The 61,972-nt window shown below is 42.2% G+C and overlaps 5 protein-coding genes, 1 long non-coding RNA gene and 1 pseudogene across 8 annotated transcripts; 4 read left to right on the top strand and 3 right to left on the bottom strand.

Annotated features, from left to right (window-relative positions):
• Window positions 1-15,089: 15,089 nt before the first annotated feature.
• LOC121803031 lies at window positions 15,090-16,254 on the bottom strand. Its single transcript, XR_006050893.1, has 2 exons — window positions 15,835-16,254; window positions 15,090-15,605 (listed from the first exon to the last, which is right to left on the bottom strand). It is a non-coding gene; the product is annotated as an uncharacterized LOC121803031 (long non-coding RNA).
• A 3,040-nt stretch (window positions 16,255-19,294) lies between these two features.
• Window positions 19,295-21,141, bottom strand: LOC121804429 (wall-associated receptor kinase-like 9). Its single transcript, XM_042203969.1, has one exon. The coding sequence runs from the start codon at window positions 21,137-21,139 to the stop codon at window positions 19,724-19,726; it is 1,416 nt and encodes a 471-aa protein (XP_042059903.1). The 5' UTR covers window positions 21,140-21,141; the 3' UTR covers window positions 19,295-19,723.
• On the bottom strand, window positions 21,141-21,836 carry LOC121804430 (wall-associated receptor kinase-like 10). Its single transcript, XM_042203970.1, has one exon. The coding sequence runs from the start codon at window positions 21,834-21,836 to the stop codon at window positions 21,150-21,152; it is 687 nt and encodes a 228-aa protein (XP_042059904.1). The 3' UTR covers window positions 21,141-21,149.
• Window positions 21,837-25,678: 3,842 nt separating this feature from the next.
• LOC121803019 lies at window positions 25,679-29,101 on the top strand (annotated as a pseudogene).
• A 1,630-nt stretch (window positions 29,102-30,731) lies between these two features.
• Window positions 30,732-32,489, top strand: LOC121802373. The gene is made up of 2 exons (XM_042202039.1): window positions 30,732-31,770; window positions 32,319-32,489. Exons 1-2 carry the CDS (start codon window positions 31,187-31,189, stop codon window positions 32,371-32,373), a joined length of 639 nt encoding a protein of 212 aa, XP_042057973.1. The 5' UTR covers window positions 30,732-31,186; the 3' UTR covers window positions 32,374-32,489.
• Window positions 32,490-33,247: 758 nt separating this feature from the next.
• Window positions 33,248-35,493, top strand: LOC121803074 (wall-associated receptor kinase-like 1). Its single transcript, XM_042202784.1, has one exon. It carries the CDS (start codon window positions 33,291-33,293, stop codon window positions 35,454-35,456), a length of 2,166 nt encoding a protein of 721 aa, XP_042058718.1. The 5' UTR covers window positions 33,248-33,290; the 3' UTR covers window positions 35,457-35,493.
• Window positions 35,494-56,024: 20,531 nt separating this feature from the next.
• Window positions 56,025-58,606, top strand: LOC121805046 (F-box/kelch-repeat protein At3g61590-like). Of its 3 annotated transcripts, none has more exons than XM_042204792.1 (2): window positions 56,025-56,324; window positions 57,155-58,606. In XM_042204792.1, the coding sequence occupies exon 2, from the start codon at window positions 57,163-57,165 to the stop codon at window positions 58,378-58,380; it is 1,218 nt and encodes a 405-aa protein (XP_042060726.1). In that variant the 5' UTR covers window positions 56,025-56,324; window positions 57,155-57,162; the 3' UTR covers window positions 58,381-58,606. The 3 variants fall into 3 exon arrangements, with proteins under 3 accessions (XP_042060726.1, XP_042060728.1, XP_042060727.1); XM_042204794.1 differs by lacking the exon at window positions 56,025-56,324 and adding an exon at window positions 56,457-56,474; XM_042204793.1 differs by lacking the exon at window positions 56,025-56,324 and adding an exon at window positions 56,514-56,664.
• The last annotated feature ends 3,366 nt before the right edge of the window (window positions 58,607-61,972 follow it).

Here is a 61,972-nt window from a genome sequence, read left to right as displayed (position 1 = left end):
AATAAATGTTCCATTTCTAATGGGACGGAGAGAGTATTATTTGGTTTCTCAACTTTCTATAGTAAAATTAAGACGTTCACTAGTTGATACTCCATTATGCAGTAGCAGTAGGTCCTCCTGCATAATACAATGATATATATATATATATATATATCGCACACAATTAAGCCCCATCCCTAGTTCCCTACTCATCATAGATACATTAATTAATTAATGTCATCTCCAACGAATTTGTATTAGAAATTTCGAATACAACAATATTTATTGGAACCCCTACATATGTATATACACTTTTGCTAATTTTATTAACTTCATCTTTTATTCACTGGACACACTACCCTCAATTATTGATCTAGACTTTGATAGAAAAAAAAAGCTGGAAATCGCCTATATATATATAGTTGCTTAATTGATTCGTTGGTCCATCACTTCATAAAATCAAAATCTCAAATGTGTTTATAGCTTTTTACCTAAGGTGGCCTAAGTAGTAGTCTTGGGAGCCTACTAAGTAGTAGTATTACACAAGCTTATCGTTCAAATTAAATTAATAGCCAAACCTATACAAATAAAGTTGTTATTGCCTTAACTAATCTAGATTAATAGTTCAAGAATAAGTCCTATATAAATGGAGAAACATTCATCCATTTATGCATCCAGTGAGTTAGAATGAATCTCAAATTTTGGGTTTTTGTAGTTCTGTTATCTATGTCGTCCATCACAACCATAAACGCTACTTTCTTCGATCCTTATTTCTGCAAAAAATATTACTACTATTACTCTTCATCACCACCACCACCAACTTATGGTGATTTTTTCTATCTTCTTCACAAACATTGCCACTCTCCGGCTCCACCACCAATGTACGAGCCAGAGCCCGAGGGTCCATCACCGGCGCCAGAAGCAGAAGAGGCTCCTCTAGCTCCGTCTCCTGTCTAGATATGTTTTATTAGGTTGTTTTATCGTGTCATCTTATTCTACCAATAAATCATTTTGTCACTTGTTTTAATCTCTTAAGTAAAAAAGCTTGATATAATAAGTACTAGTATTAATGTATTATGCACCTAGGTCGAAGTCTACCTAATTTATGCTTATGGTTAATGTATTCGTTTTTGATGCTTATGTTGTGTTCCCTCTAGTCTATAATTTCCTTAATCATTTTAATACTTAACTTGTTGTTCGCTCAATGTCAAGTATATTGTGATTTAATAGTGCACCTATAGACCTGCATCACCGTGTTTTTCGATTGGAAGACTCAATGCTAACTATCGAGACTTTGGATTATCCTAACACATACTTTGTGAAATGGTTCATCCATATTAATCTGGTGCCAGAATCAACTAGATTGTGTTGGTAAAGATTGATCTTTAAGTTTATGGAGTATATGGTACTCATAAATAGACTCTTTACCAGTATTCCGTTTGTATATGTATGGCAAAGTGGCACATTAAATCCTTTGTCTATAGAAGTGGCTTCTTGTTGAGAGACGGGATATGCGCGAACAGATGCTCCACAACTCTGTGCGAGCGACCAGTGGCGGATCCAGGATTTGTCACCTGGGGGTACGAGTCGTATGATAAATAATTACATAACACTAAAAAAACAACAGAAATAGCGCTAAAATAATATTTGAAATATTATTCAATTTTGAACTCATTGTATTTTAAAATAAAATAAACCAAAAATTATACATAACATCTAATTTATTTTTCTATGAGTCTTCATTTCCTCAAAGCAATGGACTATATCATCATCAGAGACTTATAGAAACATTTCTTTCTCAATAAAAGTCACCAAACAATCATTCAAAGGTTGATCACCAATTCTATTTCGCAACTTATTATTCACAAACATTAAATTAAAGAGAGGAATTTATCATTGTCAATTAAACCAACATTAAATTAAAGTTTTAACAACATAGCAGCATTGTAGTAAAGCTCTTTAATACTCATAGAAATTGGATAAAGGTATTAAATATTTATATTAGGCGGTGGAATTGGGAAACAAATTTTATCATTGCAAATCTTTAATATAATAGTCTTTCATAAAATCATGAAACAAACCTGGAGGCTCTGAGGCTGGATCGAATGTTCTGCAGTTGACGGAACGTTGAGCGCGACACTGCTCCTGCAGCTGCTGATCACCGGATGGGAAGGTTGAGGATTGTTGGACTAGAGGCTTGGTCTGGCAATTGATGGATGGAGGTTTTTTATAGATTTTAATTAGGTTTAATTTTTTAATTTAAGTTTTGTCTCAAAGCTTATATTCTCATATTTTCTTAGATGAATCTTCCTTCAATATTCATAGCTATCTTTTGGAATTTTTTGTAAAATACTCCATCCGTCCGTCCCATAGTAGATGTCACACTTTTCTTTTTAGTTTGTCCCACAAATGATATCACATTTTCTCTTTTGAAAAAGTTTCCTCTCACATCAATTATAAAATTATATTTTCTCTCACCACTTAACACACAAAATAACATCACCTAAAATCATGTGTTATCTCCCAAGTGTGACATCTACTATGGACGGAGGGAGTATATTACTAATAAAATTATATACATATAATAATACTAGCAAAAAAAAATTTGGGGTACCATCGTCCCCCTTATTTTGAATTCCCTCCACCACTGCGAGCGCCACCAGCTGGGTCGGGTCGCAGATGGATCCGTCCTATAGGAATTCTTGTGCTCTATAATGCATGTCCATTTGATACGATAATGTCCCAAAAACAATATTCTATTTGATTCGATAATGTCCCCAAAATAATGTTTTGATTGCACCATTTACTACAGCGAGAAAAAAGTTGTTGTGGTCGCATTGAAACATTGACATACTTGCAAAAATAGATGTTAATAGTAAGAAAGTCTTACCACTAAATTTGTAATAATTGATAACGTTTCACAATTCTATTCATTAATTTGATAGGATATATACTTAATAAATGCAACATTCCAAACAATATATACCCGTCAGCTATGACTTCTATTTTTGAGCATTTAGACCATCCACAATAGACGCCCAGCGACCGCCCAGCCGAGCGCCGGTGCTGGGCGGTTCGCTGGGCGGTCTATTGCAGCCGCCCAGCGGCTGAGTGGAGAGAGAAACCGCGCAGCGCTGGGCGGTTATGTGGCGCTGGGTGGTCGGCTGGGCGGTCCGTTCGGCGCTATTGCAGCGCCCGGATCGCCCAGCGCACCGCCTAGCGCGAAAATTAATTTTTTTTTCCAAAACACTATATATACGCGCTTTGCTCGTCATTTTAATTCGCATTACTTGTTTTAACGAGTACTCTATCTTAATTTCTGTTCAAGATCAACAACGGTAAAATGGATCTCAACAACGAGCCTAGTTCCGGGAGTAGCGGGTCACAAACTCCGACGATCCCTGTGGGAAGTGGATGGGGTCAGGTGCCCGGGTACTACAACATGTACCCGTGGCAGCAGATGATGCCCGGGGCCCCAATGGGGGGAGTCCGCCGGGGGGGTTTCCGCCGATACCGGGGTGGGTACCCGGGATGCAGATGATGCCCGGGGGAGCACCGGCGACACAGTGGACTCCGGGGGTCGTACCGGCGACACAGTGGACTCTGGGGGTCGTACCAGCTACACAGGGGACTCCGGGGGTCGTACCGGCTACACAGGGGACTCCTGGGGGGTCCCCGGCGACGGCGGGGGATGTCTATCGCCCTAGTTTTGATTTTTCGACTGGGTCTTCGCACACATCGACCCAAACACCCTTGGGGTTTGATAGTTTCTCCTTAGATGAGTTGGGGTTTGATACTCTCGGAGCTCCGGAGACTCTAGTTCAAGGGGGGGCAGTGCCGGGGCGTGGCGCCCCAAAGAAGAAGGGCAAGAAGAAGGTCGGCGAGTCGTCGCAGCCGGGTGAGGAGGAGGTACGGAGGAGGTGGACGGACGACGAGAACGTCGCGCTCAGCAAGGCGTGGCGTGGGTGAGTGTTTGCGACGATCCTCTCGTTTCGAACGAGCAAAGGATCGTCAACATGTGGGGCAAGATAGCAGCAGCCTACCAGAGATTTTACCCGGAGGGGAGGCCTCGCAACGGGGAGGATTGCCGGAAGGGCTGGAACCGAATCAGGGCGGCGGTCTCCCGATTTTCGGGTTTGTACACCAACGCACTCCGCATGATGAGCAGTGGCCAAACGGAGGATGACTACAGGAGAATAGCAGAGAAAGCCTTCCCACTGAAGGGTTTATACAAGGACTTCACCTACTGGAACTGCTATCTTGTACTGAGCGAGTCCGAGAAGTTCCGAGTAGGTGTCGACTCTGGCTGGCCGAAGAAGCAACGACTGAACTACACCGGCGATTACAGCGGCAGCAGCGGAGGTTCCCACGACCTCCCCGAGACGACGCAGGAGTTCCACATGCCGCGTTCGGTCGGTGGCCGACCTCGCCCGATTGGGCGCAAGCGCGCTCAGCAGGCGGCGAGAGGGAACGCCGGGGCTTCCCAGGAGGTCCAGTCGGCATCCCCCCTTGGCCAATCCACCCAGGAGCTCAAATTCTCCGCTCGCGCCCAAACGCGCGCTCGGTTGATAAAGACGATGGCCGAATGGCGGGTGGCGACGGATCCCGTGGAGAAGAGCGTGCTTCAAACCTTGCTCATGAGCCTGCAGGACGAGTTGGAGGCTATACGGAGGGAGACCGGTGGCGGCGGCAGCGGCGTAGGCGGCGGAGGCGACGCCGATGGTGGCGGCGGCGATGGTGGCGACGGAGGCGACAGCGACGGAGGCGACGACGACGGAGACGAGGAGTGAATTGTCACTCTTTTTTATTAACGTATTTTTTTTTTAAAATTAATGTACTTTTTTAAAATTATTGTACTTTTTTAAATTTTAATAGTATTATTAAACTTTTCCCGTATATGTCTCGTAAATTAAATTTCGCATATTGTGTGATTGTTAATTATTTCATTGTATATATTTGTTAATAGTGATGTAGATATTATGTGGCTAGGCTATGGCTGGGCTATTGCTAGGCTATTTGCTTGTTTTGATGATGTGGCAGGAGGATTTTTAGTGCTGCTGATGTGGCAGTGGCTAGGCTATGGTTGGGCTATTGCTGGGCTATTCCTATTGTGGATGGCCTTATATCCGTAGATCAAGATTTCGTGACGTGGCATTACATTAGGTAAAGAAAACCCTTTTGAATCTAAAGAATCAGGTCATCCGCAACGCTGTCTCTTATCCGTCTAATCTCTTCACTATTCATGGGTTCCACTATACTTTTCATCTCATCTCTTAACTAAGAGACAACATCTGCAACCCTTCATCTCTTAACCGTCTCTTAACCATCTCATCCCTTAACTATTTATTCAATTTCATTTTTTAATTTTATTTCTAACAAAATCAATTAGTAAAAACACACTTCATTAAATAAAATAAAATTACAACTTAAAATTCTAAAAAAATATAAAACCACATTAATAAAATCTAAATAAAATAAAAATTACGATGGATGTAAGTCCGGGATCGACGTTGAGGCGCCGCGGCTTCCTCCTCCTCCCTATGTCAGATCTTCTTCTAGCAACTCTTCCATTATTCGACGCATTTGCTCAAACGGATCCATGAATGGATTAAATTTGGGAGAAGAATAATGTTTTGGGATGAAGAATGTAGAGTGTTTGAGAGTGTTTTAGTGAGAATAGAGAGTTTTTTTTATGGTGGATTAATTTGTGGTAATGATTTGATATTTATAGAAGTAATTGGGGGCTTTAAAAAATTCAAAAAAAATAAAAAAAAAATGTAAAAAACTGCTATAAACGGCTAGTATAATTTTGGGATTTTTTTTTTATTTTTCAAATTTTTTCTGAATTTTTTAGAAAAATAATAAAAAATACATTTTCACCGGAAATAAACGACGCCCATTCGCAGGCCGGCGAGTGGGCGTCACGGACGAACCGCAGCTCGCCACGTCGCCAACGCGCGTGGCGAGACAGCTCACCGAGTGTCTCTCTGCGACGGGATGGGGACGAGACGGAGCCCGCAACGCTGTCTCGCTGTCGTCTCGTCTCTCCGAGACGAGATAGGGACCGCAACGAGATGCGTTGCGGATGCCCTCAAGATTGCTTAATTTGGCATTTGAATTAAGAGCATCTCCAATGGCGGCTAGCGGATCGGCTAGCCGATTCCCGACGCTAACCGGTCCGCTCGCCGAACCATTGGAGTCGGCTAGCGCCAAATCGGTGAGCGAACGCCGATTCTCGGTCGCTGGTTGGCTAGCCACCATTGCAGGCTCCCGATCGGCAAGCGATCGACCATCTCAAATTTTTTATTTTATTTTATTTTTTTGAAACACTATATATACGCGATTTGCACGTCATTTTCATTCGCACCACTTGTTTTAACGAGTTTTCTCTCCATCTTAATTTCTGTACAAGAGCAACAGCGTGAAATGGAGAACAACAACGAGTATACTCCAGTGACGAGCGGGTCTCAAACTCCCACGGTACCCGTGGGAGGTGGATGGGTCCGATGGCCGGGTACTAGAACATATACTCTTGGCAGCAGATGATGCCAGGGATGGCAGCCGGGGGTGGTATGCCGGGATGGCAGGGGATGCAGGGCGGGCAGGGGGTACCGGGGACGCAACCCGGGATGCAGATGATGCCGGGGTGGCAGTCGGGGATGCAGATGATGCTGGGGTGACAGCCATGGATGTAGCCCGGGATGCAGGGGAAGCCAGGGGGGACAATGTCTATCGCCCTATTTTGATTTTTTGACTGCTTCTTCGCACACATCGACCCCATCATAAACGCAGTTCACTGGATGTGACACTTTCTCCTTAGAGGAGTTTGGGATAGATCTCGAGGATGCGGACACTCCCGTTCAAATGGGGGGAGTAGGGCGGGGTCAGGGCGCACCAAAGAAGGAGAAGGGCAAGGGGAAGGGTAAAATGGTGGTCGGCGAGTCGTCGCAGCCGGCTGATGACGACAGCCCGGCACGGAGGAAGTGGACGGATGCGGAGAACGTCGCGCTGTCCAATGCTTGGGTGAGTGTTTGCGATGATCCCATCCATTCGAACAATCAGAGGATCGTCAACTTGTGGGCTAAAATATCAGCAGCCTACAAGGCATTTTGCCCGGAGGGGAGGCCACACAGCGGGGAGGAGTGCAGGAAGGGGTGGGACCGAATCAGGGCTGCAGTCTCCCGATTTTCGGGCTTGTACACCAACGCCCTCCGCATGCAGACCAGTGGCCAAACTGACGAGGACTGCAAGAGGATAGCGGAGAAAGCCTTCCCCGTGCCCGGGCTTTATAAGGAGTTCACCTACTGGAACTGCTATGGTCAAAGGCGGGCGCAACGGGTAGCGAGGGGGTCGCCCAGGGTCCCAGGAGGTCCAGTCGGTATCCCCCCTGTTGGCACGTCGCCAACCGAGCTCGCCTTCTTCGCGCGTCAACAAACGCGGGCTCAAATGCACAAGATCTTAGCTGAATGGAGGACGACAACTGACCCGTGGAGAAGAGGTTTCTTCACTCAATGCTCGAGAGTATGCGGGACGATTTGGATGCCGCCTCAGCACAATTGGGGGGGCTCAGGGATCAGATACTGTAGATTTGTGGGTCCCGGATAGCGGCAACGACGGCGACGACGACCACGATGACTGAGGCGGGGGCTCGTGCGTGGAAGAGGGTTTTCTTTTTTTAATTAATGTAATTTTTTTTAATTAATGTACTTTTTTTAGTTTAAATATCATTATTTAATTTTCTCGTATCTGTTTCGTAAATTTAATTCCGTATTTTGCGATATTGTTAACTATTTGTTTTTTATAATTTGTTTATTATGGCTAAACTATTGCTTGTCCTGATGATGTGGAAGGAAGAGTTGGGAGGAGGAGTTTTAGTCCTGATGATGTGACAGGATAAGTTTGTGGCTAGCCATTGGAGATGCTCTAATGTTTTAGGGTCGCAAATATTATTTCGAAAAGCAAAGGGGCAAATCCGCAATTACATCATCATTCGTCGTAGAGAAACCCTTGATTGAGACTCACTTTCCCCAAATCCCCCACAGATTCAAGTTTTACAATTTCAGTAAAAAAAATTGTGATCGGAGAAGATGAGCGTGTATATGAGGCGCCTATTCCCCAAATCAAACTCAAGCTTCTTCCTCCAAAGCGGCACTGCCCTAAAATCCAAAGCTGTGCGCCTACGAGAGGACACCTACGTCATCGACGCCGGCGTCAGCCGCCCCGGACCGCCTTGGCCAATGAATTGATAGATCCACCCAAATCCGCCGCTTTCTCCACCAAGGTAGGTTTCCTCCACGCATTCAAGGGCGAATCAACGGTGAAAAACTCGCTCCTGCAGCGATGTTTCGTGGATCTGGTGACCGGAGATTCCCGGACGAAGCAGAACGCCGCGGCGAGGTTGGACGACATGGTAGGGCAGACGGACTCCGCGTGCGGGCCAGCAGCCGCTCCTCCTGCCGAGGAGGTTCAGGAAGCAGCGGGCGTGGCAGGAGCTGCAGAATAAGTTGAAGTCTAATCGGAAGGTGAAGGGTTTCGTTGCCGGAAAAGTGAGGGGAGGCTACTCTGTCGGCGTCGCTGGTTACCTTGCGTTTCTTCCGGCTCGAAATGTTAAGGTCATCCACAACGCTGTCTCTATACCGTCTCTTAAACCGTCTCTTAACCACTATTTGAGCACTATTTGAGGGCCCCACTGTCCTTTTTGCCTCCATCTCTTAACTAAGAGACGGAACCTGCAACGCTCCGTCTCTTAACCGTCTCTATACCGTCTCTTAATTACTATTCATTCAATTTAATTTATAATTTTTTTTTAAAACCCAATTCAATTTAAACAAACACACTTTATTAAAATTAAAACAAAATAAAAAAACACACAAAATAAAAAAACACACAAAATAAAAAAAAATTAATCGGAAGGGCTAATCATCCTCCGGAGGCGGTCGAGGTTGAGGGGGAGTCGGAAGGCGAAGTTGTGCTGCCATATGCACAATTTCGTTCCACCAGGCCGCGTATTGGGAGTGCGAGAAGCGGGAAGTGTCCGCCATTGTGGCGGTCATGTACGCCACCATAAGTGTGTCCGAGCCTCCTCGCGAGCCCGATCCTGAGGCCGGCTGGCTTGATTCGCCTCGGCCCTTCCTTACTCTAGCCGCTTTCGCCGCCTTCGTCCCTTGCGGCCGACGGCGCCTACTCGCGGATCCTCCTGCATCGCCGACCGTACCCGCAAACTCCTGGGATTCAGCATCATGTTGGCTGATGCCTTCAGCAGTGTCACCACCAGACGCACCAGCACTAGACGAGTATTGGCCACTCGCCGTATGCTTCGTGCGCTTCGAGTTTGAGCCCGAGCTGGAGCGGAAACCGCCGGCTCATCATTCCTCGTCCTTGACGGCGCGCCAAACATCAACAAATCTGAATTGATGTCCCTCGTCCTGGTAGTAGGCGCGCAAAGCGGACGTCAAAATGTCGGTGGCCATGGCGCCGCTTTGGTAGCGCGCCTCTTCTGCCGAGTAGATGCCGCAGAATTTTTTGACCTGTCGGTCGACTCGGTCAAAGTGACAGCGGATCATTTTAACTGTGCGCTTGCGGGAGCGGTTCGGCTTTATTTGGTGGTAGACCTCGACAACCTTTTCCCAGAAACACTTCCGGGTTTGTTGATTCCCGACGATGGGATCGTACGAGACCGTGATCCAGGCGTTGTACACCGCCATCGTTTCGAGGTTGTTGTACGGATGTCGGCCAAGATCCTCTTCCTCTTCTTCCTCCTCGTCCTCGCCCGTCTGGGGTTGTACACTGCCTCGGCCACCTCCACCGCCTCGCCCACCTCCACCGCCTCGGCCTACTCCCGGCGTGGGATCAACTGGAAAATCCTCCCGGATCTGGGATAATCCCTGCGAAAACCGCGGGACGTTGGGACGAACATATGCATCAAGGTCAAAATTGGGTGGTTGGTACCCCCCCGGCGTCGCCGAACCCTGGGTCCCCGGCGTTGACGAACCTCCACCGCCCAATGTGTTGATCATGTTCTCCCAATCGCCGAATGAGTTGAGATCCCACCCGCCGGAGCCGGAGCCGCCATAGTTGCCCTCGCCGTCGCCGGACATCTTGAGTTGGGTTATGAAAATTTCAGCGAAAATTTGAGAGAAAATTTAGATGATAGGAAGAATAGATGTGTAGTTGTGTGTAAATGAGGATGTGTTTAGGAGTATTTATAGAGTAAAAAATTTAATAAAAAACAAAAAAAATTAAAAAACGGTAATAATACCGTTACAAAAATTTTTTTTATTTAAATTTGAATTTTTTTTTAAAAAAATATTTATTGCGTCAGCACGTGACGACGCCCACTCGCGGGCCGGCGAGTGGGCGTCACGCACGACGCAGGGCTGCGCCACGTCGCCTAGGCGCGTGGCGAGACAGCTCGTCTCGTGGCTCGCCGAGTCGAGACGCGCGACGAGACGGGACGAGATGGAGGCTGCAACGCGTCTCGCCGGGGTCTCGTCTCGCTGAGACGAGACGCGAGACGCCGGCGAGACCCGTTGTGGATGGTCTAATAATCGAAGGATTGGCGGCGATCGGTATGCGATTGAGAGCTTATCTCCTAGGAATTTTGTGGGTTACTAAAGTAGGCTGAATTCGGCATTTCCTTTGATTTTCTTATGCTCTTGTGGCGTAATTATTCATGAATATGAACAAGAGCATCATTAACCCCATCGCCATTTCAGCCCCAAGTCTCATCTACGTCATCGTTCCCCTAAATTTGAGTCTTAGAGTATCCACATCCGTGCCATTGCCAACGAGCACAGATGTGGGCTCGGTCCCACTTTTACTCCATGCTCTTAGGCAAGAGCACAACACCCACATTCGTGCTCTTCCGCAAGGATAAGCTTAAGGGTTCCACCATTATATTATTCAATTTAAATAAAAACATTTCCATAAAATTAAAATACATTAAAAATACCCGGAATAATATTACAAATTACAAAAAAATTAAAAATTACATAATTAAAATACTAAAAATTAAAAATTACAAAATTAAAATCCTAAAAATTAAAAATTACATAATTAAACCCCTAAAAAATAAAAATTACCCATGTGGATGACTGTTCATCCGGCTCTACCCCCAATGTTCTTTAGAGACCCCGTATCATCGCGCACATGAGATCGAAGTTGCTCGTGGGGTCATATTTGACCTATCCGTCAAATTGAGTTGGGCCAAAATTCCCCACAACGAGTTGGTGGGGGGTTGAGGTGGCACATAGGGAGCGGGGGCGGATGGAGTCACAGCGCGACGGCGGTTGGCCGCCGCCTTCTACCTTCCTTGCGGCCGGCGTTGAAAACCGCTCGGGCCGGCGTCGGGGCTACCCTGGTTAGCTCCAAAAGGTTGGCAAGCCACATCTTCGGAGCCGGCGTCGGATAGGGATACCGACCTCGACCTCGACCTAGAGGAGGATGTTACGCCTCCCCTATACTTCGGATGCGACCGTGTCTCCTGCCAAATGTTGAGGTACTTGAACGGCTTGTAGTTCATGGATTGGTAGGTCGCCAAGGCGGAACTGGTGATGTCAAGCTCGCTCCTGCCGCTCCCCGCCGACCGCTCTTCCTGGAGGTAATACCCCTGGGACTTTTGGATTTCTTTGTTGGCTCTGTATATGGCATTGCGCACCATACTCTCGTTGCGCTCGATTGTTCTAGCCGGCCGGTTTTGATTGTACCGGCGACAGATGCGCCACCAATAATGGTCACCGGATTGGTTCGTGCTCTGGATCTTCAGAGATTGACAAGAAAGCTTTGAACAATTGTTCCATTTCCCCCAGAGTGTACGTGGGGCCGCTCCCTCTCGCTCTAGGCCCGGATGGCTCGGGTGTCTACCCGTATTACCCTTCGGGGGCATCTTGGTCGTCGACCGGGTAAGGCCGGTAGCCACTCAGAACTTGCGAACCTTGGGTTTGAGGAGGGGCCGAATATTCCACTTTCGGACTAGGAAATGGTTGTGAACCGAACCAATCGGGGTTCCAACCGTGGTAGCCGGAGGGGTGATCGTTGTGGTCGTACATTGTTTTGTTGTAAGAGTAAGAGTGAAAGAAAGATTGAGAATTGCGAATGGAAATGAGAGAATTTAGATGAGAATTGTGTAGTGTGATATGAATTTTTGGGTGTGGAAGTGAGAGTATTTATAGATGAAAATGTGTATTTTTAAGGAAAAAAAATTGAAAAATAAATTAAAAGTGGGTACAAAACGGATATAATTTTTTTCGAAGTGGGAAAATTTTTTTCATATTTATCGGATTTTTAATTAAAATCCGTTTTTTTAAAAAAATTTAATTGCCAACGGCTATGCCGTTGGCCAATGGGAGGCTGCCACGTACGCTGCTCGCTAGCACGGACGTGCTCGATGCATCGAGCAGCGCCGCGCCAGCGGCGGACAGCGGTGTCGTGCCTCTGGCACGGACGGACGAACGTCGTCCTGCTCACCTCTGCGGATGCTCTTAGGTCACAATTGCTCTAAACTTCCAGGCCTCATCTCAGGCCACAACTGTTAAATTGTACTATTCACAATTTACAACTTATTTTACGCAAAAAATAAAAAAACGCCGAAAAATTTAAAACACGGAAAGGTGTTCTTCATTCGGTAATTGAAAATTACAACATGGAAATTTAAAAATACAAAATTAATATTAAAACATAACGTCAATGCTGGAAAACGTTGGTGCGTATCCAAATCTCTTCAATTAGATCGGCTTGGAGGCGAGTGTGTAGTTCTTCTTGGCGCATCGCAGCTGAACGGGTCATGACATTGCGTACGTAAGGAGGAACGTCCTGCACGGGCGGAGAGGTCATAGTGTAGTTACTCCCGGAGCTGGAGATCGGATCGTCGCTCCAAAAAGTGACATTTTCTTCCTCGTCGTCAACTATCATGTCATGCATTATGATACATGCATACATGATGTCGGTGATTAGTGGCCACTGCCAACCACGGGCCGCTCCCTTCACAATAGCCCACCGTGCTTGGAGGACTCCGAATGCACGCTCCACATCTTTTCGAGCCGCCTCTTGCTTTGGGCAAACAATGCCCTCTGATCCGTTGTTGGACATGTGATAGTCTTCACGAACACAGGCCATCGAGGGTAGATCTCGTCTGCCAGATAGTACCACATACTATACCGACGGTGGTTGGCCGTGAACTCTACGTTCGGCGCTCGCCCGGCACACAAGTCGTTGAAAAATGGAGACTCGTTCAACACATTGAGGTCGTTGTTCGACCCAGCCACACCAAAGTAGGCATGCCAGATCCACAATCGTTGGTCGGCAATGGCCTCCAACACAATCGTGGGATGTGTGCCCTTGTGCCCGCTAGTGTATTGTCCTCTCCAAGCCATAGGACAATTCTTCCACTGTCAGTGCATACAGTCGATGCTGCCCAGCATCCCCGGGAAGCCGTGGGTCCGCTCGTGCATGTTCACCAACTTCCTAACGTCGTCGGTCGTTGGCTTTCTTAAGTATGTACCTTGAATGCTTCGATGACTGCCCGATAGAATTTAGCTAGGCAATCCCGTCCAGTATGCTCGCTTACATGGAGATACTCTTCGAATATATCTGAAGTAGTTCCGTAAGCGAGTTGACGTACGGCAGATGTGCATTTCTGAAAAGTCGATATACTTTGCCGGCCCACAATATCGGTGGTTTGCTTGAAATGCGAGTCACGAGCTACAATTGCATTGACAATGCGCAGGAACAAAGGCCTCCGCATCCAGAACCGGCGATGGAACATCTGATCACTCCATCGCGGATCTCTAAAGAAATAATATGTGAAAAGCCGCAAACCAGCTTGTTCACGGTCTCGGTGGATATACATCTGAGTACGTGGTACCCGGACATGTTGTTCGTTCCACGCTTGAATAGCAGCTTGGTAGCGTTCCACTTTGTTGTTGATTTCTTCTTGGATTGCCAGTATCGCCGTTTCTAACATTCGGACCATTTGAGCTTCGATTGCTCTTTGACGAGGAGGCATTTTTTCGAATTTTAGGGAGAGAAATGAAGTTGAATGGATATGAAAATGGATTGAGTGGTATTTATAGATAAATTTTTTAATTTAAAAAATATATATATTTTTTTAAGTTGCTGGCCGGTCCAGCCCGAACACCAATTAACGCTGGGCCGGACCGCATGGCGGCCCATTCCGATGCACTTAACGAGTCGGGTCGGACCCCGGGCGCGTCCCTGGGCCGCGACTGCGTCCCCGGGACCAGCCCAGGCCGCAAAATGCTCCTCTCCAACGCCGCGTGACACTGGCCGGGACCCAACTGCGGTCCGGCCCGCCGCGTTAATGATGCTTTGATAGTCTATTGAATTGGTTAGAGGAATCGAAATTTGTTTTACTTGATCCTTTACATTCTGTTCTCAGATGAAAACGGGGTAATTGCGTGTTTAATACAAAATATTTTATTTTTGTTTCAATTTAGTACTAAAAGTATTAAGTTTACATATTTTATACAAAAAGTTTACATAGTGTTCCAAAATAATACATTCCGTCAAGTCTCTACTAACACTGTTACTTCTAATTACATCAATGTTTTAGATTTGTACAAAAGTTTTAAATTAAAACATTCCATTAATTAATTCAAACATAGTTAATTTTCACAAAAATGAAAAATACATGAAAAAAAGAATCACCATTCTTCACCATCAAATTAGCGAATTGCATTTTATTATCAAAGTTTTCTCATATAACAATGGAGAATACAACAAAAAAATATTAACTCTTTTTTGTAAAAATTAAATATTGACTTATTGACTGTTCGAAGTCAAATTAGCCATTTTGTAAAGATGAAATATGGACTTGTTTTATATTCTATAAAGAATATAATAAAAAATAGAGCATATCTAGAGATATAGTTTTTTAAAATCACAAAATTGCTAGAAGAATTGTTATTGACTATTATTTTTTTAGAGTGATCGATTGTATTAAATCTCTAATTTTTATATTATTATGTTGATAAGTTGGACAGATTACTACTAACTAACAGTGTTTAAAATATTTAACGGAATGTATTAACTTAAAACACTAATGTAACTTTTGTTTCATGTAAATTTAATACTTTTTGTACTAAATTGAAACAAATGTGAAATATTTTGTATGGAATATGTAATTACGGCGATGTAAACGAAACTGACAATTCAATGAATAAAATTGGTAAATTCAATCCTGATGAGTAAGAGCATTAGCAGTGGTGCGGATGTCCCGGCGAGCGTCCCCGCGGACATCCCAAAAACACCCCTTGCCACGTCATACGGACATCCCACTGCAGATTCCACGTCATACGGATATCCCATTGTACAGTGACGGACATCCCCAAGGACATCCGACGGACTTCCCATAATAAAAAAATTAATGCAATAATCGGGACGTCCGCGCGGACGTTCGTGGGAGTCAACGCAATGGCGGACGTCGCGACGAATATCCGCGGAACTCCGGTGTCCGCAGCGGATACGGAATCTGTGCCTCCCTTGCACAATGGCGGACGTCCTGCGCGGACTTCCGGCACGCCGGTTAGAATTCCGCCGAGACGGGCGCCATTGCTGTTGTTAGAACAACGGTAAGATCCTAACCAAGTGCACAATTAACACTTTTCAACCTGGAATCAGATTCCAAAATTCAATTTTAACATAAAGTGTACATTTTGCTCAGCAAAACAGGAAGCAGATGAACAAATAAAAACAAATAGGAAAATTCAAGTGAAAAGTATAGTAAATTAAAGCAGCAATCAGCCAAAACAGCAGAGTCTGATTCCAATTTATTCAATTAACAACAAAATCAACGTATCTATCTGCTTATAAAAGAAGGAAAAAGAAATAAATATTTACAGCTTCTGTTTGGCTAATCCGAATCGATATGAAGTTAGGTGGAGAGCATAGAATTGATCAACCGAGAGAAGGCGTAGCGCAGGCGTGGATATAGCCTGAGAGTTTGAGCGCTGGATTCCTTCCACATAGCCTCAATTGTTTCGATGAACAGATTCAAGCTCCTTACCGGCGGGATGTAGAGCGTGAGCGGCGCCGCCGAGAATGCCACCGTGAAGAACAAGTGCAACACCATCGATCGTCTTCGTCTTGTCTTCTCTTTTTCTCGAATTGGGCGAAGAAAGGGGACAGAGAAATGGAATAGTATGTTGTTATCTAGCTTTGAAGCAGCGACGTGGGCTTATAAGAAGATGGTGGACCCTCCACAAATAAATACTGCTCACAAAAAATAATTTTTTATAATATAGAAAATATGGGTTAATTTACTAAGCTAGTATAATTAGTATGGGAGAGAAAAATTGGCTAAAGTGTTGGTATTAATTAAAATGATATCAACTCATTAGAAAGAAAAAACTTATTATAAATAAATATAGCTTAATTTTGGTGAATGATCCAAAAAAACCTTAATTATTATTAATTTATTAGTGAAATTGAAGGAGATAATGTGATTGTAATTGCTTTAATTTTGAAGAAGGTGAAAGTAATAGTGATTTTGAGAATTTACTGAAAAGTTGAGAGGACATAAATTGGATCAACTAATCACATCTTTAATTGTGGTAAAATGATTAAAAAGGTTAGGTGTGAGAGAAAGTTGGCATATGTCCAGAACTTTCTATGGAATTCTGTGGGCGTGGTTTGAATAGTATTTAAATGCATTTATACAAAAGTCAAGTCTCCTCACGAAAAAAACACACAATAAAGAAAGTAAAACTCAAACTATAAACCGTTTAGTCATTATCATCAACAAGAAGTATCTAGGCACGTTAATCGTTTGAGACCATTGATCATTCAAAGAATTGTTATTTACATTGCTTAGAATACTATTTTTAAAAGAATTACTACTAGTATCAAACAATTCCACCTACTTTTTCCAAAGTGTGCCGCCGCTATCAGGTAAAAGTCGGATGAGTTGGGCCGGACTAAAGATTGTGCAATAAATTGGGCTTTGTACTGGGCAAATTTGGAAATCTTAATTAATTATTTAAATTATTCGATAACAATTAAATCCAACCAACCAATTAATATATCCAAACAATTAATACAATCTTTATAAAATCCAAATATTGTTATATTTATTAATATAAATTAACATAATTAGAGTTTATTTTTAGGTATAATATTAAATATCAATAATACTATTAACAGAAATTTCATTTTTCAGTTTTTCGGCTTTTTTTCGATCCGAACCAAATCGAACCGGAAAACCGAAAAAAACGAATCAAATTTTAAATTTCGATTTGATTCAGGTTGAATATTCGATTTTCGATTATTTTTCTCACCTAGGTGATTACCCAACTTACTTAAGAGCTGCAGCGGTTGAAGGACGGAGTCCATCCGTCCGTGCCAGCGGAAAGGCACCCGCTGTCCGCCGCTGCGCTCTCGCAGCTGGCACGGTGTTGCTCGATGCATCGAGCATGTCCGTGCCAGCGAGCAGCTGACGTGTCCTCCTCTGATTGGCCAACGGCAATACCATTGGCAAATTTTTTTTAAAATCGGATTTTAATTAAAAAATCCGATTAAAAATATAAAAAAAATTCCCTCTTCCCAAAAAAATATATCCGTTTTCTCCCCACTTTTAATTTATTTTTCATTTTTTCACCGAAAATTCACATTTTATCTATAAATACCCCCACTTCCACACAAAAAATTTCACACCACACTACACAATTCTCATCTAAATTCTCTCCATTTCCATTCTTACAATTCTTAATCTTTCTTTCACTCTTACAACAAAAAAATGTCCGACTCCGGCGATCACCCCTCCGACTCCCGCGGTTGGAACCACGAATGGTTCGGCTCGCAACCATTTCCTAGTCCGGAAATGGAATTTTCGGCCCCTCCTCAAACCCAAAGTTCGAAAGCTTCGGGTGGTTATCGGCCTTACCCGGTGGACGACCAAGATGCCCCCCGAGGGGCAATACGGGTGGGCACCCGAACCACCCGTATCTAGAGCGAGAGGGAGCGGCGGCTCTCAAACTCCTCCTGTTCCTACTCGTGGTGTCCGCACCCCGTACACTCCAGGGGAGATGGATCAATTATTCAAAGCATTTTTGTCTATCTCCGAAGATCCGGAGATTGACACGAACCAATCCGGGGACCATTTTTGGTGGCGCATCTGTCGCCAGTACAATCAAAACCGGCCAGCTGGAACAATCGAGCGCAACGAGAGTATGGTGCGCAATGTCATATACAGAGCCAACGAAGAAATCTAAAAGTTCCAGGGGTATTACCTCCAGGAAGAGCGATCGGCGGGGAGAGGCAGAAGCGAGGTCGACATCATCAGTGCCGCGTTGGCAACCTACCAATCCCAACACTACAAACCGTTCAAGTACCTAAATGTTTGGCAGGAGGTGCGTGTGCATCCGAAGTATAGGGGAGGCGTATCATCCTCCTTTAGCTCCTCCGAAAAACGGTCGAGGTCAGTATCCCTATCCGACGCCGGCTCCGATGAGGTGTCCACCCAGCTCGCCAGAGCTAACTTGGGTAGCCCCGACGCCGGCCCAAGTAGTTCCCAACGCCGGCCGCAAGGAAGGAAGAAGTCAACGGCCAACCGTCGGCGCGCCGCGACTCCATCGGCCCCTGATCACGCTCCCTTTGTGCCACCTCAACCCCCCACCAACTCGTTGTGGGGGGTTTTGGCCCAACTCAATTTGGCCGATAGGTCAACTATGACCCCCGAGCAACTTCGATCGCATGTGGCAATGATATGGGTCTCCAAAGAACATTGGGGGTAGAGTCGGATGAATAGTCTTCCACGGGGGTATTTTTAGCCTTTAATTATGTAATTTTTATTTTTTAGGATTTTAATTATGTAATTTTTATTTTTTTAGGAGTTTAATTATGTAATTTTTATTTTTTTTATAATTTGTAATAGTATTCCGGGTAATTTTAATGCATTTTAATATTGTGGAAATGTTTTTATTTAAATTGAATAATAGAATGGTAGGACTCTTGAGCTTGTCATTGCGGAAGAGCACGGATATGAGTGTTGTGCTCTTGCCTAAGGACAAGGAGTAAAAGTGGGTCCGGAGAGGGGATGCTGTAAGCTTGGTAAGAATTACAGACCCGTTGATGACAAGCGGGCCTACCACAGACACGAGAGCCCCAGGGCGGGTTCAGGCCACTGTGGTTAAGACGGAGAATGCGACAATGCTAACCATAGATTTCGATTTCGTGTTCACGGGTGGAGAGTATGGAGGAAGCTGTCATTCTCAATACTCGCTCTTATTTTGTGCTTCATTATCTCCAACCCCGTCCTATGTTTGTCAATATTAGTTACTTGAAAAATCATAAAAAGAGATCATTTTATATTTTGCCTTTACAATATATGGATTGTTGCTTTCTTTTATCTATAGTCAATACAATCAATGTACGTGGATGATACAAAAATACAATGTACATACACTCGGAGTACATTTTTGTGCAACGAAAAAAAAAAGACAAAGACTGCAATGGTATTATCCAAAACTTATATGAGTAATCATAAATCTTATTAGAATGGAATACTTCCTTCACAATAGGCCTTTATTCGAGCGGAGTCTGTGGATAAACCACCACATTTAAATTCGATCATTGGAGTTGCCGATGATCAGGTAGCTCCGCCCGCTTCACTCTGTTTCTTCATCCACCATCCTTTTTAAGCAATAACCACTGCACCGAATTTGTGTTTGGAGGCTGTTGACAACCTTTTTTGTTGTGACTTCTATTTCCTGGATCCGACATTGCATTAGGATTAGGATGACTTTGGATTAATGCCAATCAAACTACTGCTGCTGTCTGATAAAACACATTCCTCTCCAAAATCAATGGATTGGAAATCAGATTCCTCATGATAAGATGCCAAAACTGAGGCCTCTTCCCTTACTCTAATTCCTTCCAATTCCGTTGCTACTTCCTTCATCGTTGGCCTTTTCTTACCAATTGGATTCAGACATCTCCGAGCAAGATCCGCCATAATTACAACCTCGTCCGCCCTTCCTTCCAAAACCTCCGGATCAAGAATATCGACCAAACGATCCCCCTCCATCGAATCCAAGAAATCCGCAGCTAGATTCCTCCCTGATTCCACTCCAGCAGCCGAAACAGCTTTCTCCCCAGTTAGAATCTCAACAACCACCACCCCAAAGCTATAAACATCGCTCTTTTCTGTGAATTGACTCGACCAGAAGTACTGCGGGTCCAAGTACCCAAAAGTCCCAAACACCCTCGTGGTGAGATGAGTTTGGTCCACTCCCACTGACCTCGATATCCCAAAATCCGAAACCTTGGCTTGGTACTTACCATCCAACAGTATGTTTGTCGACTTGACGTCTCTGTGATAGATAGGTGATGCCGCGGAATGATGCAAGTACGAAAGCGCTCCAGCTACCTCAGCCGCGATCCTGACGCGCATCCTCCACGACAACGGAAAATCCCTGTTCCGGACATGGATATGCTGGGACAGGGTCCCGTTCGGGACAAACTCGTAGACGAGGACCGGAGCCTCTGTCTCGAGACAACACCCTACCAAGGCCACCACATTCCTGTGATTGATCTGCGACATTATCACCACCTCATTCACGAATTCTTCAACATCTCCAACCCTCTTCGCCTTCTTCACCGCCACAATCCTCCCGTCGCGAAGCATCCCTTTGTAGACCGTGCCCTGCCCACCACGACCTAGTATTCGATCTTCGTCGTACCCGTCGGTCGCGCGCGCCAGCTCTGTGGGGTCGAAGAATTTGATTCTCTCCGTGGCGCCGGATAAAGAGAGGCGCTGCTCCAGCAACAACCCTCCGTTGTTCTTGAAGTATCTCCTTCTCCGGTTAGTTCTGATCTTGATCCTGATCAGTTTGAACAATAACCAGAATCCACATAACAACATTAAGACTCCTCCGGCGCTGCTGATGCCAATGATTACAGACTTGATGCGGCTGTCTCTGCTTCGATTCTTGCAGTAGAAACTCCCTTGTGTGTTGAAACAATCACTTCCAATTCCACAGATATTGTTCAAGCTGGAGCTACTGCATTCGTCGATGTCAACACATGACAAATATGGATTCCCCCGAAACCCCTGTCGACAGCGACACCTGCTCATGTTGAATCTATACTCATTATCATCGAATGTATGTGCATCCACGCTCCGATTCTCACACACAACCCCACTCATCAAATTCCATTCATCGACGTAGAGTTGCTGGCACCGTCCTCATCGCTAGTTCCATCTCGGCCATCGGAGCTGAGAAATTCACGTAATCCCCGTACTCACTCGACAGCCATCTGTAGTCTGCAAGAAAAGCATACCCACAAACTACAGAATCCCCACCTCCACCACTCACGGCGTAGGCGGCCTGGACTCGCTGAGACATCTCAGGCACGATGATGGAGCAGCAGTTGATGCCGTAGCAGACATTGGTGGAGTCGCCGCAAGATGGGCGGCATCCGCCTGAGGAGGGAGCGGGGCCCGCGAGGGAGACCTCGGTGCTGCAGCCGACTACAATGATTCGGTTGATGGAAGCGCCGTATGAGAAGGGGGAGTGGAGGAGGGATTGGCCGAGCTGGAATTGGCCTTTGGTTGAGGAGCAGTTGAGAGGGGTGGTTTTCTGCATTACTCGGACTGTGTTGTCGTTCAGTGAGAACTCGGTGACTTCCAAGCCGGTGGATTTGAGGATTGGTTTTGATTGGTTGATGCATTCGATGGCGTAGGAGGAGTTGAAGCTGCAATTGGGGCCGATGCCGAAGGGGTAAGGGATGCTTATGTCTCCGCATTTTTCTTGGCACCCATTTTTGGAAAGTTGTGTTTCTTGAGATGATGATAAGGTAAAGGTGGTGATGATGAGGAGGAGTGTTATTGGAAGTAGATTCATTGTTCTTTCACAGCTGCAAGGAGTTGAAAGAGATTACTATTATAACACTGACTTTGATCTTTCATCATAAGCGCCTACAATTCTACGAAAAGAATGAATTAATTGAAGTTTGGACTTTTCGAGTCTTCCACCCAAAAATAAAAAAAGCATATATTCCCTGTAAGAAATTCTTACATGCATTTCTTACATGTGTGTGTGTGTGTATGTTTGATAGATATGTGTTCAAGTGGGAATGAGTTCAATTAAGGATTTGATGTGCGTGTCCTAATTAGAGAAAATTCCAAACAAAGATGCGTGTTCAAAAACGAAACATCAAAATGAAGCAAATAAGTGGAAATCCAATTAATATCTAGCAACAACTAAAATGGACTTCAACAAAGACTCAGTTAGGCCTAAACCATTTAATTTATTCTAGTGTAATAACGTGACGAGCATATTATGATCTTAAGAAGAAAAGAAGTGGAGTAGTAGAACATACCCTTGAACTTTGATGATTGGAGTTGAAGATTGCAGACCAAAATCTGCAGTATAGAACAAATTAAAAAGAGTAAATATTTATTATATAGATGGATAAGTATTGAAATTTGGTGAATAAGTATTACTCCTATATATGTGGGAATGCAATAAGAAGGGATTTGTTGACAAGACTTGTAATAGTTGAATTTTGAATTTTGTGTTATACAATGAAATAAGAAGACTAATTCTATTTTCCTGCGTACTATTATTCCTCATCCTGTAAAAGTAATTCATTAATTTCCCACTTTAACAAAATTATCATTTTTATGTGTTGGTTTAGTAATAAAGTAATTATTAGTATTATTTAATTGGCCCAAATTTCTCAAATTTGAATACATCATTAAGTGGTCGTTGAAATATTTTGCCTAAAATGAATTGTTAACTAAAATCTTTTTTAAAATCTTTTTAAAATCGAATTTAATAAAAAAATAAAATAAAATAAAAAATTTAAAAACGGTAATATGACCGTTCAACTGTCATTTTTAAAAAATCTTTTTTTTTCTTTTTTTATTCTATAAATACTCATCTTTCACACACACAAACACACATCTATTCTCCTCAAATCATCTCTCTTTCCTCTCCAATTTTCATCTCAAATCATCTCTTTTATTCTTCTCCCAAATTTAACCCATTCATGGATCCATTTGAGCAAATGCGTCGAATAATGGAAGAATCGCTTGAAGAAGATCGACGTAGGGAGGCGGAGGAAGCCGTGCCGCCCCAACGACGATCCCGGACTTACATCCATCGTAACCGGGAGGAAGCCGCTGCAAGGTTAGTACGCGACTACTTCTGTGATAACCCGGTATGGGGAGAGACCTACTTCCGTCGTCGTTTTCGCATGCGGAAACCGCTATTTCTGCACATCGCAAATACATTGGCAGCCCGGAAAGAGTTCTTCCAAGAAGGGTTCGACTCCATTGGCCGTCCCAGCCACACGACGCTGCAGAAATGTACTGCAGCAATCCGTCAGCTTGCTACTGGACAAACGACGGATTTGTTCGACGAATACCTCCACATTGGAGAAAGCACTTGGAGAATGTGCTTGATGAACTGCTACAAATGCGCCCGGGCAGCCTTCACCGACGAATTTCTCCGGAAGCCAAGCATGGCAGATTGTCAGTATCTACTCCACCTTCACGAAGAAGTGCACGGATTCCCCTGGATGTTTGGCAGCGTCGATTGCATGCATTGGCAATGGAAGAATTGCCCCGTGGCGTGGAGGGGGTCATACACGAGCGGCCACAAAGGCACCCACCCCACCGTTATACTCGAGTCCATTGCTGACTACCGGCTATGGATTTGACATGTGTACTTCAGGGTCCCCGGATCGAACAACGACGTCAACGTGCTCAACCGATCCGACCTATTCGCCGAAGTTTTAGATAGTAAAGCGTCGGCCATCAACTTCATCGCTAACAACCGGCTGTATAAAATTAGGTACTATCTTGCCGACGGCATCTACCCGAAGTGGCCAACCTTCGTGAAGACGTTCAACAGGCCGGTGAACGAAAAACAGGCTCTTTTTGCACAGAAGCAAGAGGCTGCTCGCAAGGATGTGGAGAGGGCGTTCGGGGTTCTCCAAGCGCGCTTCAACATTATCAAAGCCTCGGCTCGTACATGGTTTATGGAGAATATGGTCGACATCATGTATACGTGCATAATCTTGCACAACATGATTGTCGCCGACGAAGGACCTGAGGCGGGAAATTGGTTCGACCCTGAAACCCCAGGAAGCTGAAACCCCAGGAAGCTCTACAGCAAGTAGTCCACCTCGCAGTGGAGTGCATCCGTCTTTGCAAGAGCGGTTGTCTGTTCGGACAAGGTCACGTGATTCTAACGCCCACACCCAACTCCAGGAGGATCTAATGGAGCACATTTAGGTAAAGTTTGGCAACCGGTATACGCACATGATCTTTCTTCTGCTTCTTTGAGCTTTGAGATTTTGAATTTAGAGAGAGTGAGCGGAAGAAATTAAATTATGTATTTTTCATTTTTTTAGGATTTTTAATTATGTTTTTTTTTTATTTTTTTAGAATTCTAAGTTGTAATTTTATTTTATTTAATGGAGTGTGTTTTTATTAATTGAATTTGTTGGAAATGAAAATAAAAAATGAAATTGAATGAATAGTTAATGGATGAGATGGTTAAGAGACGGTTAAGAGATGGAGGGTTGCAGATGATATCTCTTAGTTAAGAGATTGGATGAAAAGTACAGTGGGGCTCATGAATAGTTTAAGAGATAAAGACGGTTAAGAGACGGATAAGAAACAGCGTTGCGGATGGCCTAACATGCATAGCAAATAGTACACAGTTAAAACCATATAAGAGCTCTTAGCTTATTCTCAGTTAAAACCATATAAGAGCTCTTAGCTTATTCTAATATAAAAAAATTGGAAACAAATTCCACAAAATTCTCACATCCTTCCTCTCAAATTTCTATGCATGTGACTTAGACATTTGAGCTAAATTTAGAAAGCCAAAGTTTTCTTCCTAGCAAATGTCCCTTTGTGTCAAGTCAACAAATATGATTATGTATTTAATTCCAGATTCAACCATAATTATATTTTAGTTATCAAGTTCATCATGTCATTTTTTTAGCTACAATAACCAATACAATAATATTTTTAGTCACAAATTCATTCACAATAATTTTTTTTTCATTTCCTCATTTTTATATTATTCTGCAATTTTAAAAATTCTATTTAAATTATAATATTAGTAAAATAGAATAAAATGAATGAAAATTATAATATTAGTAAATTATAATTATTTTGTGTTTGATGTATTTGAAACTTAACACCTACTACACACATCTTACGTTTATAGTAATTTTGATTTTAAGCTAATTGTCTTAATTTAATTTGTCGATTAAGAATAGTATCATGTCAATTAAAACCAATGACACACATAGATTGATCTAACTAATTAACTGCTAATAAAAAACACTAATGCAACCCACAAACTAGGACTTCATAGATGATACGTTGAAAACTTATTTAACCACATGGAGTATATTTCAAAAGCTTACTATTAAATTGTTTTTGTATAATAAGCAAATGCTTAAATTTATGGAAGTGGCGAACCCAAATTCAACAAAAACAAAGATAAAAAATCATCATATATATACAGATAAGACACAACAAACAAAGCAACAAAAATAATAAAGAAGAAAATGAGTGAGACCCTGGGTTAGAAAGAGCAAGAGGAAGGAAGAGACTGAAAAACAAACAAGCTAGCTAGCAATAGGGGCTAAATCAACATACAAGCAAGGAGGTGAGGTTCGTATATAATCGTGTGTTGCGGAAGAACTCACTTAGCTTCTTATGACAAAATTTGATGTTTGGGTATTAGAATTAGAGGAGAAAATAGAAATTTTAAAATGCTCTGTTCTGATATACTACTACTAGTTGTACTTGTGCATCAAAAACTCTTTCTCCGGAGTCATCGTTATTAACACTCACTCAAACACTCATATTATGATTATGTATAATTAATTATCTATTCCATGGAGACACTCAGTTTGTCTTTGATGGAACATTTATTTCATGTCACTTTCTCAGAAGGAAGATCCAACCGTCTGCAAGAATGAAGTTGAAGCCATTATCAGAGCTGATTAACACAATTTTTTCATCTACTTATTATTTTATGTTAAAAAATACCATTGACATCAATTTTCGACTTGTCATATTTATTTGAGTTGAACATGACAGGGCGTAGATTTCAATCTATCTGCCAATTTCAACACGGTTAATTGTGCTTCTTTTGCCTCAAAATAGTTGAGGTATTTCTTTTCAGCATATGAATTAAGAAATTAATGTATTCAAAAAAGTGGGGAGAGTAAACTACGAGAGAGAGAAAAAAGAGAGTCAAATATGAGATAGGATAAAAATTTTGCAGTGAGACAAGTTCGGGAATCACAATGAAAACGGCCTCACTATTCCTGATCACCGCGCTCTTCATCCACCCAGCGACGGCGGCGGCAGCGCAAGGCGCATCTCTGTAGAAGCCGAGCTACCGGGAAAAATGTGGAAACGTCGTCGTTCCATATCCTTTCGGCATCAGAATGAACTGCAGCGCTAATGCACCTTTCACGATCATCAGCAACGAAAGCTTCAATCCCCCGAGACCATTTTTCATGGGGCAAATAGGGTTCGAAGAGTTAGTAGATATCTCGTTGGCCACCAAAACAGTTAAGGTGATGCAGTCCGTTTCTCCTCTCAACTGCTCTAAAGATAGGAAGTTGCTGCAGCTGGCACAGCCCATGGCTGCATTTTACGTCGCCACCTTCTCCAGTGTCTACAACAGATTGGTCGTTGTTGGCTGCCAGAATGTCGTTTCTCTGCTCCCTTCCAACGGCGAATGCAACCCCATCTGCGCAGTCTCATCCACCTGCGAAGGAATGAATTGCTGCCAGAACGTGATCCCGCCTAGGAAGAGTGAAATCGAGTTCTTCTACAGTAATCCCAACGTCGATAGCAATGCTTCTCTCACTATGTGTTTATGAATGATCAAAGATGGCTGATCAACGAATACGCTAACTACACTGACTTGAGTGGGAGTTCGAGATATCCAATGCAACGACGCTGCCTGGGGTTCAATGCAACAAAATTGAGTTTCCATTTTTCTTGTTAGATAACGGACAAAACATGAGCACGACCATATGTTCTTGCAAGCCTGGTTATCAAGGCAGTCCTTATTTGAGCTGCGAGGACATAGACAAGTGCCGGAGTTCGTCATTGAACAAATGCCAAAATGGGACTATGTGTGTCAACACGCCAGGTTCGTACTTATGTCAAGTTCGGAGTGATGGAAAAGGAGCCAAGATGAAAACAGTAATCATCGGTATCAGCTGCGGCTTAGGTGGGTTGGTATTGCTCGGAGGGCGTTGGTGTTTTCCCAAGTCGCAAGGAAGAGAATCGAAGCAAGCAGTAAGAAGAAGTTCTTCAAGCAAAATGGCGGATTCTTGCTGCTGTCTTCTACTAATAACGCCGCAGAGAATATCAGATTCTTCGACTCCAAAGAATTGGCATTGGCCACTGACCACTACAACGAGAATCGCATACTTGGACGTGGTGGGCAAGGCACTATCTACTAAGGAATGCTACCCGGTGGACGAATCGTCGCGGTGAAAAAATCCGAGAAGATGGATGAATCAGAGGTTGGAGCATTCGTGAATGAAGTTGTGATACTGTCCCAGCTCAATCATAGGAATGTGGTGAAGTTGCTAGGATGTTGTCTGGAGACCGAGGTTCCTCTTCTTGTCTATGAGTTTATTCCAAACGGTGCGCTCTTCCAACACATCCATGATCTAGGAAACGAGTTCCCTTTGTCAAGGAAGATTCGTCTCAGAATCGCAACAGAAGTAGCAGCTGCTCTTGCTTACCTCCATTACTCTGCATCAGTTCCTATCTATCACAGAGACATCAAGTCAACCAACATACTCCTAGACGAGAAGTATCACGCCAAAGTGTCAGATTTTGGTGTGTCGAGGTCGTTCAACGTGGATCAAACTCACGTGACCACGCGAGTGATGGGGACTTTCGGGTACATGGATCCCGAGTACTTCCAGTCGAATCAGTTCACAGAAAAGAGCGACGTGTACAGCTTTGGCGTGGTTGTGGTGGAGCTTCTGATGGGGGGAGAAAGCAGTCACTGCAGCGGCTAAGGAGGGAGGAGTCTGGTCGCCAGTTCTTGCACTCGATGCAAGGAGATAAATTGTATGACATTCTTGATCCTGAGGTGATGAGAGAGGGTGGGGTGGAAGATGTTGTGGCGGTGGCAAGGCTTGCTCGGAGATGTCTGAGTCTGGACGGAAAGCAAAGGCCGATAATGAAGGAAGTGGCGATGGAGTTGGAAGCCGTCCAAATGGGGAAGCTAGCCTCGAATCTGCAAACATGTGGTGAAGAAGAAACACAGCCTGCAGTTTATGATTCTTTGTATATCTCAGACACCACCGGTTTTAGCACAACTGCAAATTCATCGGAGTTTCCTTTTCTGTCTAGGAGTTCATGAACTGAAGTGTTCTGTTTGTAACAATTAAGATAAGGAGGCAATGAAGTCAACTTAGTTTGTAAGGCGTTTCTTCTCCGCGGACTAGGATAGCAAGTAGGTTCCTCTTAAGCATTCAGTCATTCACAATACAAAAATCGAAAAGATAGCAAATGCATCAGATCACAAGTCACTAGTACAACTACATCTAATATTCATGTGGCATGTTTCGATAGTAATAAGCATTCCATTCAATTTCTTCAACACAAAACATCAATTCCCAAATCATTATACAACTCCTATCTAGTCATTATTCAACCTACAGCTTCCACATATTAAACCAAAACATTCGACTTTACAACCCACAGTTCAACACCTACAACCATTTTCTAACACATTCAACATAATTACAGATTAGTTTAAGCTAATAAACAATTGCCTGACCCTAAATTAACCCTTAATTTTGGTCCACAGAGATTATGCACAAGGCCTTGGTCTCCTTCACCAATACATATTCAAACCTACTACATTACCTCCTAATGAAACATAAATGAATTTATTTCAACTTAATCAAACCAAATTAGCAAAAAGTTTCCATCCCTAGGTTTTAATTCTTTTCCCGATTTAAAAATAGTACTATTCAAGTTCCTATGGTATATCAATAATTATAAAAGCAAAAACCCAATTTCAAAATGAAGAACCAGCTATGTGTTTGTGTCAAGTGTATGCAGACAAAGAGAAAAGACCGGACCTGTATACAGACGCGGCGGTCGGAGTCAGTGGTGCAGCGACGGCGTGGCGGTGGTTGCGGCGATGTCGAAGAAAAGGAATGTGACTTTGACTCCCAATTTTAGTTATTTTGATCCAATTAAGTACTTTAATAATGTTTCCAAATAATTTCTCAGACACTCTCCAACATTATTTAATTACAATTATTTTTGAATTAAATTATTTTATTCGTAAATTATACTCCACTAATTCATTGCATTAAAAAATTAAATACTCCTCCGTATTTCCAATTTATTTTCCAATATCCTCAATCCAACTAAATTTAAATATCTTTCCAAAACAAATTATTTGAACTTATTATCCTTTCTCAATTTTAAGTATCTTTTATAATTATATTTCCTTTTTTAAAAGTCTAATTATTTATACTTAATATATTGTATAATATTAAAATAATTTAGATTTATTAAAGTTGTTTCTCTCACTTATTATATTTCTTTTGTGAATCTTACTGATTAGTTAAAATATGACTTGTTTAAAATTATAAAATCTCTAATTTCTTATAATGTGCTACTCCATTTGTCCCATGTTGTCACGACCGCATTTTCTAAGGATAGAAAACACAGTTGATCGCGACTAGGGGAGGATTAAAGAAGCGGGGAAAGAAATAAGGGGAAAAATAAAATCAAGCATTGGTTGCGAGACATGACTAATTAAATGCTGATACATAGAAGAAAGATACTCGATCATGAAGACTCGAGTAATTGTTTGAAAAAAATTTCAAAATATCAGAGTTTTGAACAAAATAGACTTGAGTCTTTTAAAATGCACAACGGAAGCAAATGAACGCGGTTCCATGTATGAAGACATGAACCTCCGAGAGTCAAAATCTGACTGAATTAAATGTCTTGTCTCAATAGCACTTCCTCCACCACTTCGCTGCTCAACCTGCACATTTAGAAATATATGCAGGGTTGAGTACAAAAAGTACTCAGTGAACACATTGCCGAAAATTACACATATACATTTGAAAATATTGTCAAGCCATCATCACAGTAACACTCGGGGTGTTGTTGAAAAGACCCGAGCTTACTAAAAATATCACATTGGGTTGCAACCCCTTTTTCTGGTACTTAGCCATATCTGATCACATTGTGCCGTCGAGATGGTGTTCTCGCACGGTCACCTTCTCTGCCCATCATGTCAGAGGTATTCTTGTGCCCCGGGAAGGTGGCCACCTTCCACGGTCACCTGCTCTGCCCAACATGTCAGAGGGAGCTTGTGTACACTAGTCCGAGTGGGGACACCACCCTCACTGGGACCCGAATTCGACTTATATCATCATTCATAATTCACTTGGCCGTAGCCAACAGATAGGCATCATACACAAAAACATTTATGGCAAGACAACATCTTTAAAAATCAAGAACATGTGTTCAAGTTTTCATAAAATAAAATTTGTATTTTTAGTATAAGAAAGCTCACCTTGATCGCTTAGTTTCCTTAACTTGAATTTCTTACTCCGACCTTACTTGCGGAGATAGCCTTTTGAAAACAAACAACGTACTAATAAGACTCGAGAAATTCACATACTTATAGAAATGCATGCCCCTACTTTATTTCTTTTATCATTTGATCACCGTTAGAAAATTTTAGAAACTTGAATAATAATTAAATCGGGAAAAATTAATTAATAGTCTTTCTTTATTAAACTTAATTATTTCTGTAATTGAGAACGCCGTCTCCCTCTTTCTTTCCATTTCCTTAGCGGCCGCCCGAGGTGTCACGGGGCGATGTCGGTCGGCCCCTTGCGTCTCCACTCAAATTTTTCCATCATCGGGAACTCAATAATTTATTCGGGAATTAAAATAATTAAGCTCCAAGCTCGAATCCTCAAATAAATTCCACTCCTACAATATTTAATTTCCAAGTCCACTAGTTTAATTATGTAGCTCAATCCAACAAAATCTCCCGGCCCAAAACATAATTAAATAAATGACCCCATGGTCCATTTCAATAAATGAGGCAGCCCATTTATTCCCTCCATTCAATTCTGGGCCCAAATTCCTTTTAATTAATTATTAGCCCAACTACTTAAATGGAAAAAGAAAAGAGGCATGAAGCCCACATTCATACTCTCTTTCGTCGTGCATCCCCCATTCATATTCTCTTTCTCCCCTTTTTCTCATCTCCAATTTCCAATCCCTAATTTGGAGAACACTGTGGCAGCGGTTCTTTTCCCCCTCTCGCCGACCCTTCTCCTTCCTCATCCCGGAGCCAAACCGACGAGAGTCGGTCGCCACGCTCACGCTCTCCTCCGATCATTGTCACCGGCGTCGAATCCTTTCTCCCGACGAGGTTGCCGACAGAGAAGGCGTCGCTCCCTGCCTCCCTGCGAAGTTACCAATAGGAAGGAGGCGTCGCCTCCCTTCCACGGCGTCGATACCGACCGCCGCTGCCTCCAACTCCTCACCGCCGATCCTCCGTCGCTGCTGGTGGCCGTCGTCCAGCAACCGTCTCGGCTGTCTGAAATCAGCCGCTGCTGCTGCCGCTGCATAGAGCCGGCTGTTTGTTCGCCGCTGCTCCGTCGGTGGTCGTGCAGCCCCGAAACATCACGGCAGCCCCCGATTCGTCCCGAAACCAATCCGAACCACCCCGAAACAGCCCCGAACAAAAAGGTTCCGATTGTTCAATTCGCATGGTAAACATATAAGTTCTGATTGTTCAATTCGCATTTCGATTTTGCCATGAGAAAGTTCAATTGTGTTAAATGCTTGAGTTATGCTATTAGTTCGGTTGATGCTATGATTATGCATATGCTTACATATATTGAAAGAAAAGAAAGGACTTGGTGTTTACCTTTTGATGGGGAAGTAAAGTGTTGTTGGATTGTAGAAATCTCCCTCCTCGGACTCCTCTATATTTTGTGGGGTTGGTGTGTGCAGAGAGAATAGATGGTGTGATGGTGATGTGGGGGTGAAGAAAACAATTGTGTATATGTATAAAAGATGGCGGTGAAAGTGGCGTGGGTAGCAAGTTGGTTGTGGCAAGTTGCCTGCCACATTCCTATCTCAAATCTCTTTTGTCAGAGGAGGGGAAAAGATTTGTCTACTCTAATTAAATGCATCAATTAATGTTGTGTTGAAAAAAAAAACGATCTACCCCCTCTCTCTTTTTTTATTTTATTTTATTTGTTTATTAAAGTAACTATTTGAGTATTTATTCACTTGTTCATTTAATTTGGTGTAGGTATGATCAGTTCAAGTTTGTGGTTGTCCGCGTTGAAGTTCCCGATTTTCATTAGAACACAGGATGTATAGATTAAATTTTGTTGGACTTTTGTTGGATATATCGGACATATAAATTTTTATTTTGGGATCTTATTTATTTATTTATTTATTATATATTTATTTATATTCATATAGGTGTATTATATATTTGCATGTTCTATTCACTTGCCTATCGTCAAAACAAATAACGACGACAATCTATCGTAGCTAGGATTTAATCGCATAAAAGTCACTTATATAGGTAATCAAGCTAATAATTTCTAATAATATTGGCTTAGCGGGTCGTTACACATGTTCCTCGCACTTTTCATTTTTTGTCGTAAATTTTAGATTGATTTTTTAGTGTTGTTAAATTACTGTATTTTAAGTATAATGATAAATCATTTAATAAAGGAACACTGAACTAACTATAATATAGTATAAATTAAATGCTCTAGTACTTACTTAAAAATAAATATACCAAAATGCATGAATATGTATGTGTGAGTTGACCAAGCGGTAGATATATTAATGTTTAAGGCCAAATGTTTCAAATTTGAGTCCTTGTGGCGTGATCTTTAAATTTAAATTCTTTTATCCATAAAAAAAATACAAGATGACAAACTCGATCCTGCTGTGATATCTTAATCATCATCCACTTTTTTAACAGAAACAACTACAATAGAATGTCTACCCATATATAGTCATTTCATTGGGTAACTATATTTCTGTGGGTCTTGTTGACATCAATTTAGATTTTTCAATCCATTGACTGGAGTTGAACTTTACAGGGGCGTGGAATACAATCACTCTGACAATTTCAACACGTTTGATTGTTTACTAATTCAATCGTGGAATACAATCATTCTGACAATTTCAGCACGTTTGATTGTTTACTAATTCAATTTTCAAGCATTAAAACTCATGCAGTTAGACAAGTTTGGGAATCAAAATGAAAATGTCCTCACTGTTCCTGATCACCGCGCTCTTCCTCCACCTAGCGACGACGGTGGCAGGGCAAACGGCCTCTCTGTCGAAGCCGGGCTGCCAGGAAAAGTGTGGAAACGTCGTCGTTCCATATCCTTTCGGCATCAACACGAACTGCAGCGCCGATATATCTTTCACGATCATCTGCAACGAAACCTTCAATCCCCCAAGACCGTTTATCATGGTCCAAGTAGGGTTCGAAGAAGTGGTAGATATCTCGTTGGCCACCAAAACAGTTACGGTGATGCAGTCCATCTCCCCTCTCAACTGCTCTAGCGATCGAAAGCTACAGCAGCTGGCACAGCCTATGGTTACATCTTACGCCACCTTCTCCAACGTCTACAACAGATTGGTCGTTGTCGGCTGCCAGAACGTCGTCTCCCTCCTCCCTTCCTACGGGGAATGCAACCCCATCTGCGGAGAATCATCCATCTGCAATGGAATAAACTGCTGCCAGAACATCATCCCGCCGCGCCAGAGAGAAATCGAGTTCTTCTACAGAAATCCTCAAGCGGACACCAATGCTGCTCTCAGCTGCGGTTATGTGTTCATGACTGATCAAAGATGGCTGCTCAACGAATATGCTAACCACACCAACTTGCATAACTTGTCGTCCTCCATTAGCTTCCAATCGGATCTCCGTGCGCCTCTGGTGCTTGAATGGGAATTCGAGATATCCAATCCCAAGACGCGGCCAGGGGTTCAATGCGACGACATTGATTTGCCATATGTCTTGTTAGGTGGAGAGAACATGAGCTCTACCGTATGTTCTTGCAGGCATGGTTATCAAGGCAATCCTTATTTGAGCTGTGAGGACATAGACGAGTGCAAGAGTTCGTCGTTGAACGACTGCCCAACAGCGACTACGTGTGTCAACAGGCCCGGTTCATTCACATGTCAACTTCCGGCCAATGACAGCGAACCCAGGATGAAACCAGTAATCATTGCTGTCAGCTGCGGCTTAGGTGGGTTGGTTTTGCTCGGAGGGGCGTTGGTGTCTTCCAATGTCGCAAGGAAGAGAATCGAAGCCAACCGTACGAAGAAGTTCTTCAAGCGAAATGGCGGATTCTTGCTGCTGTCCTCTACTAATAACGCTGCCGAAAATATCAGATTCTTCGACTCCAAAGAATTGGAATTGGCCACTGATCGTTACAACGAGAATCGCGTACTTGGTCGCGGCGGACAAGGCACTGTCTACAAAGGAATGTTACCCGATGGAAGAATCGTCGCAGTGAAAAAGTCCGAGAAGATGGATGAATCGGAGGTTGGAGCATTCGTGAATGAGGTCGCCATACTGTCCCAGCTCAATCATAGGAATGTGGTGAAGTTGCTAGGGTGTTGTCTGGAGACCGAGGTTCCTCTTCTCGTCTACGAGCTTGTTCCAAACGGTACGCTCTTTCAACACATACACGATCTAGGCAATGAGTTCCCTTTGCCATGGAAAATGCGTCTCAGAATCGCAACAGAAGTAGCAGCTGCTCTTGCTTACCTGCATTACTCAGCATCGGTTCCTATCTATCACAGAGACATCAAGTCGACCAACATACTCCTAGACGAGAAGTATCACGCCAAAGTGTCGGATTTCGGGACGTCGAGGTCGTTCAACGTGGATCAAACTCACGTGACCACGCGAGTGATGGGGACTTTCGGGTACATGGATCCTGAGTACTTCCAGTCGAATCAGTTCACAGAAAAGAGCGACGTGTACAGCTTTGGCGTGGTTGTGGTGGAGCTTCTGACGGGGGAGAAAGCAGTCACTGCAGCGGCTAAGGAGGAAGGAGGGAGGAGTCTGGTCGCGCAGTTCTTGCACTCGATGCAAGAAGATAAATTGTTCGACATTCTTGATCCCGATGTGGTGAGAGAGGGTGGGGTGGAAGATGTTGTGGCGGTGGCGAGGCTTGCTCGGAGATGTCTGAGTTTGGACGGAAAGCAAAGGCCAACGATGAAGGAAGCGGCGATGGAGTTGGAAGCCGTCCAAATGGGGAAACTAGTTTCGAATCTGCAAACTTGTGATGAAGAAACAGAGCCTGCAATGTCAATTGCAGTATATGATTCTTTGTATACCTCAGAGACCACCAGTTTAAGCACAACTACAGATTCATCAGAGTTTCCTTTTCTGTCCAGGAGTTGATGAGTTCAAGAATTGCTAAATTAGGGAGTAATAAATAATGGTTAGTATAGACACATCTCATATTCATATGTGACAAATTTCTAAGCACTCGATTCAATTTCTTCATCATTCAAAACATCAATTCCCAAACCATTATACAACTCCTATACTAACCACTATTCAACCCTACAACTTCCACATATTCAACACCTACAACCATTTTCTAACACATTCAACATAAATTAATTTAAAGCTAATAAACAATTCCCTGAGCCTAAATGAATCCCTAATTTTGGTACACACGGATTATGCAGAAGGCCTTGGTCTCGTCTCCTTCACCAAGATTTCATTTCTTCTCCCGATTTAAGTATATTCAAGTTCCCAATGGTCTATCAATAATTATCAAAGCAAAAACCCCATTTAAAACACCGGACCTATATACAGACGCGGCGGTCGGAGTCAGTGGTGCAGCGACGGCGCAACGGTGGTTGCGGCGATGACGAAGATAAGGAATGTGACTTTGACTCCTGATGATTGGGCGAATTTTTGATGGTGACAAATGCGGGTAAAAGAAAATATAGATCACGACACAAGGAATTACGTGGTTCGATTTACTGAGGTAAATCTACGTCCACGGGAAGAAAGGAGGGCAAGATTGTATTGCTTGATCTGGTTTACAGCTTACAAATACAGACTTGCTATATGATCTTTGATGTCTAGAGAGCTTTTTTTTTAGTCTATCTGATCTAAGTTCTATTTATACATTGAACTAAGATCGTGGCTTGCATCACCACTAACTAGGTCGTGGCTTACATCATCACTAATTAGGTCGTGGCTTACATCATCACTAATTAGGTCGTGGCTTACATCATCACTAATTAGGTCGTGGATGTCGTGGAGGTCATGAGATCCTGCATGGGTCCACTATCTCTTTGTTTGGTCCGCTATTCTGCATGAGATCCTGCATGAGTTGACACCACTAAATAGATCGTGTAGTGGAGGTCGTGGAGGTTCTGCATGAGTCTACTATCTCCCAGTTCGGTTGAATACTGAGACCGAACTGCTGAACTATTGCCGAGCAGCTTTTGCCGATCTGAGAGTAGAGCTTGATTGGTCGGCTTTTACCGAACTGTAGGCTGGGGCCGAACTCTTTGGTAATGCCGAACTGATACTCTTCCTTGGGCTGATGGGCCGTCACTGCTATTGGGCTTGTTTAGTACGTACCCCATCAATACCCCCCCCGAAAAGCGAAGTGCATCACTTCGGCGAAGCGAGTCACTTCGGCATTCTGGATAAAGGTACGGGGGAGGCTGACGTTAGGGGACGTGCCTTGCGCGTGACTGCATTAAATGCGACAGTAAAATCCGGCCGTTGAATCCTGAAAAGGTGGGATTCGAAACGGTGCGATGATTTTGAAATCTTCTCCGAATCTGATAAATACGTCCTTTCTTCATCATTTGAACACTTTTGCTATTGCTTCTTCTGCATTCTCTCTCTTTTGCGTAAAAATTTCCTTCCGCTTTCAAGAATTTCTTCAGAATTTCTTCAGACTTTCAAAGAGTAAGAACCATGTCTTCTTCTTCTTCTTCTGAGTCGGGTAGCGGTAGGAAAGGGGGTAAGGGGTCTTCTAGCCGGAAAGAATCCGGGGAGAAGACCGTAGAGTATTTTCACAGCATCTTGAGTAAGGATACTGTGATATCCCTACACGAAAAATATTTTTTTCCTGGGGGGAAGGTTGCGATTCCCGACGACCTTCATAGGGCTGACTCGCCGCCGGAGGGTTACGCCACCGTTTATGAAGCCGGCTTGGAATGCGGGCTTCGTTTCCCTCTTCCCCCTGCCTTTGTAGAGCTGCTTGATTTTTTCCAACTCCCTTTAGGCCAGGTGACTCCGAATTCTTGGAGGCACTTATCGGCCTTTGCTGCCGAACTGCGTAGGCTAGATAAGGATCTGTCTCTGAGGGCAATCCTTAATTTTTTCCAGTTTAAGAGAAAAGGATCTTGGTTTTACTTGATCCCTTTACAGCCTTTTAGGGCCTTCTGCAAAACCAAGTGGCCAAAGTGGCAACATCGCTTCTTTTTTTATAATAGGACAGCGGCTCCGGGCTTTCCCTGGAGAGGGCCGAAGTCCGTGATTCCTCATCCTCGGTTAGAACCGTTGAACGAGCTCGAGGGCGAGCTCAATAAGATTCCTATGATTAGGAAGCAGTACCTGGAGTCTGAGCTCGTCAAGGGCGACTTCGTGTTCGACTCTTCGTCTTCGGACGAAGAGACTGAGGGTGAGGACTTCTTTTTTGTGCCTTACTGCTTTTGTGGCGAAAACTAACCTTGCTTTCTTGCTTTTTGGCAGTGAACTTGCTAAATAAGATTAGCCGCAAATCCTCCGAGCTTAAGGAGCCGGAGAAACAGATGGCTACCAGCTCGGCGCCTGATGCCGAGAAGAATCCGAAGAGGCAGAAGACCTCTTCTTCGGATCCAAAAAAGCCGGAGTCCACTTCGGCAAAGGGGAAGGGGAAAACCCAGATGCCCCCAAGAGCGCCGGAGAGAGACATCGTCTTGGCGCCCCCTTCGGAGCATGTCTGTGAGCCTTTTGCATGGCCAACGGACTTTGCCAAGGTAACTTCTCTTCTTGATTCTTTGGCTTTGCTTCTTTCCTATGTTTTTTTGGTGGCCCCTCTGTCGACTCTTTCCTTTTTCCATTTTCAGAGGAATAGCATGCTCAGCAAGCTCGTCGCAGTCGAACTCTCCAAAGCGTCCAGCGACTATGCTGAGATGCAGAGGAAGTTGGCGGCTGCTCGTCACCAGGCCGAACAGGCTAAGGCAGACTTTGAGAAGGCCAGAGCTGCTAGGATCTCGGCCCAGGATGAAGCCCAGTTTGCCAAAAACCAGCTCGTCATCCAGCGAGAGCAGACGAAACGGAGGGATGCTGCCGCCGTGGTTGCCCAAGGGGAGGTTCTCCGTGCTTTCGCGGAGAAACTCTTTCTGAGCAATCAATTTTCGGCCTTTGTCGGTGATCTGCTGAAACTGATGACCGATAATGTCGAGCAGGGGCCCGAAGTCGTCCTGCCGCTGTACGGCCGAGAGATAGCAGCTCGTCTCCAGAGTCTGCCGCTCCTTGAGGAGCTTGCTTCGTCCTCGGTCCTGCTTTCTGCTGACCGAGTTCGTAGTTGCCGAGCTGACCGGGACGAGAATATGGAGGCTATCTTTGCCTCCTTAGGGCCAGTTTCACCCGCTCCAATTTTCCACGGAGAGGGTGAGACCGAGCAGCTTGATCAGCAGACCGGAGACAGGCAGGCCGAGCAAGAGGTGCTGCTGATCGGTGATGGGGGCACCGAGCAGGCTGGGGGGAGCAAGGAGGCCGAGGCTGAAGCTGAGGCAGACAAGGAGAAGGAAGCTGAACCTCACCGAGGAGCCGGAGACGAAGCTGGCGGAGTATGATTTCGTCTCCCTTCTCTTAGTTTAGTTTCTTCCTTCTTGTAAAATGGCCTTGAAGCCCTCGTGTAAAAAAAATTTTTCTTATGAATGAAAAAATTCTTCTTTCTACACTTGTGTCTTCGTATAGCTTTTCGTACTCTCTTTTACTCCTGTTGTGGTTTACTACCTGCTCAGTAAACTGAAATGCCGAACTGACATAGCTGCTTTGTATTCTTAACTCTTAAGGAGCTGGAGGTACTTCACTGGAAGCGGCTGTACTCTTCCGCTTTAGACGAAGCTGAGAAAAAAGCCATAGCTGACCAGATGAAGAATGACGAACTCTTGGCTTGTTTAGTGAAGCTGGAGTCCGACAATAAGGACTTAGAGTCCATAAGGAAGGATCTGGAGGCCGAGCTGAATACTGCCGTCGCTGAGAGGACTGCGTATGAGGATTTCATCTGCAGGCGCGGGGGAATGACCATCTCTGAAGTTCAGGAACGAGTTGACGAACTGTGGGAGGAATATCATGTACTCCGGAGGAACAATGCGCTGGAGAGCTCGGCTTGCCAACAAGTCGTGAAATCATTGCGGCGCTGGGCTTCTCGGTACGACATCATTCTTTCCCGGCGTCCCTCAATCGAGAGATTCCTTAGGCATTTCCCGCCAACAGATGGTCGCACTCCAGCTCAAACCTCTGATTCACTTGCTCAAAACCCTACTCCAAGTCAGCAACAAACTCAGGAACAACCGGAGACGTCAATACGAGGACGGACTGAAGTTCGCAGAGGAGCGGTGACTATGAGTGAGCAAGATCGGCAAATGATTCGTGAAGAGACTCTTCGCCGCCGAGGTGCTAGAGCTTCCCGGGCTCAGGGAAGAAGCGGTAGGTCGATTAGAGCATCTCGTCGACCTGCTTATTCTTCAGCTGCCCGGAATGGCCGAACTCGGCTTCACGAGGATTTTGTGAATAGATGGCTCAACTTTAGCAACCATGGACAGTAGAATAGTCCTTTGTAATGGCGTAACGCCTTCTCGTAGGGCAGCAGAATTATATGCCGAACAAGATTTAATAAATGAAATTTTCATTTCGCTTCTATCACTGCGTATTTACAGCTCAGCGGAAAAATTTCATCGTGCTCGTCCTCGGTCTTATGAAGTAAACTTCTTTGACCGGACTCGTCCTCGGTCTTATGAAGTAAGCTTCTTTGACCGGACTCGTCTTTGGTCTTATGAAGTAAACTTCTTTGACCGGACTTGGTCCTCGGTCTTATGAAATAAACTTCTTTGACCGGACTCGTCTTTGGTCTTATGAAGTAAACTTCTTTGACCGGACTCGTCTTTGGTCTTATGAAGTAAATTTCTTTGACCGGACTAAGCTTGTGTCCTAATTTGGCGAGTTTTATCGCTCGGATCGGACTTTCCCTTGTCCTAATTTGGGGATCGGACTTTCCCTTGTCCTAATTCGGCAAGTTTTATCGCGTGGATCGGACTTTCCCTTTGTTGCAGTTCGTTTCAGACGAACTGCTTGTTTCTTAAGCTGAATTGTGGTCTTGTATCCTCCTTAGAAGCTTGGACTCACAATCGTTGGCTTATATATGTTCTAAAAAGGGGATCAGCCTTCGAAGAACAAGATACCTCAGTAACATTTGTAAGAGACGACACGCACATAGACAGACAAAACACACATAGACAAATAAAAAGGACGAACAAGATTTTAAACCTTTATAAAACAAGCACAAAGAACAAGTAAAAAACAAAGAAAGCATATACCTCTAGGACCGAACTAGACACAAGACTGACCGGACTGTCTCTTACAAATGGAACTTCTTGAGGTTGGAAATGTGCCATGTTCGGGGTACTTGTTCTCCTGACACGTGAGTCAATTTGTAAGACCCTTTGCCGAGGACTTCTGACACCCGATATGGACCTTCCCATGTGGGTTCGAGTTTGCCCAGCTTTTCTGCTCGGCTTACTTCGTTGTTTCTCAAGACGAGATCTCCCACTTGAAATTGCAGCTTTTTCACCCTTTGGTTATAATACCGGGCTACTTGCTCCTTGTACTTGGCTGCTTTTATGCAGGCCAATTCTCTTCTTTCTTCGGCCAGATCTAGTTCGGCTCTTAGTCCGTCATCATTCATTTCTGAGGAGAAATTTAGAGTTCGGGGACTGGGTACGCCGATCTCAACCGGAATCACGGCTTCAGTGCCGTACACCAGACTGTACGGAGTTTCACCGTTGGAGGTTTTGGGTGTAGTTCGGTAGGACCATAGGACTTGAGGGAGATTTTCTACCCATTGTCCTTTGGCTTGTTCTAACCGAGCTTTTAACCCTTTTACCAAGATACGGTTTGTTACCTCCGTTTGTCCGTTTGCTTGTGGGTGGGAGACCGAAGTGAACCGCTGTTGAATATTCAGCTCTTGGCACCAATTCTTGAATGTCTTGTCGGTGAACTGAGTCCCATTATCCGAAATGAGGATGTGGGGTGTGCCAAATCGGCACACTATGTTCTTCCAGACGAAATCCAATGCCTTCGAGCTCGTTATCGTAGCTAATGGTTCAGCCTCCACCCACTTCGTGAAGTAATCCACGGCAACGATAAGGAATTTCATTTGCCGAGGAGCTTGTGGTAGTGGCCCTACTATGTCTATGCCCCATTGCATAAAAGGCCAAGGGCTTTGCATAGCACATAGATCGGTCTGCGGCATCCTTGGGATATTTGCATGGATTTGGCACTTCGTACATGTCTTGACGAGCTGCACTGCTTCTTGTACCAAAGTTGGCCAATAATACCCCCATCTCAGAACTTTTTTAGCTAAAGCTCTAGCTCCGATGTGGCTACCGCAAGATCCTTCATGAACTTCTCTAAGGATGTAGTCCGTCTCTTCTGGCCCTACACATCGCAATAACGGCTGAAGGTAGGACTTTCTGTATAGGACTCCTCCATGAAGTTCGTACCGAAGTGCTCGGCATGTGATTTTCCGAGCTTCTCTCTTATCCTCGGGCAGTTGTCCTTGATCTAGATACTGTAAGATCGGCGTCATCCAGTTCGGCGAGCTGGCTACTGAATGTACCTCAGCTTCATCAATGCTTCGGTGCATCAATTCCTCCACCTTTGAGCTTGGATATGAGGCTAACTTACTTAAAGTATCTGCTCGGCTGTTTTCCGCTCTGGGAATGCGGATTATCCGAAAATAAGAGAAACTTCGGCTAATGCTTTGCGCTTTGTCCAAGTATTTCCTCATCCTCTCATCACGGGCTTCACTTGTACCCAAGAGGTGATTCACTATGACTTGTGAATCACAATGGATTTTGAGAGACTTGATAAATAGACTTTGCGCTAGCTGGAGTCCGGCAAGGAGAGCTTCGTATTCGGCTTCGTTATTAGTGGTTGGGAACAAGAACCGAAGTGAATAAGTTACCTCGTGTCCGTCGGGAGCGATAAGTAGAATACCAGCTCCACTTCCCGTTTTATTTGAAGCTCCATCTACGAATCCGCTCCAGCAATCCGGCGGCTCTACTTCGGATTCCAGGGGCTGTGCTAGTTCGGTATTGGCAGAATTTTTCTGTTCGGCAATGACAGGGATTACTTGATCGAACTTTGCCTCTGTAAGAAAATCTGCCAAGGCTTGTCCCTTGATGGCTTTCCGAGGTAGGTATTCGATTGAGTGTTCTCCCAACTCTATGGCCCATTTGGCGATTCTGCCTGATGCTTCTGGCTTGGTCAAAACTTGCCGAAGTGGCAGATCGGTTAAGACGCATACCTTGTGAGCATAGAAGTATGGCCGCAGTCTCCTTGCTGCATTTACTAACGCCAGAGCAATTTTTTCCAGAGGTTGATACCTTGTTTCTGGACCTCTTAATGCTCGGCTTGTAAAGTAGATGGGAAGCTGCTTTAGGCCTTCTTCTCGTACAAGCACCGCGCTAATGGTTTGATCTGATGCCGCTAAGTATAAGAATATCACTTCGGCATCTGTTGGAGCAGAGAGAATTGGAAGCTTGGCTAAATAACTTTTGAGCTCGTCAAAAGCCTTTTTCTGCTCGGCTCCCCACTCAAACTTTGGTGCCTTTTTCAACACTTTGAAGAACGGAAGTTGCTTTTCGGCTGCTTGGGAAAGGAATCTATTCAGTGCGGCTAGACATCCAGTTAGCCTTTGCACATCATGTATGGACTTCGGCATCGCCATGTTCTGAACAACTTGAATTTTTGAGGGATTTGCCTTGAGTCCGTCCTTTGAAACCCAACAACCCAGAAACTTTCCCGAATCTACCAAAAAGGTACATTTTTGGGGATTGAGTTTGAGGTTGGCTTTTTTGAGCACGTCGAGAGTGGATTTGAGGTTGTCTTCGTACTCTGAAGTGCTTCTGCTTTTGACGACTATGTCGTCAACATACACTTCAACCTCTTTTCCGATCAAATGCCGAAAAAGCTTATCTACCATCCTTTGATATGTGGCTCCGGCATTCTTTAAACCGAATGGCATCTTTTTATAAGCAAAGATGCCGAAGTCAGTAATGAAAGCCGTTTTTGAAGCATCATTCTCATCCATTAAAACTTGGTGGTAGCCTTTGTATAAATCAAGAAAACAGAAAATTTCGAAGCCGATCAAAGCTTCTACTTTTTTATCTATGTTCGGAAGGGGATAGCAATCTTTAGGACAATGCTTGTTTAGATCGGTAAAATCTATGCGCATCCGCCATCCTCCTTCTTTTTTCTTGATCATCACAGGATTGGCCACCCAAGAAGGATATTTCACCTCGAATAATACATCCGCTTTCAGTAATTGGCGGACTTCGTCATGGATGACTTGATTTCTTTCTGCCGCAAAGAGTCTTTGCTTCTGTTTTATAGGCCGGACTGAAGGATCAATATTTAACCGATGAGTGATTACCTCAGGGGGCACTCCGGTCATGTCCAACGGAGACCATGCAAAGACATCTTTGTACTCCTTGAGGAGCTGGATGGTCTTTTCCCGGAGTAGAGGCGTTCCCGCGAAACCGATCTTGACCGTTCTGGATGGATCATCTTCGTATAACTGAACGGTCATTGAGTTCGACTCTGGTGTGACTTCGGTCATTTCGCTTGCCTCTGACTCCGGCTGCTGTGATTGCTATGCTTGATGATGCCGATCTGATTGCTCGGCACTTTTAAGCGCAATCTGCAGACACTCTTTTGCTCTCTTTTGATCACCTCGGATGACCGCTATCCCACCTTTAGTGGGAATCTTGATGGTGAGGTGATAAGTAGAGCAAACGGCCCGAACTGCGTTGAGCCAGTCTCTTCCCAAGATGATGTTGTACGGGGACCGAGCTTTTACCACAAAGAACTCGATCATCGTACTGGAGCTTGTAGGCGCTTTTCCCACCGTGATCGGAAGGCTGATAATACCTTCAGGGCGGGTGTCCTCCTGGGCGAAACTTTTCAGAGGAAGTGGAGCCGGACTGAGCCGAGCTGGATCTACTTCTAGTTTATCGAAACATTCTTTAAAAAGAATGCTGACTGACGCTCCGGTATCCACAAACACTCTGTGGATCAGTTTGTTTGCCACTCCGGCTTGGATGACAATAGCGTCTTGATGAGGAGAGATGGCCGGGACGGGATCTGCATCTGAAAATGTAATCACTTCGTCCTGCTTCAGCCTTTTATGCGTTGGCTCCTCTCGATTGAAGCCTCTGCGCTCTGACTTCAGGGACGATTTAGTCTTCCCGGCAGGGAGAGCATCAATAGTCAGGATTACTCCATCATATTGCAGCTCGTCATCATCTTCGGGGTCCTGTTGCTTTTTCGGATCCTGAGGAGCGCAGTTCGCACCTCTCTGCTTTTTGTTCTTTTTCGGCTGCTTGCTTTGGTATTTTTTTAACGTCCCTGCTTTCACAAGAGCATCAATACCTGCAGCCAAATGTCGGCACTCCTCGGTATCGTGACCGTGGTCTTGATGGAAGGAGCAATATTGATCCTGAGGTCGACGCGCGGCCGATTTCGCCATCCGCTTTGGTTTTTCGAACATATCGGAATGCAGTTCGAAAATTTCCGCTCTCGACTTGTTCAATGGTACGAACTGAGCGGGCGGCTTCTCAGGATTGAGACGTGGCCCTAATCGGTCTTGCACTGGAGTCCTTTGAATCCTTTCAAAAGGAGTTCGGCGAGGATGTCCCTGATCGCCAAAAGGAGTTCGGCGAGGATGTCCCTGATCGCTATGATCGGGCTTCCTCCTGTCTCCTCGGGATGAGCTGTCTAAAGACCGTTTGCGACGGTCTGCCTCATCGGCACGGGAGAACTGGTCCGCAATGTCCCACATCTCTTGAGCTGTTTGCGGACTGCATTCCACGAGCTTTCTGTAGAGAGCTCCGGGCAGGATTCCATTTTGGAATGCCGAAATGACAAGTAGATCATTGAGATCATCTACTTGTAGGCATTCCTTGTGGAATCTCGTCATAAAGTCGCTGATCTTTTCGTCGCGACCTTGACGTATAGAAAGCAGCTGAGCCGAAGTGATTCGGGCTTCCGCTTTCTGAAAGAACCTCCTGTGGAAAGCATCCATTAGATCTCGGTAAGATCTAATGCTGCCTTGGGGGAGGCTATCGAACCACCTTCTTGCGTTCCCGATAAGCAGCTCGGGAAACAGCTTGCACATATGGACCTCATTGAGACCCTGGTTCGCCATGTTATACTGATAGCGTCCCAGGAAGTCATGAGGATTCACTAACCCGTCATAAGTCATCGACGGAGTTCGGTAGTTCTGTGGCAAGGGAGTTCGGGTGATATCGTCCGAGAACGGAGTCTTCAATGCTCCGTACATGGCGAACCCGACATCTCTTCGGTATGGAGGAGATGGAGTTCTCCTGTGATTCCGGTACCGAGGAGGAACAGGAACATGTCGGGGTTGAGGATTCTTCTTCCTGGAAGACACGGCACTACTGCGGTAGTGACTTTCATGTCTGGATGAGGAGGGAGAATCCACCGTTTTCGTCTCCGACTTTTGGCCCTTTTGCAGGAAAATTAAGAATTCTTCCTGCTTCTCGGCCAAAAACAACTTGACAGCCTCGTTCAAATCGGGCTGCTGGGAAGACTCGGTGCGATGAGTCTTTGAGCGGCTTGTTCCTTCTCCGTGAGAACTGGAAGTAGATTTCTCCCGAGGCTGTTTTCCAGACCTGCGGGCTGGACTAGCTTCCTCATTGTTATCACGAACGGTATTATGGGTGTTATGTGATCTGGTATGCATTTTTTTGGTGGAAGAGGATCAAAAACTCGCTTTTATCACAGATTTGGTTCTCTGTTTCCCACAGACGGCGCCAGTGATGATTGGGCGAATTTTTGATGGTGACAAATGCGGGTAAAAGAAAATATAGATCACGACACAAGGAATTACGTGGTTCGATTTACTGAGGTAAATCTACGTCCACGGGAAGAAAGGAGGGCAAGATTGTATTGCTTGATCTGGTTTACAGCTTACAAATACAGACTTGCTATATGATCTTTGATGTCTAGAGAGCTTTTTTTTTTAGTCTATCTGATCTAAGTTCTATTTATACATTGAACTAAGATCGTGGCTTGCATCACCACTAACTAGGTCGTGGCTTACATCATCACTAATTAGGTCGTGGCTTACATCATCACTAATTAGGTCGTGGCTTACATCATCACTAATTAGGTCGTGGATGTCGTGGAGGTCATGAGATCCTGCATGGGTCCACTATCTCTTTGTTTGGTCCGCTATTCTGCATGAGATCCTGCATGAGTTGACACCACTAAATAGATCGTGTAGTGGAGGTCGTGGAGGTTCTGCATGAGTCTACTATCTCCCAGTTCGGTTGAATACTGAGACCGAACTGCTGAACTATTGCCGAGCAGCTTTTGCCGATCTGAGAGTAGAGCTTGATTGGTCGGCTTTTACCGAACTGTAGGCTGGGGCCGAACTCTTTGGTAATGCCGAACTGATACTCTTCCTTGGGCTGATGGGCCGTCACTGCTATTGGGCTTGTTTAGTACGTACCCCATCAACTCCCAATTTAGTTATTTTGATCCGATTAATTTCTTCAATAATGTTTCCAAAATAGTAGTACTCCCAAGTAGAGTTTTCAATCATTTCTCACATTTTCGTCACTTACATTTAATTCCAATTATCTTTGAATTTTCAATAAACTGTATTGATGCGTGAATTATAATGGGAATGGATCCCCTTATAAAAATCAAACAAAACTAAAATTGAATAAAAAATTACTGGAGTATTACTATAAATGTTTTAAATCGGGCCGATACATATCTTGTCATATGCCCTTGAAATTAAAATCCATTTTCACATAAATGGGTGCACCGACGGCGCAACGTAAAAATAATTTACACGGTCTCCTTGTTAATGACGAGATTTCCTCTATATGGAAGAATCGATTTTAGCATAATCTTTGTCAGTTCTCTATGTTAATTACAAAATTTCTATTCTTGGCTTTCCTCTTCAACTTATACAATTACAACGAGTATTGGTACACTTATGCCTCTACAATGATTTAAAAAATACGTGTATATATATCATATTATAAAAAGTTTAATATTTTAGGTAAATTATTATCAAAAGTCTTTATCATTTCAAAAATATATATACTCCTACAAATTATTCTCTCGATGTATCAAATTTAATGTTTAGATGTATAGCTCATGTTGAAAAAACATTATATTTCTACATTGGACATGAAGTGTTTTTATGTGAGTGATAAACAATCTAAAAATAAAACCGTGCTTACTTCAATTTCAATGATTTAGGACGACAAGGTAAGGATAAACGAATAGCGACACATTAATTACTTTTACCAAATTCTCTTATTTATAGTAATCCTTTGTCTAATTTTTTTAGTTAAGTGTACATTGGTGGTTTCGAAAAGTTCGATCATTATGTTCAAGTTTTTGGTGGTTTTTTCACCTGCATTATTCAAGAACCAATACAATCAAATACCTAAACAACACACAGTAACCATATTTAAGACATGACCTTACTTGACTTATGTTCGCCACAACAAGAAAAGTCAATAATGTAATCGGACAGGTGTCAGAATATGAGAGGCGCAGCCATATATTATGATGATTTATTGAATATCTTTGGGTTATAAGTAGTACTCCCTCCGTCCCGGGCTACTCGCTCATTTCCTTTTCGGCTCTGAGATTAAGGAATGAGTATATATGAAAGTAAAAAATGACGGCTGTAGGTGAAATTTTTTACTAAAAATGGAAAGAGTGCAAGTAACTTGGGACGCCCAAAAAGGAAATAAGTGCGAGTAGTGCGGGACGGAGGGAGTATTATGTAAATAGGAGTAAAACGGAAGGGAAAAAAAAAACCCGCCGCTCAAGTAAAAGCGTTAATTGTTTTCATTTATTACCCCATCTCCAACCATTTACACCAAAACTCAAACTTATTTTTGAGTATATATCACACCAAAAAGTAGTTTTACTCCAACCATACACATAAAATTCAAAATTTACACTATTTTTTAGTTTTTGTCTCACAAAATTTTTGCTGTAACACCATATTTGGTGTTGTTTCACAACAAACACTCAAAATGAGTTTGAGTTTGATGTATGATTAGAGAATATTTCTACACCAAAACTCATTTTTGGAGTATGCTTGGAGATGGTCTTAGCAGCCCCTTAAACATTGTTTTATGCTGCAATTAAGAGAAGTCGTACAGGGTCTAATTTTTTTAGAGAAAAATAAACACAAATATTAAAAGGTAATAATTTTATAATTTTGATATTTTATAGTAAAAAATGTTAAATATTAGCACTCAATATTTATTTTAATTATAACAATAAAAATGCTCCATAAAAAATCTGAACCAAATCGCCCATAAAATTTGCATAAACGTTGAAATATTTATGGGACAAAAATATTTTGATAACTTGTTTTTAAGCAAAAAATTTAAATGTTTAATATTTTTTTATAATTGCCTTGAAATTGATACTCCTTCCATTTTTTTCTTATTTTGCTATTTTGAAATGTTCCCAATTTAAAATCCAATTTACTTTTTCATTTTAGATAAATGGAACTTACCATTCAACTAACACTTACATTCACATTCCATTATAAAATCAATATATAAAAGTGGAATCAACATTCTATTAACTCATTTTAACTTTTTTTATAAAAATCAATCAATTTCTTAAAATATGTGTCGAGTCAAACTGAGACTATAAATGACGGACGGAGGAAGTACATTTTTATTAAAATAACAAATTGAATGGGTAAAATCAAATATTTTTTCATAAAACAATCGATTTCTCTAGGTTAAAAAATACTACAAAAAAACTCGAATTAATATTTCAATCAAAAATTCTAATTATTTAGTAGTACTAATTTGAGTGATTTATGTATGGACGTCGGCAAGTCGGCACCCATGTTTCAATCGATTTCAACATATCACTATTGAAATTTGAAGCACATTGAAGTGAGTGAACTATGTGCCGATAACAATGATATTTGTGATTGAAAATTTATTTTGAGAGTGTCCACAATGGTGGTCTTCAAAGGCCACCAAATGTGATCCGGCCACCATTCGGGGCTCTCTTGTGGCCTTCACAATGGTAAAAGTCAAAATTATAACAAAAATAACAAAGGCCACCAAATGTGGCCCTTTAAAAAAATTTTAATTTATTTTCTTTTTTAATGTTATTTTTTAATTTAACTATATTAAATTTTTGTAGACTAATAATTTGGGATCTAACACAATTTAATAAAGTTACGAATTATAGATAAATTTTCGTCGTTTTTTTTATAGGGGAAAATTATAAAACGAAATTTTTTAAAAAACACAACATAAAAAGATAAAAAAACGCCATCGCTAACTACTCGGTAGCGTCATCGGAATCCGTCACATCTTCTTCACCTCCTCCACCGCCGCCGACACCGGCCCCACTGCCGCTTGCTTCGCCCATCGCCGACCCATCGGAGAAGCCCAACTTCGACCTCAACCTAAGAATGAGGTCGTAGTACATCATCTTGGTGATAGGGTCCACCTTGCATTTTGTAGTGTTTGAGAGTGTAAACTGAAGGGATTGAAAGTGTAGAATGAAGTGAAAAAATGGAAATGAGAGTGTATATTTATAAAAAAATTTCGAAATTAAAAAAAATAATTATAATCCGCGGCCCAGCCGGGAAACGCGGCTCGATGCAATGGAGGGCCGCGGCTCACACGGCTCAGCCGCGTGAAGGCCGCGGCCGCGGCTCAGCCACGTCTCTCGCCCTAGGGCCCCGGCTCTCGGCCTCTGCAATGGGGAGCCGCGCACCGAGCCACGGGCCGCGGTTCCCCCATTGTGGACACTCTGAGTGTATCAAATTTAATGCCTTAAAAATACCATAAAATATTAAAATACGCAAAAAGGGCGACGCTTCACAATCTATCAATCAACCACTACTAATTTTTTCTCATTAAGCAATTAGTGTATTCTGGGCTTGTAATTCCGACACGTGTCATTTACAATGCTACAATACTTTAAATTTTTAGGTCGCCGACATATTCTTTTAGTATTTAGATTTATTTTCTAAATTCTTTATCCCGAAGTCCAACCCACAAATTTGTTCTAGATGGAGTAAAATTCAGTGGTCGATAAATAAAAAGACTTTTTGTATAAATTTTCATACTGATATTTCTTAATAAATATATTTATGAGTATGAGTGTAAAATATATGGTCAATCGAAAAATGATGAAATTGAAAACAAACATGTGGATTGTGGATCCATGTTTTTCTTGAAAATCTTGGTAGTGGTTTTTAGATGTGGTAAATCTGGAAAAGGACCCCGCAAATCCAAACCACCAACACCTGCCCACTTTTTCATACCAAAAATGATAATTATAAAAACTCCATGAAATAAACAGTAGTACTAGTATTCTTCTACTTTCATTGTTCAACTAAAAAGTTTGTAACTAAACAGTCGGTAAATAAAGTAAGTACGATATACTACTAATATTTACTGAAAATTGAAAAATATATACTCTCTCTGTCTCATAAAAATATGCAATTTCCATTTTCGTCCATTGCATAAAAATATGGTCATTTCCATTTATGGAAAAAGTATCTAATTTATTCCCCCTATACGTCATATTATTACAACTGATACCTCATTAAAACACCAATAATGATGTGTGTCTCACTATCTACTAACATTACTTTAACGATCATTCCCCTCATTTCTCTTACTTTACCAATTTTGTATTAATTATCGTGTCATATCATATGCCCATATTTTTATGGGACGGAAGAAGTATAATAAATTCAATCGGATTTACAAAAAGAAATATGCTAGTTTGTGCAATTATATCCTAGTACGTGCAAATAATCTGTCGTGTATCTATGATACAATTATCTCGGAAAAATTCAAATATTTCATAATGTCTAAATTCGAACACGAAACACAAGAAAATCGAACTTAGGAGTTTGTTGTGAAAGTGTTGGTGCACAATGGAATTTGTCCATCCGATGTTGTTTGAGGAGCGAAGCATCAACTTATAATTTTTCAAAAGTTTTATTATATTTTAATCATTTAGGGTTTCACAAAATTTTAGAACCCACAAATATTGTGGAAATATTTTTTAGATGTAATTTTTTTATTTTGACATTTAATTGATATTCAAGAAACTATGGTTCTTTTCGTGTTCTCCTGGTTCGGTCATTTTTGTAGGAATTCGGCGTCATTGTGTTAAAAATTCTCTGTCAAAAGTGTTAAAATGAGTTAGTAACATTATTGGAATGAAAGGTCAACAAGATTCATTTCGTAATATTATTAAGGAGTAACTAGATTTATCTCTAAATAAGTTATTATGAAGGCAAAACTAGTATTTTTTAATTTTAATAAGTTATTAGTTGTTTAAAATTACATTTTTTTACAAAACTAAACTGTAATAAAATTAGTTTTTTTTTTCAATTATATTGTTTTCTTTTTAAAGGTATGTAAGTAGTCATAATGTGGCTATTTTACATCACTCGTTTGTATCTCCCCAAAACCCGAGTTTGGAGATTGAAATATGATCTAATTAACATGAAATATCATTAACCTACTATAAATACTTTTTGTTATTCCCGTATTATCGGTGCTTATCAATGCTAAGATTGTTCGTGTATAGAAGTCACATGGTAATATGGTATTTTAATTACGAAAAAAATATATACTAGTTTATATACTAGTACTAATTAAATGGGTAAAATCACAAATTGTGATCGTGGTAGTACTAATTAAGGGGGAAAAATGCAACCTTTCTTTACGTATTAATCAATAAGAAAGTGTCCAAACAAAAGGGAAAAACTTTCGTTAAAGAGTGGATCGATCAACTTGACCCTAGCCACCACTCAAGTGTCATACATTCTTAATTTAAGTCTCATTCCATATGTATGTGTTTGTGTGTGACAAAATGACATTTTATATAAAATTTTGGATGAACGTGGTTCGTATTTTGGAAACAATTGTAAAAGGACAAAAATAGAAAAGAGAATGAGTCATTACAGAATTGAAATAAAAAGTGAGACATGAGTCCTGACTTGTTTAATGTGCTAGTGGTTATAAATTTCATTTCTTTTTCATAGTATATAATCTGCAATTTTAATAATTTATTATTACATAACATAAAAATTATTGATAGGGGCATAAATTGATAAATTTTCTACCTAATAAGATTTTGCCTGTTTCATGAATCCAGTTTGATTTGATTAAATAAGAGTTTTGTTGCCGTCATCACTATCCAGTTGAAAGTGATATTATTTGTTTAAATGTTAAGTCGAATTTATTGGGATTTGCATTGGATAGCATATTCCATGAACGAACTTTTATTCGTTCTTTTGTTTTTATACGGTTTAGCCGTTTTAATTACTTTACTAAAATTAATAACACTATGTAATTAAAAAATTTAAAATATCAGTCTGTAGTGATGCAAATACCTTTTTAGGCTAATATATAAAATTACTTGGAGTAATTGATCACTTTTAGTTTATCTTTTTTAACAACTTAATAAATTATGCTACATGGGACTATATATTTAATTAGTCTTGATTCAATATCACAAATATCAATTTTATGCATGCGAGTTTCACAAAATTAAAGCTCGAGTTGTCTATAAAAATAAATGAATAAAATTACTGGAAAATCAACTTAATTAAAAAATAAATGATGTTCGGTAAAGTTTTGTAGCTAAAACTCTATATATAGTGCGATGAAAGTCAAGCATTAAATAATCGTGTTCTGCTCCAATCAATTTGATTTTGATGTACACCTCAATTTTTATTCTTTAATGAAAAATTAACCCACATTAATTGACCTGTGGGTTGGCGCCATTAAAATTATTGTTGCAGTACTGACAAACAATTGATGTTGATTAACTATGTGAAATTATAATAATTATTTTTTTTGTCTTGATACATGATACATCACATAATCACATTCTCAACAAATATATTAATTATTAAATTTACAACTTCTTGGAAGTTCTATACGCACTATTCGAAAATACCTTATTCTTTATTGCAAGTCACATTCATGCTTACCAAAACAAAAATTCGACCGTAACTTTCTCTAATATTTGATGGTTTCCATTTAAATCATATCATATTATAAAATTTGAATACATACTAGTACTTAACTAGATTTCTCAACAACTTACCCAAAGCCAAAGGGTGCAATATTTGTGTTAATCAATCGCGTGTAACATGTGATTCCAGATTTTATACACATCAAACTTTATCACTTTAATTCTTCAAACATAAAAATTTAAAACTTTTTCATTTTTATTTTCTACCTCATCATGTGCTTATTTCAATAAAATATTATCCAGCTCTTTTTAGAAAACGGTTTGTAAAATATTATTAATTGTGAAAATGAACTGAATTTGCCCCCTCAGGATTTTTGCCCAGGTCTTCACTAATCCAACACGAAAAATATAATCTATTTTTCTTTCTTATCAATTTTCTACCACATAGAGACAATATTTACGCAACAAATAAATAGTATTTGACAAACCTACCATTCTTAATGTCAAATGAAAAATATTAGAGATAAAAAAATGTTGTTCCACTGAAAGTTCGATGCATAGAGAGGTTAGGTAAAACCGTAAAAGCATGCACATTTGACGAAATGTCTCGACTGTATTTAAAGTTATTGAATTATAGAGTTTATTAATTTTTAATTACATGTCCAAAATTTATTTTAATTTTCTACAATAAAAAGTTTTGAAGGGATAAAAAGATAGTATCTTATTATCATTGATGCATTATAAGGGCGAAACCTTGTTCTTGTTGAAAACGAATATACCAAAATTATAAAAATAAACAAAAGAATTTTTCGGATTCTTTTCTCAAATTGGGGTCTAAAATGTTTTTAAACTTCAACCTATAAAATAAACTAAATCAAAGTTAGGAGCCTCAAGGCTATAAACTTAAAAAAAAAGAGCTATAAACTTAGTACAAAAAAAATCGAGCTATTGATTTGAGAGAATTTTAAATCCACTATAATAAACTAATAGTTTGATGAAAACTATCAAATCAATTACAAAATACTTAATAAATTGAGATCATAATATATCAGAAAAAAATTGACACTACAATTTTTTTTCACGCGCTACACAAACATATTACAAATACAGCTGTAGTATTTTATTACTCCTAATATTTAAATTCAAATAGACTTTACTTTATTACAGTTTACCTACTAACTACTTACTATAAATTTCAAATATCAATTCACGTGTAAAGCCAAGACAAATATTCAGCCGTTAGTTTTTATACTGTTAATTTGAAACAATTTGCATGAAAACGCATTCTAATGAATAAATCTAAAGCAAAAATACATAAAAACTCAAATTTCTCAACGCTAAATGTCTACGAAATCTTGATTAAAAAAATTGATGCAAGAAAAGATGGAACCCAGTTTCAATAAAAAAAAGGTTTTGGAACTTGGAAATTAAAAAGGATAAGTTCGATTTGAATAAATGAATCATCAAATGTCAAAAAGTCCATATCCCATGAGACCATGACCTAATATTTACTTCATTTTTCCTTTTCTCCCTTCAATTTCGATTATATAACCGTTTTCAGATTGTATATTTATTCTACAACAATTAAGAATAAAAAGAGTAAATTAGACGATATTGGATGCATACATTTATTTAATTATTGGAGACACATATTTGGTGTCGGAACCGAGTAATTTTGACGATATTTTAATTATATAATAGTAATAATAATACTATTTGATACGATTTTCATAATTACCTCGACGATAGAAATGGAAATAAGTGGCAGTAGCGAGGCAAAAAAGTAATAAGCGAAAAAAAACGATTTCAAGGAAGAAAAATGGAAGGCGATAGAGTAAGACACCATTAGGGTATCCACTATAAGGCGGACACGCCCAATAGCCCCGCCCCATTTTTTGTCCATAGCCCCAAAATTCTATTTCCGCCACTAGTGGACACCTCCAATAGCCCACAAATTTTGTAATTAAAATAATCGCAGTGTAAATAAATAGAAAACGAGGTAATTAGGGCCGAATATTCGTTGTATTGCAAACCGGTAAAATTATACAACGAATCATTAAAATAAAATACAACTAAAAACTGTGCCACCGCCAAATCCCGATGGCTGCGAAGGATAGCCCGACGGATGTGATGGATTGCTGCCATAGCCCGATTCTGAGAGTCGGGTGATTCGTCGTCGCCTCGGTGCATTTTTAGAGAGTGGTTTTGTAGATAGTGAGTGGATGGATTTTGTGAAAATGGTGAAAAATAGGTGGTGGGGAGTGATGTTTATAGAGGTAGATAAAAAAATTAAAAAAAATTCAAAATTGAATCTGCCGCGCCGGTTGTCCGCCCCCTATGGGTGCCGCGCCTATAGGCGCGGCTAATTCTCCCCAGCCGCGGGCTCGCCCTAACCCCGCCTATCCCGCGTCCGCCACCCCTACCGCCCCCAAATGTTGTCCGCCCGCCCTCCGGACAACTTCCCCACTATACCCGCCCGTCCTCCGCCCCAACCCACGGCTATAGCCGCGGGCTCCCCATAGTGGACACTCTTACAAATTTATCATTTGTGACCAAATAACATGAAAAAAGCTGCCCACAATTTTCCATTTTACTAGTAATTTTTAAGTAAGTGAGTATATATAATTTTGGGTTTCACTGTCATCCATTAAAAACCCTGGATCGATAAAAAAATTCCTCGAAAAATTCCTTCAAAAACACTTCAACACTTAGTGAAACTCACTTTTATCTATGTCAACAAAACCAAAAAAATGCGCCCTTCTCTTTCATTCATCCATTTCTGTCGTTTCGTCTACTTCATTAGATTTGAACATAAAAATACTCTCTCTCTCTCTCCCTGCCCGGTTATATATGTGACATTGGTGGATCCAACTTACCAAAATATATTGGAATTTAGGGCCATTTAATTTAATAACTCTCTGTTTCGCACCGAATCTGGAGGGTTTTGAGGTTCTTGGTGTGACCCTTCTCATAAAGGTACAATCTTAGGATGTTTTATGCGAAAAAAATCCTATCTTTTTGTTGTTTTTTCAGATGGGATTTTGCGCTTGTTCTGAGATCTGTCTGTGCTAGCTATTGCTGTTCTTCATAGTTTGACGATTTGTTTGTATTGGTATGGGGTGTTTGGTAATTTTCCCTTGTTGCTGCTGATATAGGGTGTTTGGTAACATTGGTTCATTTTTTAGAGAATGCAAAATTTTCAAGGTTTGGTGTGAAATTCTTGAAGTAGACGTTTGTTAAATGAAATAGTAAATAATGCAATCTCATTGGTGTGTTTAGCCCAAAGGGCTAAGGGTCTACAGCCTCTCTTCTTAATGTCTTTTCCTCTCTCTATATTCTTTGCCTCTTTATTGTGTGGCTGGATTTCATCTTTTTGTAAATACTAAATAGCCTATGAAATGTGATATGTACTTGTTTGGAAGCTTTTCAACGCTTAGTGTTGCTCAAATCTATTTATTGCTGCTTTTTGTTGTAAATCTACATTTTATCTCTCTTGTTTTAGATCTTCAGTTTTGCTAAGTTAATCTCTTTAATCTTTGCTCTGAACAAGGATATTATAGTTTTTGTTGGTTCAATTCTTCTCACACGTTTTGGAATCTATGGAAATACTCCATATATGTTTCTTGTGCTAGTTGAAAGAGCTTTTTCATTTCATTGGTTATTCAAATCTAGTATCTTGTGAGAAGATGTTGGTGTGAAGTGAGATATCATTCATGTTATTGGTTCTTTGTTTATTGTACCTATTGCAATGTAACAGAAGTTATAAAGGTTCTTGTGTATTTGCTTATCGAATATTTCTTCCGTAGGCTCAACGATGGAGGAGGAAATCTCATGGGTTAGTCATTGTATTGACAACGTCGACAGTGGCACTGTGGGATTTGATTCATTCTCAGATCTTAATGAAGAAACCGACAGGGACGTTACTACTGTTTCTATGGATCTAGTTCTTCCCGATGATCTACTGGAACGGATATTAACCTATCTCCCCATTGCTAGCATCTTCAGGGCGGGTTGTGTGTGCAAAAGATGGCACGAGATAGTGACATCAAAGAGGTTTCTTTGGAACAATTCTCATGCATTGTTACATAAGCCTTGGTACTTCATGTTCACGAGCTCTGACGAACCGATTGGTTATGCATACGATCCCATTCTCCGAAAGTGGTATGGTATCGACCTCCCCTGCATTGAGAAATCCAACTGGTTCATTGCTTCATCGAGCGGACTAGTCTGCTTCATGGACAATGATAGCAGGAGCGAGCTGTATGTATGCAACCCGATCACCAAATGTTGCAAGGGGCTTGATGAGCCTCCTGGCCCTAAATTTCCGGACTACAGTGCTTTATCGGTCTCAGTCAACAGAGCGTCTCAAAGTTACAACGTCTTGATTGTCAAATCCAAGCAGGTCCCTGAGAACTTCGTGCAGTGGGATCTCTCCATCCATCTCTACGATTCAGAAACGAGGGAGTGGCTGACGGAGCTGACAGAGGTTTTAACAGGGTGGAGAGCCGGTGACGAGAGTGTGATATGTGACGGGGTATTATACTTCTTGATCTACTCCACCGGAGGCGGTGGTCCCGACAACCGCCACGGCCTTATCATGTATAACCTCAGAAGCCGGTCGCCTTATGGCCTCCTAATGAGGAGTTTCATCCCAGTGCCGTGTTCTCTAACATGCGGCCGCCTGATGAACCTGAATGAAAAGCTCGTGATGGTTGGAGGCATCGGGAAACACGACCGACCAGGCATCATCAAGGGCATTGGGATCTGGCTTCTGAAGGGGAGGGAGTGGCAGGAGATAGCCCGGATGCCCCACAAATACTTCCAAGGCTTCGGAGAGCTGGACGACGTCTTCGCCAGCAGTGGGACGGGCGATCTCGTATACATTCAGAGTTACGGGGCGCCCACGCTTCTTGTCTTCGATTTCAACCAGAAGCAATGGAAATGGTCTCAGAAATGCCCTGTGATCAAGAGGTTCCCCCTTCAGCTCTTCACCGGCTTCTGCTTCGAACCAAGACTTGAAATCGCGCCCTAGCCCTAATTGATATCTAATCCAATTCGACATGAAGCAGCCATTGTTTCTGTAAGTTCAAAATATGTGTAGGTGAATGCTATGATTAAAATGTCCATGCCAAGATCATTATTCTTTACATTCACAGATCTTGAATCCACAAGTGGTGAAAATGTCAACATTATTGTCTGTATCTTTTTCCACTGTGTTGCTGTCCTAAATCTTAGATTGAAGAATTATCTGTTTTTCTTTTCTTTTCCCCCCTGCTGTGTTTCACCTATTAATGGGAAGTGGTACATTATTGGGTATGGATGATGTATCAGACTATCAGAGTGTTGTTCAACCTTTCATTGTGTTTTTTTGTGTGAGATAGAGCTAGTTCCATTTACTGCACATGGGGCTGCAGTCCTCACTAACTCTCTCTCACTCCATTTTAATTGAGCCATTGATAATAATAATTATTATTACTATTACAATTATTACTATTACTATTACTATTACTATTACTATTCAAGAATAATAGAGTAGGGGCCTATGTCCAGAGACATAGAATGTGGACCATTTCCAATCGAGCTCCAAATTGGGCTAGTTTTAAATGGGCCCAACAATTTCTTAACTGGGGTTGACTTCTTCATTTTCGACAGATTTTCTTGAAAGTTTTAAGCCATTCTGTTGTTATTTAAGTTTGGTCATTTTTATAAAGGTTAATAGCCGAAAATATATAAATTTTTAGTGTGTAGCCAATCCTGTAAAATTGAATTTCACCAAAATTAAATTCGAAGGTGCCATGTTAGAATGTCTAACTACATCGAAATAGTGTCATTTTGTCCTAAAATACATAAAAATTTCAAATTACAATGTACTAAAAAAGGTCCACATAATCAATCATCAAACCAAAATCATTTTGATGTGTTGAACACTAATTTTATCATATCATGTGCGCCTTATTTAAAAATGTAATTGGACATACCTCATGATGATGTGGCGAATTTTTGATGGGAGTAAATGCAAGTAATAAATGATCACAACACTGAAAATTACGTGGTTCGATTTACTGAGGTAAATCTACGTCCACGGGAAGAAAAGAGGGCAAATTTGTATTGCTTGGTCTCGCTTACAGATTACAATACTGATTTGCTATAAGATTCAGGATCTAGAGAGCTTAACCCCTGTCTATCTGATCTAGGTTCTATTTATACATTGAACTAAGATCGTGGTTTGCAGCACCACTCACTAGATCGTGGATGGTTGATAACTGCTTAACACCACTAAATAGATCGTGGGTGTAATGGAGGTCGTGGAGATCCTGCATGGGTCCACTATCTCCTTGTTCGGTCGAACACTGAGACCGAACTGCTGAACTTTGCCGATTAGCTTTTGCCGATCTGAGAGTAGAGCTTGATTGGTTCTTTTGCCGATCTGAGAGTAGAGCTTGATTGGTTGGCTTTTACCGAGCTGTAGGCTGCGACCGAACTCTTTGGTTGTGCCGAACCGAACTCTTTGGTCATGCCGAACTGATACTCTTTCTTGGGTTTTGAGAGTAGAGCTTGATTGGTTGGCTTTTACCGAGCTGTAGGCTGCGACCGAACTCTTTGGTTGTGCCGAACCGAACTCTTTGGTCATGCCGAACTGATACTCTTTCTTGGGTTTTGGGCTGATGGGCCGTCACTGTTATTGGGCTCGCAACTAGGGTTTAGTTGTTTAGTTCGTACCCCATCACCACCCCCCCCGAAAAGCGAAGTGAATCACTTCGGCATTTTGGATAAATGTAAGGGGGAGGCTGACGTCAGGGGACGTGCCATGCGCGTGTCTGCATTAAATGTGACAGTAAATCCGGCCGTTGAATCCAGAAAAAGTGGGATTTGAAACGGCGCGACGGATTTGAAATGCCTTTGCGAATCCGATAAATATTTCCTTTCTTCATCATTGGAAACACTTTTGCGATTATTTCTTCTGTATTCTCTCCCTTTTTCGAAAAATTTTCTTCCGCTTCTTCAAGACTTTCTTCAGACTTTCGACCATCAGAGAGTAAGAATCATGTCTTCTTCTTCTGAATCTGTTTCTGAATCAGGTAGCGGTAGGAAGGGGGGTGAGGGGTCTTCTGGCCGGAAAAGGTCCGGGGAGAAGACGGTAGAATATTTTCACAGCATTTTGAGTAAGGATACTGTGATATCCTTACACCGAAAATATTTTCTTCCTGGGGGGTTAGTGGTGATTCCCGACGACATTCATAGGGCTAACTCGCCGCCGGAGGGTTATGCCACCGTTTACGAAGCCTGCTTAGAATGCGGGCTTCGTTTCCCTCTTCCCCCTGCCTTTGTAGAGCTTCTTGATTTTTTTCAACTTCCTTTAGGTCAGGTGACTCCAAATTCTTGGAGGCACTTATCGGCCTTTGCTGCCGAGCTGCGTAGACTAGAAAAGGATCTGTCTTTGAGGGCAATCCTTAATTTCTTTCAGTTTAAGAGAAAGGGATCCTGGTTTTACTTGATCCCTTTACAGCCCTTCAGAGCATTCTGTAAAACCAAATGGCCGAAGTGGCAAAATCGTTTCTTTTTTTACAATAGGACAGCGGCTCCGGACTTTTCCTGGAGAGGGCCGAAGTCCGTAATTCCTCATCCTCGGGTAGAACCGTTGGACGAGCTCGAGGGCGAGCTCAATAAGATTCCCATGATTAGGAAACAGTATTCAGAATCTGAGCTCGTCAAGGGTGACTTCGTGTTCGATTCCTCGTCTTCGGACGAAGAGACTGAGGGTGAGGATTTCTTTTTTATGCTTTACTGCTTTAGCGGCGAAAACTAACTTTGTTTTCTCGCTTTTTGGCAGTGAACATGCTAAGCAGGCTAGGTCGCAAATCCTCCGAATCCAAGGAGCCGGAGAAACAGAGAGCCACCAGCTCGGCGTCTGAGGCCGAGAAGAATCCGAAGAGGCAGAAGACCTCTTCGAGTCAGTCTTCGGATCCAAAAAAGCCGGAATCGACTTCGGCAAAGGGGAAGGCGAAGACTCAGAAACCCCCAAGAGCGCCGGAGAAAGACATTGTCTTGGCGGCCCCTTCGGAACATGTCTGTGAGCCTTTTGCATGGCCAACGGACTTTGTAGAGGTGAATTCTCTTCTTGATTTTCTGGCCTTGCTTTTTTCCTATATTTTTTGTGGCCCCTCTGTTGACTTTTTCCTTTTTCCATTTTCAGAGGAACAATATGCTCTCCAAGCTCGTCGCCGTTGAACTCTCCAAAGCGTCCAACGATTATGCTGAGATGCAGAGGAAGTTGAATGCTGCTCGTCACCAGGCCGAACAGGCTCGGGCAGACTTTGAGAAGGCAAGGGCCGCTAGGATCTCGGCTCAGGATGAAGCTCAGCGTGCCAAAAACCAGCTCATCATCCAGAGAGAGCAATCTAAACAGAGGGAGGCTGCCGCCGTGGTTGCTCAGGGGGAGGCTCTCCGTGTTTTCGCGGAGAAACTCTTTTTGAGCAATCAATTTTCGGCCTTTATCGGTGATCTGCTGAAATTGATGACCGATAACGCTGAGCAGGGACCCGAAGTCGTCCTGCCGCTGTATGGCCGAGAGATTTCAGCTCGTCTCCAGAGTCTGCCGCTCCTTGAGGAGCTTGCTTCTTCCT

Source organism: Salvia splendens, chromosome 5 (assembly GCF_004379255.2).
Source record: "Salvia splendens isolate huo1 chromosome 5, SspV2, whole genome shotgun sequence".
NCBI classification, from domain to species: Eukaryota; Viridiplantae; Streptophyta; class Magnoliopsida; order Lamiales; family Lamiaceae; genus Salvia; species Salvia splendens.
The sequence above is the reverse complement of the archived record's forward strand: the minus strand, read 5'-3'. Positions and strand labels throughout refer to the sequence as shown.

Bases quoted from the DNA above. Each gene is read 5' to 3' on its own strand.
- LOC121804429 (XM_042203969.1), bottom strand. From the start codon at position 21,139: ATGAGTGGGGTTGTGTGTGAGAATCGGAGCGTGGATGCACATACATTC.
- LOC121804430 (XM_042203970.1), bottom strand. From the start codon at position 21,836: ATGAATCTACTTCCAATAACACTCCTCCTCATCATCACCACCTTTACC.
- LOC121802373 (XM_042202039.1), top strand. From the start codon at position 31,187: ATGAAGCCCACATTCATACTCTCTTTCGTCGTGCATCCCCCATTCATA. The intron at 31,771-32,318 runs GTAAACATATAA...AATTTGGTGTAG, and splicing joins CCGATTGTTCAATTCGCATG to GTATGATCAGTTCAAGTTTG.
- LOC121803074 (XM_042202784.1), top strand. From the start codon at position 33,291: ATGAAAATGTCCTCACTGTTCCTGATCACCGCGCTCTTCCTCCACCTA.
- LOC121805046 (XM_042204792.1), top strand. From the start codon at position 57,163: ATGGAGGAGGAAATCTCATGGGTTAGTCATTGTATTGACAACGTCGAC.